This window comes from Rutidosis leptorrhynchoides, chromosome 2 (assembly GCF_046630445.1).
Source record: "Rutidosis leptorrhynchoides isolate AG116_Rl617_1_P2 chromosome 2, CSIRO_AGI_Rlap_v1, whole genome shotgun sequence".
Taxonomy (NCBI): domain Eukaryota; kingdom Viridiplantae; phylum Streptophyta; class Magnoliopsida; order Asterales; family Asteraceae; genus Rutidosis; species Rutidosis leptorrhynchoides.
Window position 1 is genome coordinate 454,474,925 of NC_092334.1, and position 59,559 is coordinate 454,534,483.

A 59,559-nucleotide genomic window follows, 5' to 3' on the forward strand; every position below is an offset into this window, starting at 1 on the left:
ATAACTCACCAACATTTTTGTTGACGTTTAAAGCATGTTTATTCTCAGGTGAATACTAAGAGCTTCCGCTGTTGCATACTAAAATAAGGACAAGATTTGGAGTCCATGTTTGTATGATATTGTGTAAAAACTGCATTCAAGAAACATATGTCGATGTAATATATTTCTATTGTAAACCATTATGTAATGGTCGCGTGTAAACAGTATATTTTAGATTATCATTATTTGATAATCTACGTAATGCTTTTGAAACCTTTATTGATAAAATAAAGGTTATAAAAATGAATGCAGTCTTTGAAAAACGTCTCATATAGAGGTCAAAACCTCGCAACGAAATCAATTAATATGGAACGTTTATAATCAATATGAACGGGACATTTCAGAAGGGGGGAGGGGGGAGGGGAGTGCTGGTTATGAAAACAAAACTTTTTCTCAATTAAGTTAATTTAATCAGTTAAGCATATACTTAACAAACAATTAAATCAGGGTCATATATAATTTTCAACGTTATTCTTTTATTGAAATAATCTAAAAGAATCACAGTTATCCTTTGGCGGAATAGATAACCGGTTGATACATATTACACCTAGATAACTTTCGAACGAGTGAAGCTTATACAACGTCTCGACTCTATCAATTTAATACCCACACCACTAATTTATACAATTGTGGTTTCAACTATTTATAGGAGCCCTGATAACCGCGTAATTGATCTATTGTTCACTGGTACGAAGGATGTTTGTACTTAGCCGATAACTGTGGCAGGAAGCATGTGACTCCCATTTCCTCTTTCGATAGCTAACTACAGGAACACCCCTTTGGGCTTTCGAATTGATTAAACAAATAGAATGTTGGGTTCCCTAGGCGTTGACAAAACATTAACCATGAACTGCACATGGGTTAAACTTCTGCATTTCATTGTTGTTTTGTAAGATCACTTGTCAGCCGCCGACGCGTGTCCTTCACTGTTCAACTTCGTCTTCGATTTCAATATGCTTGTAATGGAAAATGATTTGTCTAAGTGTTGTGTGCTGCTCCAGCCTGTGCTGGTTCTTCAGTTACTGGTCCTTCACTTGATCCTCTTACTGGTTCTGCATACATCTTATGTTGGTCTTGAAGTAACCTTGAATCTTGAATTATTTTGTGATGATAGTGAAGGCAACACATAAAACTACTTAAACACATCATACAATGTTGTTATACTTAAAATAAACTTATGCTGGTCTACACATTAAAACTAGTGTTTACAATCATGTTTTGCCATAATTAAATCATTAACTCTGTAGGGGACTCAACACAATGGTGTACTATTAAATTATCAAGAATTTGATGATTTATTAATATTTACAACTTAATTGTGACGATTACGGCTCTCGTTATTAAGAGGAAGAACATAACGTTATCAGTAAATAATTATAACGTCGGCTATCAAGTTGTTATATGGATGAAAAACGATTTAGGTGATTGGATCTTAATCTATAATGACATTAACACATAAATATAAAATTAATTATATTAAAATTTTGAATTCGATTTTCGGATTAACCGAATTAAAAATTTTCAAAATCGATTACGAATTCGGTTTCGGTTCGTGTCGATCAGGAAACTATTTTTTAAATTGGGTTTGATTTTTTTTTTGTTTAGTTTCAGTTTGGTTTTCGAATTAATCGGTTTCAAACCGAATTTTGAACACCCGTATTAAGATCTGTATACTTCCGAAAGTGTTTGTTTCCTGTTATGTAGTGCACCACAAAACAGTTTAGTATCATGCAGAAATATAAAAAAAAATTCGTTTTCTGAAAATAAGTCTGAGGTTCGTTTCACAACCTTATTAAACTAGTAAGACAAATCCAATATACAATATATTTAACAATAGAAATCACAAGGTAATGTCTTCATTGATCAATTTTATTGTAAAAAAGCATTGTTGATGGGGACTTAGGAGAGTATAAAAACATCTCGTTACAAGCAAACACAAATATACGAAAGTACACACACATGACCATAAATCCACCCTTCCCCAGTTGTAGTCTTATAGATGCTCTAATAAGGTATGTACAGATGGAAGATAGATCTATAATTTCTCTATATTCAATTGACCCAATCTTATTACATGAGGATACGCCCCAAGATTAAGGAATGGCTAGACGTGACGATTCCGAACCAGTGGCGAAAATACATGTGTGTGTGTGTGTGGGGGGGGGGGGGGGGGGGGGGGGGGGGGGGCCTCAGTGGATTATTTTTTTCAGTTTTAAAATTTTGGGTTTTTCGACTTTGCTCCCGGTGGATTTTTTTTTTGCCCCAAAACCAACATATTTTGCCCCAAAACCAACATATTTTGTCCCAAAACCTTCAACTTTTGCTCAAAAACCTTTAACTTTTGCCCAAAACCCTTCATAATTTGCCCCAAAACCTCAATTTTTTTCGCCAAAACCTCCATATTTTGTCCAAAAAAAATTGCTACGGTTTTAATTTTATTTTGCCCCCGGTAAAAAAATCCTAGTTCCGCCACTGTTCCGAACTATTTACTAATGTACGAATATTAGGTTTAATTCGAAAGCTCTAATTTAAACAAGAATACGTCATACGAGTTAAGAGTCACATAAAGTGTCTATTTAATGAATTCAGCCTCATGCATAGTTAAAGTGAAAATTACAAATTAGTGTTGTAATTAGTATGTGTTGTTATTGAAATTATGCATCATCAACAATATATAAAGACCAAAAAAAGAAATGGACAAAATAGAGATAATGGGTCGAACAAACCTGACCCGTTTCACCCATTACCCAACTTGTCACCTCTAGGCAATGGCTAAATGGTGTCGAATGTGACAAACTGGTCAATTATGAGTAAAGTGCCTTTCCAAACAAGGAAAAGTACATACAACTTTGTATATGTGAGACTCATTTTCTATTTTCCGCTTATGATCTTTCAATGCTTTTGGAGGTAGAGGATAAAGTCCAACTTAAATCTTATTTGAGGGTGTCTGTGTGTGTAAACTAAGTCAACTGATGTAACACAAACAATCTAATCCCTTGAACATGCTTAAGAGTTATTTCACCACATAAATAGGGTCAAATATGAATACACTTGTGCAAACTTTATACGGAGTATTAATTAATTATTAATTAATTAATTATATTATGGAATTCCTAGGAGACAGGTACAATATGGTTTGACTTTGAATTAAATGAGTACTTTATGATTAATACAAAATTTAATTTATTTATTTATTTATGCATCTACCAAATAAATATCATACCTTTCATCATTGAGATCTCTATATATATCTGCTTAAACTCCAAACCATTAACCCAATCTTATCATCTGATCATCAGTAAATCGCAGTCAAACAGTCAACGTTTCAAACGCGAACAAATTATCATCAATGGCGATCCCTTCACGTTTCTTGATTGTTTTTCTTATGCTCTCCTGCTTTGTTGCAACTAGCTATAGTGTGACCTTTTCTTCCCTTAATCATACTCTCATAGTTGGCGCTTCACCTAAACCAGGCCAAGGTTTGACCATAACTTTGACTTTATTTTAACGAAAACAATACTGCATAAGGTTATTATTTATTAAACAAGTGTTAATTATCTTTAAATCATATTTTTCAGTTCTTAAGGGAGGGGAAGATAAGATCACAGTGACATGGTCATTTAACCAGACGTTCCCAGCTGGAACCGACTCCGACTACAAGACCGTAAAAGTCAAACTTTGCTATGCACCCATTAGTCAAAAGGACCGAAAATGGAGGAAAACAAATGACCTTTTGAAAAAAGACAAGACTTGTTTACAAAAGATTGTTGCTAAGCCATACGTAGCGTCAAACAACTCGTTTACATGGACTGTAGAAAAAGACGTACCGACTGGAACGTATTTCGTGAGGGCCTACGCGTTCAATGCTCAGGATGTACAAGTAGCCTATGGTCAAACCACAGATGCTAAGAAAACTACCAACTTGTTTGAGATCCAAGCGATCACGGGTCGTAGCACGTCGCTTGATATTGCGTCGGTATGTTTTTCGGCTTTTTCGGTAGTTGCGTTGGCGGGATTTTTCTACATGGAGAAGAGTAAGGCAAAATCATCCATACAAAAATGAGATTTATCAATATTCAAAGACAAAAAAAGGAAGAATTATAATTTGGTTTTTATTATGTGGTGTGCAGATAAATACTGTAAGAGATTGTTGTTATAGAACTGAGTTAACTTTGTTTTTTTCTTCTCCTTATTCATTGTTTTGGATCCAACTGTCAGGTAACATAAATCTGTCTTACATTTCTTAAGTTAAACTATTTGAATAATCTTCAGCTAAGTGTATATTATTAGATAGAAAATGGATATGAATCGAGATTTCATGTAATATCCTATAAAACTAAAACTCGTGACTGATATTTAATCACTCACTACTTACAAATTATTATAAAAGTTCGTAAACTATATAATTGGTACCAAATTGATTGTGTATCATGCTAGAAATAAATACATTAAGATTAACAAGTAGAGGTCAATTTCATTGTACTAAAATTGAAACTAAATTATTAGTACTATCCATAGTAAATGGGGAAGAGGAACCCATCGGTTGGATTAAATTTATTTAGCCAATATTTATTGAAAGGGATAGGATAAGTCATACCTCAAATTATATAACTAACATGCATCATTCCTTTTACCATCTGTTGGCTAAAACAACGAGATGAAGTAATCACCAACTTGATAGTTTTTTTCTCTCTCTATCATAATTTTAAGAGGAAGGGAATAGAGACATTCAAAGAAGAACACAAAATATTTGCGGGTCTAGTTTTGGTTCTAACACGAACACGCTTTAAAGCTAACTACTAATCAACATCTTTGTTATTGATGTATAATTTGTTTAAAGTTACTAGTTTTAGATAGACTACATATCACATGGATTATTATGGATATGAGATGTTAAGATTTTGGGTACAAATGGGTATCTTTTATAAATATTGATCTTAAGCAAATTGTAGTCATATGTTTAGTAATGGAGTATTTAAAACCCTTATGTAACTAGTATATACAAAAAAAAAAAAAAAAAAAAAAAAAAAAAAAAAAAAAATTACAATGTGTTTAAGTTACAGCGTACATTTTTTGGTACTGACTATGCTAAATATTAATGGGGGTACTTACAAAGTTATATGTAATGAATATGAATATTGGGATTTAGCCATGCAAATGATGGTGGTTTGATCAAATGAATTAAACAAGTAGCATGTGTTAATCGAATGGCTAAAAGAAATGGGCATGTGGCCACTATCAGTGTTAATCCACTTATGTAGTAAATTACTAAACGATAAATAGAAATTAAATATAAATATGAAATGATAATACATAATTAGGTGGATATATTTTAGACACTTTGAAATATGGAAGTCATAGATAGAAATCTTAATATGATAGCATAACTTAGAATTCATGAAACAGTTTAGATATAAATAAGCACATAAAAATCATATGGTAACACTACCTAAATAAAGGATATTACATACTCCCTACTTGAATGTATTTTGTGCTTATACGTGCGTGTTCATTAGATTCGGCTCGGTGATCGCATCCTTTCGGTGGTTTATTGATGTCCTTGGAGTTTCAACATTCAACAACATAAGGTACGGATATTCTAGGTGGTTTTAGGATCGCTTCGGTAAATCTTCCTCTCAAAACTTTGTTTCGAATTATGTAAATATTATGGTATGACATGCTTGTTCAAAATGTGTGTTTATTAGTCTTTGAAATATATTATAGTTTCCTCATGTATGATGTACTAACGATTTTGGATGTTTGTTGTTTGAGGAATCATAATACTTTTGGTATTTGAAAATTGTGTCAAAACCGTGTCTTAAAACCTCAACCAAAACAGTCCATAATTCAGCCCAAAAGTCAGCTCAGAAACTGTCGCGAAAAGCCCTGAAAGTGTCGCTAAATAGCCTGAAAGTGTCACGAAACACTCTGAAACTGTCGCGAAAGTGCTGTCTTGAAACTGTCACGAATTCAGCTCCATAAACAGCCCCGGACAGCCCGAAAACAGCCCCGAAAAGGTTGGAAACGTCCCGGTAAAGAACGTGTGTGTGTGTGTGACGAGTGGTACGGTGATTCGTATAGAGTGTCCTTCATTTCACGTGGCTTTACATGTCCCGTTTAGTCCCGTTTAAGTTGTTAATATGTAAAGGGCTAAAGTATTATGTAACATGATTCGTGACAAAAGTTAGACCGAATGGTTGGGTTGACACGTGATTTTAAAATAATACGGCATACAATGTTTTATACATTTTAAGTGTTTGGTCAAGCGTAAAATATTTAAGTCAACTCGTTATTTCTTTTTAAAACATATTTTAAAGTCCATTAGTCACTTTAAAAGTATTTGAACATTTATAATTAATAAGTCGGTTAAAACGGTTTCTTAAAATATGTCTAAGAGTAACCTATCCATGAAGGTCCAGTGGGCGCATTATAGTGACACCGATAATGTGGCATCGACCGTAGTGATGTATTTGTTTATATCTACGACGTCTCCTTTTGATTATCCGGTAGTTGGTACGAGCTCATTATTATTATATTTTGATAGGAGGCGTATGGATCGATCCTAGGATTTTGTTTTGACGGTGTACGTTCATCGTAGTGTCATACGAAACGTCACAGATATGGATGATTAGTGGAGTAGCTACCCTATGATTTCATTTTGATACTTTGTTACTATTTGTTTGACTCTTAGTGCATTATTTTATGAAATTTGCATCATGATATACGTTATTGTGGATCTATACATATTCACACTTTGTTTTGCAACTAAGTTATTTTTAAAATAAGTTCGTTTTGAAATTAATTTTGCATGTCATACTATACTCCGTTCTTTGTTATATCCGTTCACTGGGCTTTGGATCAGTCGTATTCTTTGTTTTCCTTCTTATACGACAGGTAATCAAGGGGGCGTTGGGAACGAGGGAAGAGTGTAGAGTGAAGTGAACTTAGCACCATGCCTTAGAGATTTCCTTCAAGATTTAGTAGCTTATTTTTGGTTTAATAGTACTTTTGAATAAGGTTGTCAACTTTGGTTTTGACTATGGTTAGAATTCGAATAAGAATAACGCTCATTTATCTATTAAGTTACCTTTATTTATAAGTTTTGGATTAGGGTCTTTACAGATGGTATCAGAGCTTAGGCTCTTTCTTGTAGAAACTTAAGTCCAAAGTTATGGCCTGTGAGATTTGAGTAGACTTTTGGGTTAGGATTTTCCTTCCGCTTCAACATTCTTGTTCCACTTTGAATATTCTTTTGTTATTCTTCATACTAATTGTAACCGCTATGTCCTCGTCTCGTTTAATAGATGGCACTGAAAAAAAAGGAAATGTCTAAGGAAGAAGTAGAAAACAAGATTAACCAAACTATCACGAATTTGTTACCCAACATTGTAGCTCAAGCTATTGACATGATGCGTAAGCAAGGTGGTGAGACTTTTAACCATGAAGAAGAGGATGAATATAAGGAGGATAAAACTGTAACGGGAGATGTTATTCATGTTTGGCTAGGACGGTTTCAAAAACAGCATCCTTTGTCATTCAGCACTGCTAGTACTCATGTTGAAGCTGATAATTGGATCACTCACATTGAGAAGATATACCGAGTGCTTGGTTGTGAAGAGAGGTTTTGGGTGCCATTGGCTGTTTATAAACTAGAGGGGGATGCTCAGCGTTGGTGGATTGCTTTGAGAAAAGCGAAAGGGTGTATCGATTTTGAGGATTCATTAGATTGGGTTGATTTCAAGGAGTTGTTTTCCGTCAGTACTTTTCTGAGGCGGAGAAAGAGGCTGTGATTCGAGAGTATGCGAATATTAAGCAAGAGAGTGATGAGTCTATTAATGATTTCACTAAGAGGTTTTTGAGGCTTGTGGATTTGATTGGGGCTGCTGCTGGGTCTGCTGAGGACCAAGCCCGTAAGTACAATTGGGCTGTTCATGGGCATTGCCGCTCTAAAATGATTAATCTGAAATGTTTTGATGTCGCCGAGGCATTCGATTATGCTCGAAATTTGGAGATGGAGCTAGCCGAGTATTTGGCTACTAAAAATGATGATGGTAAGAACAAGAGGGTTAAGATTGCACAACCACTACGATCTGTGCCTGCACTGACTACTAAACAGGGTCAACAATCTGGGAACCAAGGGTACCGTAGTAATAATTGAAATAATAGAGGAAATCAGCAAAGGATTGACAACGGGCCAAATAATAATAACCATGGTCAATTACAAGTGTACCGTCCCCAAGGGCAGCAAAGGGGTAACGTAAGCATGAGATAATGTTTATAGACTAATCGTTAACACATCAACATGAAGTTTAGTAAACAGAGTGGCGTACCTTGGTATAAAGGTGTACACTGTACAGTTATGTGTTATTTGCTTCAATTATAATATTGTCACAAAGGCACACGATAGATAGTTGAAAAAACCTAATGACCTGATATTAACTACAAAACAAGTGTACATAGTTTAATATGTTTAAAAATAGATCATAAATTAAAATATTTACCTGTCACACCAGATAGCATCACAGATCAGCACCCGGGAATTATGCTGTTGTTCCCTTCTAAGATCTTGAAGCATCCACTAATTAAAAGCATTATTCTGTTCGTTAATTCTTTGTATAATCAGCTGACGAGTGTATGGCAAGGAAAAATCATTTATTTAAAGGCAGACTAGTCGGCCAGAACGAAACTTATTGATAGTGATCGGTTATATCAAAACAAAACAAGACGAAAAACCTTTAGATGAAACTCCAAGCTAAAGCCAACGAAAAGAGGTCGGGAAGAGAGGACCCATATAAATTTTAAAAACTTGAGATGAACAAACTCAAACCCAAAAGCCATAAGATGACAATTCATAAATTTTTAACCCTATGCCAAAACATCTACAGCAAAAATTACCAAAATATCTGATCACTTGTCGGTATGGGTGTAAGTGAGCCGAGTTACTAGAGCTGGACTCGTTAAGTGCTCAATTCGAGCCTAGATTAAACGAGCAAGAATTTGAGCTTGAACATGTGATGACTCGGGAATTTCCGACCAAATTTAAACTTAATCTTTATATGAATTCGACACGATAAGCAAAGTCTGTAATGTTGAGTCTCGAAAATGTTTGAACTGTTTCATATATTCAATTAACCTTCGACTGTTCTCGACGATTCACGAACAACTACTTGTAAATAGATACGTATATATATTAATTCGAAATATAATTTGAAATATTATATTATTTAGTTATTAGAATTCATTTTGTAAAATAAAATAATATAAGATATAATAAAATTTATTATTAAAATAAATCTACATATAAATATAAAAGTTTATTGAATACATTTATTAATTAAACACTCGGTTGACATTTCGTTAGTGTTCATATAAACCTAATACGAATTTATGAAGATTTAAAATAAAAGGTAGTCCGTAAATGTTGATGGCTAGCATATCACACGTTTATTATTATCATTACATTATTTATTATTATATATATTTCTATTTCAAATGGATTAGATACATAAATTAATGTCTTTTTCTGTATCCTGTCAACTTCACTACTCAATTAACTAACCCACTTGTGAAATAAGAACACATCCGTGATATTGAATGGAGATTAAAGATTTCTATATTTACTTTACGATCATTTCATTTTCATCCATAATTCAATTATTAATGTAATTACACTGCTTGTGTCTAATTCATAATCATAATCTTTCTATATATATACTTGATAAATATGCATGGGAACCACCGTCCTCAAATTTAACCACACCCAATGTTCCACTCCAATTATATAATACGTATACAGAAAGATCCCACTTGAAATTGATGACTAACAAGTTCTGTCTAATTCAAGGATCTTCCACAATCCACAATCTCTTCTTTTATTATATATATACATACATAGTAATAGCATAAATATAAAAAGCTCAATCATCACATTGCTTTCTGTTTAAAGTCCTAACCACTTCCTTTTTTTTTTCTTCTTTGATAAGTTAAAACACGTCCATTTATATGCTTACATTGACAAAACAAGATACATGCATATTATAATTATCAAGAATTACAACTAGTGCCTATCTATTGTTCTTATTCGATCACCAATCCAAACACAATCTCACTTTCTTCAAATAATGATACATATTAAATTATTATTCCACTTTCTGTTAGCAATCTTTATCTATCACTATCTACTCTATCTTTCTAGCTAATTACTATATCTATACATTTACATATATACGGGATTGATAGAGGAGACACTCCACTTACTTCTGTGGCACACACAAAAACAACACACCCACTTCTGTATCTTCTTCGATGTCGTCCTCTTTTGATCGACTAACCACACCTCCATAACCATCACCTCGATCCCTTTTACTTCTGGTTTAGACCCATAACAGACTCAAAACATCACCACGACAAAACACTGCTATAACATCATGCAAGAACCTTCTGCTAGCTGCTATCGTTTATTAATTTCTGTTCGAAACCATTACTACAAGGAGTCAAACAACCAGCCTGAACAGCTGCTGCATTCCTGTATATGACTGTCCAAAACAATCAAAACAAACAACTTTATGTAGCTATGACTACAGCTGACTTCTACTTCTGTTTTCAATCATCACTTAACGGCTAAGACACCCAACCATTGATCATCATATATACCTGCTGCTGCTATTCTTTTCTGTTCCTGTTTCGAATCAATCTCCAAGCACCACCACAGCCTCATCTGTTTCTGTTTCTATTCTGTTACAGCAAACAAAGGAATGATGATAATACAGATTCGATGAATAAGGTGAAGAATAAAGCTCATGATAATATATTGATATTGATATAATTATGATTAAGAAAACAAATACATTATCTATTCTATTATGCCATAGCAATCTCCAAAAATCGTTAACCCTAATCAAACAACAACCTTTTTAATCAAGATTTGATCCTGTTTCTGGCTTTTGCTTATTCTACCTGCACTACTTACCCAACAAACTCTTTACGGTTGCTCTTCGAATGACTTAATTGTTGCTACAACCCTTAAACCCACAGTCACAACCATTAGAACCACCTCTGCAAAAACCATCTTCACTATAACCAAAATACCAACACACATTATTAAAATTGTTAGATTTTTATTCTATTCGATAAAACATTCCAAACCTGAAATCCATGATCCATGACTACTGATGCATGTACCTACGATATTTCGATTAGAGCCAAAACAATTCCAGATATGTCGAACAATTTCATTATTCTTTTGATTACCATCAAGAACCCAAATCGAAACCCACCAAGACCAAAAATTATTAGTATTTATAATTGATACATTAAAAAGTACAGAGCAAATATACAGATGGATAATGAAATTAGGAGAATAACAATAAACCAATTACCTACTTGAATCAATTGATGAACCGAATTTATGATAAGATCGATTAAGGGTGATTGCAAATCGATGAAGATCTGAACGGTGATGAGAATGAATCGATGATTTACAAAACAGTTATGACTTCTTCTGGATCGATCTGTTGAAGAATCGAAGGTTCTGCATCTTGCTTTTGAGAACCTCGATCTGATTTGGAGCAGATATCACAAAACGCGAATAAATATTGTTAGGTATAATTATAAAAATAATTATTATTATTAATCATTTATATATTTTTTTTACTCGTATATTTTTAAAACCAAAAGGGGAAACGAATTTAGTCTGGTATGACTATTGGGCTGCCCTCATCAAATTGGACTACAAATAAGCCCAACATGTTAATGTTAAATGATATGATTAATTGGGCTAAAATTATGACTAGTTACTAATATTATTATTATTATTATTATTATTATTATTATTATTATTATTATTATTATTATTATTATTATCATTATTATTATTATCATTATTATTTTTATTACTATTATCATAAGTATTAATATTATTATTAATATTATTATCATTATAGATATTACTTGGAGTCATTCATGGCATATTTCAAAAGACGTTGCATTCGAGTCGTCGAGTTCATCAAGATTATTATTAAGACAATTATAGTTGGATATATTATGAAATGGTACACATGTCTGTCAACTTTAGATGTAATGAAAGATTGTCTTTTCAAAACGAATGCAATGTTTGTAAAATATATCATATAGAGGTCAAGTACCTCGCGATGTAATCAACTGTTGTGAATCGTTTATAATCGATATGGACTTCGTGTAACAACCCAACCCGTTAACCAACCAATAACGCGAAATAAATTTTTTTATTGCTGGAACAGCATATGGCAAGGCGCGCCATATAGCCGCGTGGCGCGCCAAACTGGCCTGTCCAAAAAGTCATGAAATGCGAAAATGTTTGACCACTTCCCGACGTATTTAGACAAAACGCTTTTCACAACCTATTCATATATGAAAAACTAACACGTTCCATTCATAAAATAAGTTTTACGAGGCCGGGCCCACATCGGCCGTTTTACGACTTTCATACGAAAATACAAGTTTTCAATCACATGATTTGTAACACCAAATAAAGCCGAGCATGGCAATTGGGGATACGCTACCCAATCCTAATCAATCCAAAAGCAAGCCTTCTAAAGAAACTACTCGAGCCACTAGTTCCCGCGCTTACCCGAGCCACCGCATCCATGCAATCTATAAAAATGTCAACAACAAGAGGGTAAGCTAACGCTTAGTGAGTGATAATATACTACATACATATATATGCATAAAATGGATACGCCGCATAAATAATCAAATACCGCATACCGGAGCATCCAAACATAAAGGCAAGCTAGTCTAAGCATACCGTAATCATTAAGCAAAGAGCTAATACCATCAACAATAAAGTAAGTTCACCAACGACGATGTGAACAACGCCAATAAGCTACACCCTAAGGTTTAGCTACACCACAACAATACATTAATATATATATATATATATATATATATATATATATATATATATATATATATATATATATATATATATATATATATATATATATATATATACACACAACAATATGACAAACATCGATGTTCACAACATCCATTAGTATTCAAGATCTCAAGGCTAGCACCGCGAATGATATCGTCAACATCGAACTTAAACCCCATCCGCCCCATTTAATGTGGTATCGTCAACATCGAACTTAAAACCCACATATGAGGTATCGTCAACATCGAACTTTAATCCCTCATCAAATCACTACAATAGTGGTATGGCATCGTCAACATCGAACTTTAACTCCATACATATGAGGTATCGTCAACACCGAACTTTAAACCCCCATCCAACAAACATAGTAATATGGCATCGTCAACATTGAACTTTAAATGCATACATATGAGGTATCGTCAACACCGAACTTTAAGCCCTCATCAACATCACAAATATACTCTAGGGTATGGTATCGTCAACATCGAACTTCAACCCATACCCTACAAATAAATAACTCATATACATACGTATATAATTATTCCACTCACAAGCCCATGTGATAATGTACACACGAAGTGTGCACCTCGCCAAAGGTGGTCAACCAAAACGCACAACCGTGCCAATTGGACATGTACACAAGTCCAATAATTCCACCTATATGTGAAGTGAGCTCTATAACCGAGAACCACTTCACCCGACCCGCACCCATCCTACACATACATATGCATATAGGATATTAACACTCACCTTGAAGTCTTGATGGATGCCACCGAATAATCCGCAATCGCCGATGGAATGTACCTATTCCATTTATCATATAACAAGTAACATAATTATGGTGGATATACAAATCAACCCAAATTGACTACTAGTGCAATTTCGACCCAAATGCACTTCCAAGCACAAAATCGCGCCCAAACTAACCAATAATCACTTACACAAGTGAGAATGGTCCTAATATGCCAATCAAACCCAAACATAGGTGTTAAACACCTATCTTGCCCAAAATGACACTTAAACCCTAATTTGACCCATAAGAAGTCAATATCAAGCCATTAGCAAGTTTTGACACCAAAACATATTTAACTCGGTTCTATGCTTCAACTTAATCCATTTTAAGTTTATAAACCTTATTAAATCGGCAATTGAGTCATAATCATCAACAAACCCTAATTTTGACTCTAGATAAAATTAGTCAACCATAAGAACCCTAATGGTTTCCAAAACACCAATAATCACTAACACTAGTGATTATACACCATTTACAAGTCTTAAACATGGTTAAATCATTAACCAACCCAAAACCCGCCAAATATCAAAATAGCAAGTTTCCATAAACCCTCTTCATTAACCAAATGGGTTTTACAACTAACAATCTCAAACCCTAACTTGAATATCAAATCTAACAAATGAAATTCGGAGTTAGAACTTACCAATACTACCAAAACATAGCTAGGAGCGAGATGAACAACTTTAAAACCCGAGCTTTGGCGAGAACTCAACTCCTTCTTCTCCAAATCAAGCTCTCTCACTCTAGAACTCTTCCTCTCTCTCTAGATGTGGATGAGAGTGTTTGTGTGGGTGAGAAATAAGCTCCAATGGAGTTCTAGATCAGTCTTGATGACCCCAAACCGACCCTAATTGAAAAGACCAAAGTACCCCTCATTTAAACCTTTTAAAAAGGCTGAAAATTGCATCAGCAGCAATCGGCGCGCCGCTCCAACCTACATGTCAGTTTTTAGAAACTTGTTTTGGCCATAACTTTTTGACCGTAGCTCCGTTTTCGATGAATCAAATATCGTTAGAAACGTAATAAGATTTCCTTTCCAATGGTAAGGCTTTGAAACATCAACACAAACTTTATTTGGGGTTGAAAAGATACGTACCCCCTTGTCACCTCAGACACGTCCAGTTTCCCTCGACGTTCGATCAAGCAACACGTACATGCGTCGTACACTTTATACACGCATCGTACACCATAAATACATTATGTACAATAAATATTTGGGTCTTACACTTCATCCGGATGGATTAGGACGGGTCTTCACAGTTGGTATCAGAGCGGAGGTCTTAGTGAACCAGGTCTTGCATTGGTATGTCTAACTGATAGTTGTTAGGATGCCTTAATGAGTCTGGACTTTGACCGTGTCTGCATGTCAAAAGTTTTGCTTACCATTTTTGTCGGAAATTATCTGCTTATCATCCTTAGGAAATTACCTGCTTATCATTCCTAGTCTAGACACATCTTACTGCAATGATTGCATGAATAGTGTATAGACAAAAATTCGTATCTTAGCGTATCTGCTAATTCATATCTTAGGATATCTGTTACTGTAGACTTTGCCTGACAGCTTCCGTATATTCCTCCATAACTTATGGGATTTTAGTATTATATATGCATATGTAAATTATGTATTGCAGGGTACTAATCTACATCCTATAATCTATTTCTTATCGAAAGTCCTTCATCTGATTGTATGAGATGAATCCCTCAACCAGTTCAAATTCCTCGGATTCCGACAGCTATTTTGATATGGAGTTTCACCTAAGCTCCGAAAGCAGTGTCACCAAAATGAATCAACCAATCATCCATCCCCAATTCATCTGATGAGTTCGTAGTCGACTTAATCAGTGGAGACGCGAAGAAGGGGATCCTTTTCACCAACCGATTTCACCTCTTGACAATGAACTTGAAGCGTTTACCGGCGAACCTGTTCAAGACACCATTTTCTCTCTCATTTCCAGAGTATCTCGTCACGATCATATACTATCTCAAATTCTAAACCTTATTCATCCGTTCGTTCCGACCGACAATCATTCCGGAATAATAGAAGAAGTCAACGAACTTCGCGCTCAAGTAATCAATTTAGAAAACATGGTGCAAAACTTACCAGCTTCAGCAACATCACCGGCACCAATAGTACCATCAACAACCCAAGTCTCCACATCACATGTCTCAACATCTCATTCTGTACTTCGAGTATAATCATCGTTCTACATGACGTTCTACATCATTTATCTTCGTTCGACATGGCGATTATGTAATCTCTAATGTTTTAGAGATTATATATATTCCTGTTCTAACGGTAAATCAAATGAGATTAATATCATATTAACTCATTAAATCCATAATTACATCTGAAGAAAATATATATGCAAGTATATTTTCATAAAGATTGTAATTAAAAATTCTTTTGTACAAACTGTTAATGGTGAAAATATTTTAACGGGTAGGTAATACCCAAATAATATTTAGATTTCACATTAATAAATTACACTGTACATTCTATGAATCAGATTTAATAGTCATTTACTATCCTACTTACATCCACCGATATACAAATCCGTTCACCACGAAATAACCATTTTCATTCAATTTCATATTTGGATTTTTGATCTATCAGAATCCAACAAGTAGCATAATGAAGAAAACATTGTACAAGATAAAATTTATTAGAAACAAACAAATTAACTATGAGAAATTTTGTTAAGAATCCACGCTAACGAAATCCTAGCTAACTGTTCCTAGCTAACTGTTGATTCCGTATTACATTTTAATTATCGCAATTTATTTATCGCAATTTAATTATCGCAATTTTAATTCTCGCAATTTTATTTATCGTCAATTAATTTCTGTTATTTACTTTACGCACTTTATTTATCGTCATTTAATTTCTGTTATTTATTTTACGCACTTTAAATATCGGGACACGTATACAAGGTTTTGACATATCATATCGATGCATCTATATATATTATTTGGAATCACCATAGACACTCTATATGCAGTAATGATCGAGTTCTCTATACAGGGTTGAGGTTGATTCTACAATAATATATATACTTTGAGTTGTGATCGAGTCTGAGACATGTACACGGGTCACGATACATATTAACTCGAATATTATATATATAATTATATATGAATTATTGAATTGCTAACTGTGGACTACCAACATTGGACAATTAAAATAAATTAAAATATTGATTATAACATATGAAACTAAACAATTCTTCAAGTTTTCCACTTGATTCATCTTAAACTTCATTTGAATCTTGACAATTCCAATCTGCGTTCAAACCTTTCATGATTCTTGAAAAAAACACCTCAATCGAGAGGATGAACCAACCACACTTCATCTACGGGAGAAAAGATTGATGCATATAATTGTACACCTGAAAACACTCGGAAACTGAGTAAACGTTTAATGCGTAGCTGTGCTAATTTCTTTAGTGTTACTATTACCCAAAATAACTTTGCAATCCCTTTTCAAATTAGACAATTTTGTCACAGCTTCAGCAAGTCGACTTCGACTTTTCATTCGAAGTAGCCTTACTATAATCCTGATATATACGATTACCCTTTTGATACCGGAGAATTCTTTTATATTCCACCATATTACCAGCAGACGTACCAGCAACCTCGTTGCTTTTTGGCTTAAATCTCTCTGACAAATCATTATATTTATTCATTGAAACCCTATCATATAATCATCCGCATCTTGTAACGAGAACTGCCATACCAATTACATGGAATCAGCAATCAGTACTTTGAAAACTCACAGCATATCTACATCAACAGTTATATGTAAGACATTTATCTTTTAGAATTATGATCCCTCATTCTGAAATTCTGAAAAGCACTCAGTCACAAATCAATACTCTGAATGTTGAAAAAGCTGAATGAAGCAGCAGAAACCATAGACAACCGTAAACGACCTTAATCATCGAAAGTTTGATGATAAAGAATAGTATGTTGGAAATGCTCAGAAAATTTGGAACTGAAAAACGGATTGAGCTAACCACGAAGGAGACCAAGGACAAATACAAGGACTATACCACATATTCAAAGAATCCAGGTAATTCTGGATCCGATGAAAACTTCAACGAATATCTTGCTCCGTACTCATGTTAAAATCTTGCGGAAAATCTTTCTTCATCAACCATAGAACTTAGAAATTCCAAAATATCATCATAAATATCTTCGATATTTCTGAAGATATTTTCATAAATATTCTCGTCCGAAATTATTTATCTCTTCGTGCTATCTATATTACATCATAAAGGAAACTACTTTAATTTCTAAATTTCTTTAAAATTCAAATTTAAAATATGAATGTTATTGAAGTAATGTTGGGAACTGATGCATGAGTTAGTATAATATAATTGCACTTGATCAACGTGATTATATTACAGTAAGTCATGCTGAGTTTCTAAATGGAACATGATGATTCACAGATTATAACGTCATCATGTATCATGTTACATAACTCTTTCATTCTGATTAACTTATGAACATATCAAGGAACTATATTCTTGATAGTTCTATTCTCAGTGATTCAAGTAATTTGACAAATCAAATTGTACGACTACGTTCTTTCTTGTTTAGAACATTATGTTCATTCAAAGCTTCATACTTACGAATTCTGGACCGTTACTCGCTTTACTAGAGGCCGAGAGGATAATAAAAAGGCAAAGAGATCCAAAATATAAGAGAAAATATAAGGCCCAATAACAACACGGAGATTACAAACCGTGGATATTAATACGAATAGCAATATAAAGACACGGTATAATTAAGAATAGTATCATCCCAAGGTAATAGTAGAAGTAAACAGATTCTTCTGGAGGAAGATTGAAAAGAAGGATGACAGAAATGATAATTAGGAAAATATCAAGGATTAGAACTGAATTAAGCATTTTCACAATCTTTTGAATGTATGAACTAAGAAATAAAGTATAGGAATTGTGAGAATAATGGAACGGAAGAGTTTGATTTATAATGGAAGTATCAGACAGAGTAATCGAGGTAGATCACGGTATTTAATTATAGAGATCTTAATTTCTTTACTCACCGAAGAATCAAATCTTTTCGATTTCGAAAATTTTCTATAAATCCCTTGAATTCCGAAATTCAACCCTGTTTACATCAAAAGCTTAAGAAAATCTTATTTTCTTCAATTCACTCATTTGCGATAGCTTCATTCGTATTCTTAGAATAATCGAATTATTTTATCATTATTATTCAATGATGATAAACCTCTAATTATCAACTCATATTGGTCATGAAAACATTTTTATTTTTAGCCATGACCACCTCACTCAAATTTCGGGACGAAATTTCTTTAACGGGTAGGTACTGTGATGACCCGGGAATTTCTGACCAAATTTAAACTTAATCTTTATATGAATTCGACACGATAAGCAAAGTCTGTAATGTTGAGTCTCGAAAATGTTTGAACTGTTTCATATATTCAATTAACCTTCGACTGTTCTCGACGATTCACGAACAACTACTTGTAAATAGATACGTATATATATTAATTCGAAATATAATTTGAAATATTATATTATTTAGTTATTAGAATTCATTTTGTAAAATAAAATAATATAAGATATAATAAAATTTATTATTAAAATAAATCTACATATAAATATAAAAGTTTATTGAATACATTTATTAATTAAACACTCGGTTGACATTTCGTTAGTGTTCATATAAACCTAATACGAATTTATGAAGATTTAAAATAAAAGGTAGTCCGTAAATGTTGATGGCTAGCATATCACACGTTTATTATTATCATTACATTATTTATTATTATATATATTTCTATTTCAAATGGATTAGATACATAAATTAATGTCTTTTTCTGTATCCTGTCAACTTCACTACTCAATTAACTAACCCACTTGTGAAATAAGAACACATCCGTGATATTGAATGGAGATTAAAGATTTCTATATTTACTTTACGATCATTTCATTTTCATCCATAATTCAATTATTAATGTAATTACACTGCTTGTGTCTAATTCATAATCATAATCTTTCTATATATATACTTGATAAATATGCATGGGAACCACCGTCCTCAAATTTAACCACACCCAATGTTCCACTCCAATTATATAATACGTATACAGAAAGACCCCACTTGAAATTGATGACTAACAAGTTCTGTCTAATTCAAGGATCTCCCACAATCCACAATCTCTTCTTTTATTATATATATACATACATAGTAATAGCATAAATATAAAAAGCTCAATCATCACATTGCTTTCTGTTTAAAGTCCTAACCACTTCCTTCTTTTTTTTTTCTTCAATAAGTTAAAACACGTCCATTTATATGCTTACATTGACAAAACAAGATACATGCATATTATAATTATCAAGAATTACAACTAGTGCCTATCTATTGTTCTTATTCGATCACCAATCCAAACACAATCTCACTTTCTTCAAATAATGATACATATTAAATTATTATTCCACTTTCTGTTAGCAATCTTTATCTATCACTATCTACTCTATCGTTCTAGCTAATTACTATATCTATACATTTACATATATACGGGATTGATAGAGGAGACACTCCACTTACTTCTGTGGCACACACAAAAACAACACACCCACTTCTGTATCTTCTTCGATGTCGTCCTCTTTTGATCGACTAACCACACCTCCATAACCATCACCTCGATCCCTTTTACTTCTGGTTTAGACCCATAACAGACTCAAAACATCACCACGACAAAACACTGCTATAACATCATGCAAGAACCTTCTGCTAGCTGCTATCGTTTATTAATTTCTGTTCGAAACCATTACTACAAGGAGTCAAACAAGCAGCTTGAACAGCTGCTGCATTCCTGTATATGACTGTCCAAAACAATCAAAACAAACAACTTTATGTAGCTATGACTACAGTTGACTTCTACTTCTGTTTTCAATCATCACTTCACGGCTAAGACACCCAACCATTGATCATCATATATACCTGCTGCTGCTATTCTTTTCTGTTCCTGTTTCGAATCAATCTCCAAGCACCACCACAGCCTCATCTGTTTCTGTTTCTATTCTGTTACAGCAAACAAAGGAATGATGATAATACAGATTCGATGAATAAGGTGAACAATAAAGCTCATGATAATATATTGATATTGATATAATTATGATTATGATTATGAAAACAAATACATTATCTATTCTATTATGCCATAGCAATCTCCAAAAATCGTTAACCCTAATCAAACAACAACGTTTTTAATCAAGATTTGATCCTGTTTCTGGCTTTTGCTTATTCTACCTGCACTACTTACCCAACAAACTCTTTACGGTTGCTCTTCGAATGGCTTAATTGTTGCTACAACCCTTAAACCCACAGTCACAACCATTAGAACCACCTCTGCAAAAACCATCTTCACTATAACCAAAATACCAACACACATTATTAAAATTGTTAGATTTTTATTCTATTCGATAAAACATTCCAAACCTGAAATCCATGATCCATGACTACTGATGCCTGTACCTACGATATTTCGATTAGAGCCAAAACAATTCCAGATATGTCGAACAATTTCATTATTCTTTTGATTACCATCAAGAACCCAAATCGAAACCCACCAAGACCAAAAATTATTAGTATTTATGATTGATACATTAAAAAGTACAGAGCAAATATACAGATGGATAATGAAATTAGGAGAATAACAATAAACCAATTACCTACTTGAATCAATTGATGAACCGAATTTATGATAAGATCGATTAAGGGTGATTGCAAACCGATGAAGATCTGAACGGTGATGAGAATGAATCGATGATTTACAAAACAGTTATGACTTCTTCTGGATCGATTTGTTGAAGAATCGAAGGTTCTGCATCTTGCTTTTGAGAACCTCGATCTGATTTGGAGCAGATATCACAAAACGCGAATAAATATTGTTAGGTATAATTATAAAAATAATTATTATTATTAATCATTTATATTTTTTTTTACTCGTATATTTTTAAAACCAAAAGGGGAAACGAATTTAGTCTGGTATGACTATTGGGCTGCCCTCATCAAATTGGACTACAAATAAGCCCAACATGTTAATGTTAAATGATATGATTAATTGGGCTAAAATTATGACTAGTTACTAATATTTATATTATTATTATTATTATTATTATTATTATTATTATTATTATTATTATTATTATTATTATTATTATTATTATTATTATCATTATTATTATTATCATTATTATTTTTATTACTATTATCATAAGTATTAATATTATTAATAGTAATATTATTATCATTATAGTTTGTAATATAAATATTAGTATTATTCTTATTAGTAAAATCATTAGTTTTATAGTTCTTATTATTAGTATTATTAGTATTAACATTACTTTTATTAGTATTTTTAACTTTTTATTATTATTATTATTATCATTACTATTATGTCATTAATATTATCATTATTTTCATTACTACAAATTATTTTAGTATTATAATAACCATTATTTTATAGACAAAAGATATTTATATAGAAATATATATTTATTATATATATCATAAGTATATCTAAATTACTATTTTAATATAAAAATAACATATATATATATATATATATATATATATATATATATATATATATATATATATAACATTGGAAATAATAAATACATTAATATTTTCAAATAAGTAATATATTAAATAATTAATAGATATAACCTAGTATGAATGCCATTATATGTTTATCATATATTTTAATATATATATATATATATATATATATATATATATATATATATATATATATATATATATATATATATATATATATATATATATATATATATATATATATATATATATATACAACTGATATAGGTTCGTGAATCCGAGGCCAACCCTACATTGTTCAGTTGTTCAATATAGTCATATGTATTTTTACTACAAAATACATTAGGTGAGTTTCATTTGCTCCCTTTTTAAATGCTTTTGCAATATATATTTTTGGGACTGAGAATACATGCGCTGCTTTTATAAATGCTTTACAAAATAGACACAAGTGATCGAAACTACATTCTATGGCTGGATTATTAAACCGAATATGCCCCTTTTTAGTCTGGTAATCTAAGAATTAGGGAACAGACACCCTAATTGACGCGAATCCTAAAGATAGATCTATCGGGCCCAACAAGCCCCATCCAAAGTACCGGATGCTTTAGTACTTCGAAATTTATATCATGTCCGAAGGAGGATCCCGGAATGATGGGGATATTCTTATATGCATATTGTGAATGTCGGTTACCAGGTGTTCAATCCATATGAATGATATTTTTGTCTCTATGCATGGGACGTATGATTATGAGAAATGGAAGTATGAAATCTTGTGGTCTATTAAAATTATGAAATGATTATTTATGTTAAACTAATGAACTCACCAACCTTTTGGTTGACACTTGAAAGCATGTTTATTCTCAGGTATGAAAGAAATCTTCCGCTGTGCATTTGCTCATATTATAGATATTACTTGGAGTCATTCATGGCATATTTCAAAAGACGTTGCATTCGAGTCGTCGAGTTCATCAAGATTATTATTAAGACAATTATAGTTGGATATATTATGAAATGGTACACATGTCTGTCAACTTTAGATGTAATGAAAGATTGTCTTTTCAAAACGAATGCATTGTTTGTAAAATGTATCATATAGAGGTCAAGTACCTCGCGATGTAATCAACTGTTGTGAATCGTTTATAATCGATATGGACTTCGTCCTGATGGATTAGGACTGGTCTTCACAGAACATATTTGGATGATCGTTTAGTAAATGAGCTCGAGCTCAAGCTTATTATATCTAGTTCGAACAAGCTCGCGAGCCTGAACGAGCCTTCTGTTTTATTCATTATTATTTTTAGACTCGAAATGAGCCAAGCTCAAGCTCTTTGAATTTAAAACGACCCGATCTCGTGCTCAGTCGAGCTCGACTGAACTCCTTTACACCACTACTTGTCGGGTACCTGCATACTGTTCCCTAGACAACCGTATGGTAGTATGATATATCCCATGAAACTTCTACTTTGGAAAAAGTAACTTACGCTAACAAATTAACTTTTGGTTTGTAGTTAAACATTCTCCTATATTTATTTTGTCATAACAGTAATATTTAGAAATTGCTGAGCCTTTCAACCTGAGAAACAAGATAACTTCCATTCACATTAAGCTACATGTTTCCCGCCAAAAAAAATGGAAGACTATTCCCTAATAATTGTTAAACAATGTAAACCCGTAGGTTTCAGATCAAACCCGCTCTGATACCATGTTGAAGGATGTAATCCCGTAGGCTATTATGTTATTAATACTGATATGAATATATAGAGTACATGCAAACCATAGAAACCCTAAACCAACAAACGGGTCGGGCTATACTAAACAGGCCTAACATAATCTATATTCTAACAATAATTAATCAACAAATTGTCATTACTAAATGACAACATTCTGGTCGCACATCAAGACAGCATACAATACAGGCTCCTTGATAAATCTCTCGTTTGCATGCCTATAATTTAGAGAGAGACTTTGAATTCTCCAATTCTGGACGTGGTGTAACCCTGGGCATAGTGAGGTAAATTGCTTAAATATTTTAGACGGTAAATTTTTTTTATGCACACATTACACATATTTCCAAACACACCACAATATCATGTCAATTTCAGTTTAGTTTTCAATGATATCTCTAGCTAAAATTTCTTGTAGGAACATATTCTTAATCATTATAATAATCAGTGATCTAAATTCAGAAGTAAAATACTCCGTATATGAATAAAAAATAACCGCGATAATATTTTCTAATGTGGGAGCTCGAGATAAGCATGAGGTAGTGTAAATATACTAATCTTTTTTATCTACATCAAAAAGTCAAACGTTGGATCAACAAACTCACAGAAGTTGAATAATATAGAGTGATGTGCCATTTTCGGAGGTGTAAGTCAATGATTTACTTAAATTAACTATATAAAAAAACAGGCATGCTGAATGTCATTAAAGTACATGCTGCGAGGCTAGACAGTTGACGTATCTACTAATGGACAAATGAAGCAGCGTATATATCTATATGCTTACGCTTAAGTATTAAACCCATTAAAAACATAAGAAAATGCATATAATAAAAGAGCAGTTGTTTCACATTAGAATTAACTTAAGGATCTTTACCCAATTTTCAAATGAGTGAATAAGATAGTACTGCAAACTATGAACATACGATAATTAAGTACTCAACATTTAGTAACACTGTCGCAGGGTGTCTTGATTCAGTAGGTATTTTAAAAAAGGGGTTGAAGAAACTAGCTTTTAAACAGTTATTGAAAAGGAAATAACAAGAAAAATATAATACCTCAGCCTTAGGAATTATGCAGCGTAACAACCGAAGTAACCTGATCCTTTGAACATATCTAAGGGTTAATACACCTGTTACAGAGAAAACAAGCTATTATATATTAATATAACTTAACTGTCATATTTATAAGAAAGAAAATAATATAATATAATGCAAGTTGTTTGTGATTCAATTAATTATTCATTAAACAAGATTGTTTAGGATAATAAAAGAATTAGTTATCTCTCGCCTAGTTGATATATATCGATACCTTGATTCATGGGCATCTATATATACGCATATATATCTTCTATATAGCTATTCAAGACCCATCTTCTTATTATCTGATCCCCGAACCAACATACGCAAATTGCCTTCACTTTAAATGGCATTCGATTTTGGTTTCTTATTTGTTTCTCTTCTGCTATCTTGCTTTGTTGCAACTAGCTATGGTGTGACCTTCTCTTCCCTTAATCATACTCTCATAGTTACTGCTTCACCAAAAACAGGCCAAGGTTTGACCAAAATTTCTACTTTGACTTTACATAATCCAATACTACATAGATCATAAAATCATATTGTATTGCTGTTAATGCATTAAGTACTAAAATTTATTCTTGATTTTCAGTTCTGAAAGCAGGGGAAGATAATATCACAGTAACTTGGTCATTCAACCAGACCTTCCCAGTTGGAACAGACTCGACTTACAAGACCGTAAAAGTCAAACTTTGCTACGCGCCCATTAGTCAAAAGGACCGAAAATGGAGGAAAACAAATGACCTTTTGAAAAAAGACAAGACTTGTTTACAAAAGATTGTTGCAAAACCATACACGGCGTCAAACAACTCGTTCACATGGACTGTAGCGAAAGACGTACCGACCGGAACGTATTTCGTGAGGGCCTACACGTTCAACGCTCAGGACGTAGAAGTAGCCTATGGTCAGACCACAGATGCTAAGAAAACTACCGACTTGTTTGATGTCCAAGCGATCACAGGTCGTAGCACGTCGCTTGATATTGCATCGGTCTGTTTTTCGGCTTTTTCTGTAGTTGCGTTGGCTGGATTCTTCTACATGGAGAAAAGTAAGGCAAAGTCATCTGTAAAAAAATGAGTTCATCAATAAAGTGGGAAATTATACTCTACTACTCGACGCATATCAAGATATGTAAAAACTAATAATAGTTTGATTATAAAACAGAAATTTACTGTACTATATAAGTCAGCAAAGATCACCTAGCATTATGAAGGGTGAATCATTAAATTAAAGTTATCTGTAATACAGTTTCAAGATTTTTGTTTGTTTAGAATTATGAGAAGACGTACTCTTTGTTCATATCTGATAAATTTATGTTTTAACTGTGAAAGTAAGGCTTTGTTCCCTAGTTTAAAATGGAAGGAAGGGAAATGAAAAGGAAGGGAATGAAATGAGAGGAAGAGTATCCTTCCATTTTGGAAGGAATTATAGGAAGGAAAATTACACTAGTTTTCACCTCCATTTCCCTTCCCTTCCCTCCCCAACAAAACTCTGGAACACCATTTGATTTTATTTTCCTTCCCCTTCATTTCATTTCCTTTCAATTAACAACTTGGGAACAAAGCCTAAAGATACAGGAAAAGTTTTATATCTACATACTGCGTACAACGTTTTATTACGTATGTCAAACATGTAATTAAGGTAAAACTTAATCTTAACCATGCTTAGAAGTGGATTCAGGCAACATTGCAAGTTACTATATGTGATGTGCACATTGACTGTGGTATGGCTATAATTGATGGTATAGAGATCAATTCCCTTTCCTTCTGCAATTGCAAGCAGGGGCGGACCAAAGAAGGGGCAGGGTGGGGCGCCCGCCCCCAGTGGATTTTCAATTTTTAGTGCAAATTTTTTCGGTTTTTCGATTTTGCCCCCGGTGGGATTTTTTTTTCTTCCCCAAACTCTTCATATTTTGCCCCAAAACCTTCGTATTTTGCCTAAAAAAACCTCCAAATTTTGCTCAAAAAACTCTAGATTTTGTCCCAAAGGCACCATATTTTCCCACAAAAAAAAAAAAAAAAATTCGCCCCTGGTAAAAAAAATTCTGGTCCGCCACTGATTTGCAAGCAATTATAAAAAATTATGATCATAAAAGAGATTTATGTTTCTTCGTTTACATGAGATAGCATATCCAAATGCATGTCTAATATGATTTGGGGGTTGATAAAAAAGGTTATGATAATAGAATGTAGTAATTAGCCACATAACTTGGGACTATTATATAGACAAAACAAACATAGCAGCAACCCTAGTTTACAAAGCGAGAGTAAAACGTGCTTTGATAGAACGCAAAAAAAATAATTTGAACACAATGAAAACAGGTTAATAAGATTAGTACATGATTGAATAGAGTAATTAATCTGAAACTGCACGAATGACTGACGCAGGTGAGGAAAACATACGATCAAATTTGAGGTCCCAAAAGGAGTGGAACGAGGGGTGTGAGGATCGGCGCATTGTGGCCGAGATGTTGCTATACTGAATGACTGATGTTAAACTTACGGACTTTGTTGGTAGAGATGGCTTCACCAAGCCGACTGAGGTGCACACGAACTTTCAGCAATCGGAGAGGCTGGAGTCTTTTTCTTTCAAGGTTTTGGATAACTCAAGCGTGCCAACTTCCAAGGTTCCAAAAAAATTTCAAATCGGTCGGGACTTCTAAAGGATTATTCGTGAATTAGTCGGGATTAATCGGATGTTGATCAACGTTTTCTTTTACAAATTTTACAGATTTTCAGGCTGTATTTTACAATTTCCGGCCATTTTTTACAGAATTTCAGGCAGTTTTCTACAGTTTACCGCGATTTTTACCTTTTCCGGCCGATTACCGATAAATTTGAAGGATTAATCGGAGACTTCAAAAGAAAGGAGTAATCGGCAATTAATCGGGGATTAATCACGTGTTTTGGAACGCTTCCAACTTCCGAGGTATATATTCTCAAAAATCACTTTTGATAAATTCACCATCATTTCATACTATCTTTTCAATAATACATTCAAATAAATTTTGACAAAAAAATTTGTGCAATACATCATTAAGGGTAATTTAGGTATTTAAAGTAGATTCATATATCATCACACTTTATGTTATGAAAGAAATGAAAGGAAGTGAACATGTAATTTTCTTTCAAAGCTTCCTCCAAATTACATCTTCCTTCCATCCTATTAATTTCATTTCCTTTTCTTCTCAAACAAACTTGGGAACAATACCTTATTGTTGGGTGGATTACAAGAAGAGAAAAAAGGTTGATGTGCTTGGAGGGACTGCCTCATCTCCGAACTTTAAGGGGTGATAAACATGGAGCTCAGGTGCTAGGATCGAGTAACGACAAGGATTGTAAGTGTTGTGTCGCGATTCAATTGGAACGGATGCAGTTGGGACATTGGTCAAGTAAATATTGACTTGAGTGCAATCGAGTTGACCGTCATTAACACTCTGGTCCGGCCAGCGTATATAATGCTATATGAAATGTGGGTTTCGAAAAGGGTGGTAACGATGGTATTGGTCATTTTTTCCAACTTGAGGACCCATAAACAAGCTTTGAATTGCGTCCCCATAGTTCAAGTCGTCAACATTATCTTTAAGCTTATAAGCCGCAATTGCTTATTTCCTCCTCTTCTTCTCCTTCTTCAATCTATCCAATCTAATTGCAAACGTCATGTTGTCTTCATTGTTGTTCGAAACGTCAATAGAAGCACCCACGATGACTGGGTCCATTACAGGCCCGTTACCCGACCCGTCGTGGATATCAGAAATAACAACAGTAGACTGGCCTAACACAGGCCCATGCCCATCTTTGTTAACAGGAACAGCAGCAGTAGTATCTTTGTTAACGAAAACAGTAGCAGCAGACACAACCGTGAGGCTACTTACAGTCACATGTATTATTGAGCTATCGCAACGAACTTCAGAATCCGGTAATGAACCATTAATACCCCCGCCCTTTGACCCATGGCTTTTAGGCCCTGCTGATCCATCGAGATCAAAACTAACATTCGGATCAATACATTTTGGGAGCAATTGATTGAAACTAGTAAAATTCACTGAACCAAATCTTAAATCCGCATGGCTTTCGATCACTCCAGGCGTGCTGACCGAATCAACACCATGGGGAAAAACCGATGAATAACCACAAACTGTGGCAGGCCCATTAGATATCACTCCAGGCATGTTGAAATAAATTGTTGATTACTAGATTGCATTGAATTAAGTATATCAAATGTTGACCCACAACGCTCTGTTTTTTATTGATTAAGGGCAATCAAAGAGGTAGAAGTTATATGGTAACCACCCATTAATAACTGCTCTTTAGATGATGGATTAACAGAGCAGTTACATAGCACTCCACATGTCACCCACGTTTATATCCACTACCTTTGACCTGATCTCCCCTTAATGAGAGATATACGAATCAAACGCTCGGCCGTGTTAGAAAACCCGACTAGGTGAGCCCAAACAAGACTAGATAACCCTAAGTTATCAACCCACTTCCAATAAACGAAAATATAGTGAAAAGATTATAAAGCTAGCAAGAATGATAAAAACACTGGAATTTAACGTGGTTATATGCAATCGTTTATGATTGCTTTAGTCTACGGCTAACCAAAGAGTGTTCTATATTTATTAATTTCGTGGTGGTGAGTTTACAATGAGGATTATTTATAGGAGAAACAAGAAACATAAGCATGCTTCAAGTAATCATCAGCTATCCATCTTGATCCTCTTTACACCCTTGTATTAGCATGATCACAGCTCTAAAACAAGGTGTAAAGTAGCCCACATGCACCTAAAGTGACAACTTAGACAACCAAATACGGATTTCATGTGCAAAAGTTGATCAACATGCTGACAGCTCACTTCCATCTACCAGATGCGCCGCATCTCACCATTGATGCGCCGCATCAGGTGAGTGCGCTCAGCTCACACTTAATTGTGCGCTCAGCTCACTATCTCAAACTTGAACAGAACGTTCCCAAACTTCACCCTGATATGCCACTAACGGACGGTTTTGTTTTGTGCGGTGTCGTTAGGTCGCACGATGTCCGATTCGGTAGCACACAGCACCTTCGTTTATTTATATTTTGCGGGGCCTAAATTTACTTTTACTTTCTAAGGTGTAGAAGGTGTAAGTTAACCTAGTGTCGAATTTTATGCTGATTAACGAATTGAAGATCAAGTGGATAATTGTCTTTTAGTTAAATTACCTGGATAAAAGATAGTAGTTGATTTTAGCTGAAGGTCCTAAATGCAGAAAAGTAAATAAATTTGAGGGATATCCGGAGTATGCAGATCAGGGAAATGTTGACCAAGACATCAGTATTGGGTTAGGGAAATGTAATTATGCTTATGTTAAGACTATGCTTGGATTGACGTAGATCTGGTTGGATGAGCCAATTACACAGACCTACTTATCTATGAACTCTCGGAGTTCTCTTTGAGCAGTGAGAAGTATGTCACTTGGTCGTATAACTGAAATGTAACAATACCTCGGAGGTTATCCTCAGTAAAGTACTAGGTTTATCAGTGAGTTAAGCTCTAATCCTAACCCTCGTTATCAGTTTAGGTAACTGAATAACAACATGCCGTGTTGATTGAACACTGGTCACAAACGGAAGGAATCCGTCGGTTTAAGTTGGAAAAACCTTAAATGAAAACTAACAACCATTTCATCATACTAATGAGATCTCAACAAATCAAACATTATACAACATTACAGTTAATATACTGATAGTAAAGCAGATAGAAACCTAATGAGTACCTAAACGGTTGATATGACTAAGACCTAAGGCAACAATCAGACAAGAACATGCAATAGGCTTGGGTCATACAGTAAAGGCACTAACTAGATCTTAACAGCTCCTAAGAGGTCTCTTTGGAATAGTCAATAGGCATACTAGGTCATTCATGTCTCAATTCCTAGGTTCCGTGTCCTAAAAGTGCATTAGATGCCTCTCGGGAACTCCGGCCATACCGAGTTCATAGAATCTTCAGATACAGTATAACCAGGGGTCTTAATCCTATGAAGTAGCTAATTTCATACAGGTGGAATGGATGGAGAAGACCCTTTAAATAGACCAGAATTTTGCCCAAATACGCCTGGCAGGCCGTATGGCAGACCGTATGGTGGCCCGTATTTGGCAGGCCGTTTCTTGGGGGCGTTTGATGGGCCGTGTGGCAGGCCGTACTCCATACTGGCAGCCCGTATGGCAGCCCGTATGGCAGCCCGTATGGCAGGCCGTATGTGGTGCTGGTCAACCTTGATTCACTGGATCGTAACTTGATTTCTTGTCTTTCACCGTTTTCGCTCTAGAATCTTCGTTTTAGCTCCGTTTTACTTTATTCTTTTTGCATTGCCTTTGTAATTACTTAATCTACAAAACCAACCGAAAAGGCGATAATTTTGCCGACAAAGTTTTAATCTTTATTGTTTTAGGGCTTAATTCAGGGGGTAAAAATGTGACTTTTTGCCCGATATCAAATACCCCACACTTAGCTTTGCTTGTCCTCAAGCAAGAAAGCGAGAATATAAGGATCTTTCTAATAGATTCTTCCTTACCCCACCCGTAGATCTTTTTATTATGCCTTCATCAAAAGTCGGCACATCTTTCGAAAGTATTAGAAAAAGTTTCGAGCTTCGATGATTTTGATCGCTAGATTTCAATTGCGTCCATAGTGAAAAAGGCGTACTTTCCAACTCTCGGATGTAGAGTATACATGATCAGGCTCCTCACAGACGGATCACTCATATCACTCAAGTGTTTAGGGTGTCCTATTCTAATTGTATTGTCGCTCAGAAGCTAGTCGTGTAACAGTTCTCATCATAGGCTTGGTAAAGCATCGATATCTCCACCGGTTAAGTAAGGACGGTGCTGATCTTCTTCCTAAGCATTCTTTCAAGAGGAAGACGGGTTATAGGGTTTGGTTGGAAATTTATGGATTTCGGTGAAAGGTATCCAGATCTTTTGATTTTTTAGAGAATTGATAGACTTTGATTCTTCAGAGTATCCATTTTGGATAGATAATGGCTGAGAATTCCGTAAAGGTTTTCTTCGGAAGAGGCAGATTTTGCTAAGACTTTGTCTAGAATTTTTTTTTTTTCAGCATTCTTCTTCAGGGCATCTCCTCGGGTTTCTTTTTGCCTTATTAGAGACTTTGCTCTTTCAAAAAAAAAAAATTTTATCGGCATACCCTTTCTTCATAACTTTTGTCTTTCGTTCCTGGTGCCCAGAGAGGAAGTGATAATCCACTGAAAATAGGTCTTTGACCTATCAATAACAATCAGGGGTTCGGAATCTTTCAACTAGTGCTTTTGAAGCGAATTTGATCGATCTATCTCTTCATTGATCTCTGGATCTTTGGATGAATGGAAAGGGGAATGAATGTGAATGGTGTATTTTGGGAGTGAATTTGGGTTGAATATTTCTGATTCATCAACTCTTCTTTTTTTTTTCTTTTTTTTTTTTGTGAGTTGGTTGGTTTAAATTGCGTGGAGTGGAAACGAAAACAGAAACGGATGGCTTTTTGTCTTCTCTATTCAGAATGATTTCGGAAGGAGTATCGCACCTGCACCACGTATGGCGCTCACTAACCATTGGTCTTGAAACGTATGTCTGAACCAAGTTCTAACTTGAACCGTACACTGGCACGCTCATCAATTGAAATAACAAAGTACTGCAGATTTGATGGGTCATACAGATACTTTGGGTCCAATATTCCTCACTTTTTAGAGTAGGGGTCGTGCTTGATCATGCGTAGCCTTTTACATATTTTCTTAAAAGAAATCTTTTGACATAAAACATAAGTTTCAGCTTAATCGTTCCGTTCTAATAAATGTTACGAAAACCGATTTCTAGCAATTTTATTAGATCTTTTGGGCGAAAACAAAGTAAGAATTTTTCAAAATTACCCAATAACCATTGCTCAATTACTTTTGGACAAAGAATTTTTCAAAACTTTGCGATTTATGGTTACTTGACTATTAAAACTTCCGACCTTTAAAAACCTTACCCATTACCCCACACTTAAAAGAACATTGTCTCTAATGTTCTCTAGAAAGAATATTTTAATACTTTAAAAATTAAGGACATTGACTTCTAAAATTCTAAGTTAGTTGCGGGGGTTACCCCACACTTAGAGATTTTAGTGCGTTATAATTGAAATAGGTTTGAGGAAGGATTACTTCCCTATAGTCGTGTTACTTTCCTAGTGCTGGGCCTTCCTATGGTCAATCTCCTACGTACCAGTCTCTTTTAATAATATTTCTGCATGAAGGACAAAAAGAGAAAGGCAGCATTTCCACTATATATAACTTTTTAGTATAATGCTTTAAAAAAAAACTAAAAGATAAAATAAAGATAAAGTAGTCTATGGGATACTATCCTGGTCAATGATGTGTTGGCGTTGCGAAATATCTGCAGATCTCATCATCCTCATCCTTTAGGCTCGGCAAGTACTTGAGAGGTTGCCCTATATCCAACTCAGGGCCTAGTAGTGAATCTAGACATAAATCTGACGGCATCTCCAGGTGGGATAAGTCTGGGAAAGGCTCCTCGTCAGGTATGCTCCTAGTGATCTCAAATGCCTGGGCCATTGGTGGCTCCACTGAAATAGGAATAGTGACTAGATGACAACCCTCTGGTAACTCAGTGACTGGAACTGGCTCGGTGACTGAGGCAGGCGGCGTGATGGGAACAGGAGTAGCATGTACAGGCATGGCAGCCGAGTGAACTGAGTGAACTGAGGCCTGTGTGGAATGCCTGGGCGTAGCTCGTCGTGTCGGCTGAACATGGCGTGCTAGCCTAAATGAAGATGGGCCCAGAGTACTGCGTGGCATCCCTTCGCGCTGGAGGTATGCTCTCAGAGCCTTGTAAAGTCTCTGCTGATCTCTGAGTAGTGCCCATGCGACATCAGGGTCATTTAACGTAGCTCCGTAATGTATCACTATCTTTGGCTCATGCGTATCTGGCAACTGTGTGTGCTCAGCAGGTCTCCTAGCTAAATGTCTAGATCGTCGAACGGGAGGAGCTGGTGGTGCTGTGCCGATATCCTCCTCAACATTCTCTAATATCAAACGCCTTGGGCTTAGTTGCCCTGTTGATGGCCTGTTCTGATCAGCACTGCTTCCGGATGAGTAAACTACAGGAGTCCTCCTCCTGCGAACGGGAATGTAAACTGAAGCTCCTGAGCTTGGCATTTCTCCTAAACACATTCAACAAACTTTATAAGTACTAAGCGCAAGTATGGCGCTTAGTTATTAGTACACAGAGGTAATATCTTAAGACTGAAAATAATAAGTAATAAAAAGGATAAGCAAGGGGTGCCTCCCAAGAGTGCTTTGTTTATCAAGTCGTTACAGCTCGACTTTTCCTTGTCAGATCTTCAGAATGGATCAAAGGAGAAAAGGTGCTCCTCCTTATCGTGGTATTCTAGATAGGCTTTCAACCAGTGGCCATTAACTTTGAAATTACAGTAGGTCCTTCCAATTCCACGGCTCTGTGAGGAAAAGCGTGTACAACTTTGTATGGGACACTCCATCTTGATCTAAATTTTACCGCGAACTTCTTGAACCGAGAATTGAAGAGAAGAACTTTATCTCCAGGGACGAACTTTGTAGGGATCAATTTTGCATCATGCGTAAGCTTTGTTCGTTCCTTGTAGATGTATGACGTTTCATATGCTTGGTCTCTCAATTCGGCAAGTTCGTTCATTTGCATTTTTCTATGTCTTTCGGTAACTGAGGGATCGAGGTTGCAGGTCTTCAGTGCCCAGAGTGCTTTGTATTCAAGTTCCAGCGGAAGGTGACAAGCTTTTCCATAGATCATGCGGTAGGGTGTAGTTCCTAGAGGATTCTTGTAGGCAGTCTGAAATGCCCACAGAGCATCATCTAACTTCTCGGCCCATTTATTTCCATGATGGCCGACAGTTCATTCTAAGATTCTTTTGAGTGCTCTGTTCGTGACCTCTGCTTGTACGTTGGTCTGCGGATGATAGGCAGTGGACATCTTGTGGGTAACTCCGTATTGTTGCATCACCTTCATAAACTGAGTATTACAGAAGTGTGTGCCTCTATCACTTATTATCGCACGAGGAGCTCCAAATCTGCAGAAGAGTCTCTTCAGGAAATTGGTGACGACTTTGGCATCATTAGTCAGAAATGCTTGGGCTTCGACCTCATCTGGAGACGTAATCTACTGCTACGAGGACATATTCTTTCCCGTTAGACTTTGGGAATGGGCCCATGAAGTCTAATCCCCATATATCGAAGATCTCGCAAGCTTGGATATTAGTCCGAGGCATCTCATTCTTCATAGAGATATTGCCTTGCCTTTGGCATGCATCGCAACGCTTTACAAGCTCTTGCGCATCTCGGAATATAGACGGCCAGTAGAATCCTGACTCGTAGACTTTTCTTGCGATTAAGTTTGCTCCATGATGACCTCCAGTTTGCCCATGGTGACATTGGTGAAGAATCCCTGCTACTTGCTTTTTATCTAAGCACCTCCTGATCATTTGATCAGGGCAAATTCTAAACAGGTAAGGATCTTCCCAGTAGTAGTACTTGGCATCCCTGAAGAACTTCCTTCTTCGGGAGGTACTCATCCCTTTTTGTACTACTCCGGCAACTAGGTAGTTGGCCATGTCGGCATACCAAGGAGTGTCAGTAAATTGTGATCCTATGTGAGTTTGTCCTAAACTCATAAGCTGTTCTTCCAAAAATTTATCTCTGATATCTTGTTCAGCAAGTTTTTCCATCGTTGGATTCTCCAAACGACTAAGATGATCTGCTGCGATGTTCTCTGCTCCTTTCTTATCTTTAATTTCAATGTCGAATTCCTGAAGGAGTAAGATCCATCGTAGGAGTCTTGGCTTCGCGTCTTGCTTTGTGAATAGATATTTAAGGGCTGAATGATCTGTATAGACTGTAGTCTTGGACATGATGAGATAGGAACGAAATTTGTCGAAGGCGAATACTACGACTAGCAGCTCCTTTTCCGTGGTAGTGTAATTCTCTTGAGCTCCGGTTAAGGTTTTGCTTGCGTAATAGATTGGATGAAAGTGTTTATCTACTCGCTGTCCAAGCACTGATCTAACTGCGAAATCACTCGCATCACACATGATCTCAAAAGGTAGACTCCAATCAGGAGCTATCATGATGGGTGCATGTGTTAGCTGCTCTTTCAGATAGTTGAATGCTTTTCGACATTCTTCATTGAAGACAAATGGAACTTCCTTTCCTAAGAGATGAGTGAGAGGTCGTGTGACCTTTGAAAAGTCCTTAATGAATCGTCAGTAGAAACCAGCGTGTCTTAGAAAACTCCTTACCGCTCTTACTGTGGTAGGTTCCGGAAGTTTAGTAATGGTCTCAATCTTAGCCTTATCAACTTCTATTCCTGCTTTAGAGATCTTATGTCCTAAAACTATCCCTTCTTTTACCATGAAGTGACATTTTTCCCAATTTAGAACTAAATTTGACTCTTCACACCGGGTGAGCATCTTGTCAAGGTTTGAAAGGCACGAATCAAAGGTACTACCAAAGACTGAGAAGTCATCCATGAAGACTTCCATACAACGTTCAATCATGTCGTGGAATATTGCTACCATGCATCGCTGAAATGTAGCCGGTGCATTGCATAACCCAAAGGGCATGCGTCGATAGGCAAATGTTCCATAAGGACAGGTGAAGGTTGTTTTCTCTTGGTCTTTTGGATCGAGTGGAATTTGAAAGTAGCCGGAAAAACCGTCAAGGAAATAGTAGAATTCATTTCCTGATAGACGTTCCAATATTTGATCGATAAAAGGTAATGGAAAATGATCTTTCCGGGTTGCATCGTTTAGTTTACGATAGTCTATGCAAACCCTCCAACCGGTGACTTCCCGAGTTGGAATAAGCTCATTATTCTCATTTTGAATTACGGTCGTCCCTCCCCTTTTTGGGTACCACTTGAACAGGACTGACCCATGGTGAATCAGAGATGGGATAGATCAGATCGGCGTCCAGAAGTTTGATTACTTCTTTCTTGACGACTTCTTGAATCATAGGGTTGACCCTTCTTTGCCTCTGAACTGATGGTTTGAAATCATCTTCCATGAAGATCTTATGGGTGCAATAGTTGGGGTTGATCCCTTTAATGTCGGAGATCTTCCAAGCAATTGCCTTCTTATGTGATTTCAAAACTTAAATCAATTTTGCCTTCTCTTGTGGTGTGAGGTCTTTCGATATGATCACAGGGAGTTGCGATTCTCCTTCTAAGAATGCATACTCCAGATTGTCATGTAACTTCTTCAATTCCAATTCTGGAGGCTCCTCGAAAGATGGCTTCATTCTAGCTATCTCCTTTCGGTCTAATGAGTCGTACTTCTCCTGGAATTCTGATTCTTCAGTAGCGGTCACTGATGCTATCTGTTCTTCATTTCTGGAAATTGTCCTTCTTAATGCTTCCTCTTCAGAAACGTCTTCTTTAGTTTCGAAGGTAGGTTCGGGAAACTCCTCACAGTCTTCCCTTGACTGGGGTTCCTGATATACCGAAATGAAATCTGTTTCTTCATTCGGTCTTCTCCTTAATAGAGGTAGAGGAATGCCTTGTCCTAGTGGTGTTATTTGAATAGTGTTTCCAAGAAAGTTACTTTCAGAGAGGGGAGATATGTGTTGACTAAGGTCTATGGCGGAATGTTTGTCGAGATTTTCTTCAGGAGGTGTAAAGAACAGATCCTTAGAAATTTGATCTTGACTACATATAGTCATAGTCTCTTCCAGGTATTTGTTGACGAATTCTTGAAAAGAATAAGAGAGATTCACATCTTCTTCCTTAGAATGGTTCATGAGGCGATCAACATTGAATGTGATTTCTTCTCCTCCAACCCTTAACTTCGGAGATTTCTCGTGAACGTCAATTACGGCCTTAGCAGTATTTAGGAATGGTCTGCCAAGAATGAGTAGGACCTTCGTGTCTTCCTCAATATCCATAATGACAAAATCAACGGGAAACGCGAACTTATCCACTCTAACTAGGACATCTTCAGCGATTCCCCAAGGAATCTTAACTGATCTGTCTGCGAGTTGGATAGTCATTCTGGTTGGCCTTAAGTCATTTAATCCTAGCTTTTTGAATAATGAATAGGGCATTAGGTTTACACTGGCTCCTAAGTCTGCTAACGCATTGCTAATTTGGACATCTTGCAGGTAGCAAGGTACCGTAAATCTTCCTGTATCTCCTAACTTAGGGGGAATTCCATGCTGTAATACTAACGAGCATTCTTCACTTAAGGGCAAGCTAATTATCTCTCTTAATCTCTCTTTGTTTGAAAGCAGTTCTTTGAAAAATTTGGCGCAGTTTGGCATTTCTACTAAAGCATCTACTAGACGTACATTCAAATGCAGATTCTTAATAATATCCCAATACTTAGCAAATTGTGCTTCTTGTTTTTCCTTCCTAAGCCTACCTGGGAAAGGTATGCGGGCGCGCGGAATAATTTTCGGAGCCTTAGGAGAGATAGGTTCCGGTAGATTAACGACTGGGTCAATTGGCACAGGTTCCTTATCGGAAAAATCTTGTATGGGTATATTAATAGTTGTTTCTTTCCCTCCTCTAGTAATTACTAAGGCATCAAACTCACTACACTCTATATCAATTTTAGTGGTTAATCGTTTAAGCGTAAGCTGAAAATTAGTGATTAATTCTTCAAAAATCTTTATTAAAGTGTCGAACTTGTTCTGGCATTCTATGACTTGAAGGTTTATCATATATTGCTTTTTCATAAATTCAACTAAAATTTCCTTAGAGTGGAGAGTAGGTTTGTGCAATGGGAATATTATATTATGATCCGAGCTATTTTGTTGTTTGTGTGCCCATCTAGGGTAAGGATACCTTAGATTGGTTCTAGTAGCATCGGAGTTTTTAGGAATTTGTAAACTTTGAAGAGTGAGGGTGAGATCTTGTAACCTGGTTTCCAACATTTTTACCGTATGAGCGAAGACGTCATCCTTCTCAGTAGCTTCATTGTTCCAATCTTCCTGCTGTGAAGCTATTGCATCCAAGAAATTCCATGCTTCGTCTGCTGTTCGGGACATGAAATTGCCTTGCGAGGCCATGTCTAAGAGAGACTTATCACCCTTGTTCAAACCATTGTAAAGCGTACAGATTATATCTGCCCGACTTAACGAATGATTCGGACATCTTTTAAGCATCATCTTTACTCTATTCCATGCTAGACACAATGACTCATTTTCTTTTTGAGAAAATTTTGTGATGTCATTTCTTAAACAGGTTTGCAGGGAGGGTGGATAAAATTTGTTTAGAAATTTAGTGGCTAAATCCTCCCATGTACGGATTGAATTCGGGTTAAGTGCGTCAAACCATGCTGAAGTGTGTGCAGAAAGTGAATATTAAAAAAGATGAAGTTTTAAAATATTTTTCTCGTTTGATTCCTTCTTAAAAGAGTCAACCAGACTGATAAATTTATTTATATGAAAGTTAGGATTTTCAGTCGGTAATCCATGAAATTTACACATCATACTGACTAGTTTAATCATGTGTGAACTGATTTCAGGAGTTTCTTCGGTTCCTAAGGTGATTGGTCCTCCTCTTTCCTCTAAGCATGACTTATGCATAGAACAGAACGTTCAGCTCAGGTGAGTGCGCCCCGCGCCGCATCAGGTGAGTGCGCTCAGCTGACACTTAATTGTGCGCTCAGCTCACTATCTCAAACTTGAACAGAACGTTCCCAGACTTCACCCTGATATGCCACTAACGGACGGTTTTGTTTTGTGCGGTGTCGTTAAGTCGCACGATGTCCGATTCGGTAGCACACAGCGCCTTCGTTTATTTATATTTTGCGGGGCCTAAATTTACTTTTACTTTCTAAGGTGTAGAAGGTGTAAGTTAACCTAGTGTCGAATTTTATGCTGATTAACGAATTGAAGATCAAGTGGATAATTGTCTTTTAGTTAAATTACCTGGATAAAAGATAGTAGTTGATTTTAGCTAAAGGTCCTAAATGCAGAAAAGTAAATAAATTGGAGGGATATCCGAAGTATGCAGATCGGGGAAATGTTGACCAAGACATCAGTATTGGGTTAGGGAAAGGTAATTATGCTTATGTTAAGACTATGCTTGGATTGACGTAGATCTGGTTGGATGAGCCAATTACACAGACCTACTTATCTCTGAACTCTCGGAGTTCTCTTTGAGCAGTGAGAAGTATGTCACTTGGTCGTATAACTGAAATGTAACAATACCTTGGAGGTTATCCTCAGTAAAGTACTAGGTTTATTAGTGAGTTAAGCTCTAATCCTAACCATCGTTATCAGTTTAGGTAACTGAATATGAAAGGACCCGTTCATATACATTATAAACGATTCACAATAGTTGATTACATCGCGAGGTATTTTGACCTCTATATGATACATTTTACAAACATTGCATTCGTTTTTAAAAGACAAACTTTCTTTAAAACGAAAGTTGACGGAATGCACACCATTTCATAATACATCCAACTATAATTGACATAATAATAATCTTGATGAACTCAATGACTCGAATGCAACGTCTTTCAAAATATGCCATGAATGACTCCAAGTAATATCCTTAAAATGAGCTAATGCACAGCGGAAGATTTCTTTAATACCTGAGAATAAACATGCTTTAAAGTGTCAACCAAAAGGTTGGTGAGTTCATAGGTTTATCATAACAATCATTTCAATATATTAATAGACCACAAGATTTCTGTTTATAAATATATGTACACTCGTAAGTGTATAAAAGTATTCTATAAATTGTAGGCACCCGGTAACAAGCCTTAACGTTCATGTTTTACCCTCCGAAGTACACCAGATCAGGTGTGTTTAAAATAACCTCGAAGTACTAAAGCATCCCATAGTCAGGATGGGGTTTGTCAGGCCCAATAGATCTATCTTTAGGATTCGCGCCTACTGTACATAGACAAGTAGTTTAATGTTACCAAGCTAAGGGTATATTTCTGGTTTAAACCCACATAGAATTAGTTTTAGTACTTGTGCCTATTTCGTAAAACATTTATAAAACAGCGCATGTATTCTCAGCCCAGAAATATATATAAAAAGGGAGCAAATGAAACTCACCATACTGTATTTCGTAGTAAAAATACATATAACGTCATTTAACAAGTGCAAGGTTGGTCTCGGATTCACGAACCTATATTAATTATATATATTTATATGTTGGTCAATATTTGTCTAACAATTTTTGGTCAAGTCATAGTGTACCACAATCCTAATGCTCGAGACTAATATGCAAAAGTCAACAAAAGTCAACTTGACCCAAAATGACTTCTAAAATTTATACGTGTTTATTATATAACTTAACTATAGTCGTTTTATATATTTAAATATATTTATTAGATTTTATAATAATAAAAGTCATTTATTAATAAAAATTTATATTAACGTTTATATATGATAAAATATACTTTTAAATATCTTAAGTAGTAAACTTTATAAAGTTCACTTAATATCGTAAAACTATAGTGGTATGTATTATTAATGTAATTATATTACGCGTGGTGAAAAATATCTTTGTATCCCCTATTTATTTGATAAAATAATATTGATCATAATAATAATAAGTAAAAGTTGTATTATTTTGTAATAATAATTATTATTATTCTATAAAAAAATAACAATATTTATATTTACGAAAAATGTTATTATGATAAAATGATAATACTAACATAATAGTAATAATGATATTTTATAATAACAATGATATTTCTATTAAAATAATAACGACGATAGTAATAATAATCATTTTAACAATAATACTAAAATTCAGTTGACTATAACTTCAAATTCGTTCATCGAAACCATTCGATATCTAAATGAAAAGTTCTTAATTTTTCGCTAGCTTTCCAATGACATGCATATCATATACCCTATCTCAGTAGCATATGTATCTAATTCAGGATTCAACAAACCTATCTAAGGACAATATCGAATGTACAAGCATGCATAATCCTATATACTTGAGCACTAGTCAGGGATACACTATTGATATATAAAAGTTAAGTTATGAGTGCTCACGTATCAATATTGAGATTCAATATTGCAGGAAAGTACGTAGACGCAACGGAGATGATAAACACTAGATTGACCTCACGAGCATACCCATGAACCATACCCATCACCTCCATAGCTATAACCCATAATTTCCTTAGCTTCGACTCATTCAAAAAAACTATTTTGAAATCAGTCGGACATCACTCCGTCGTAATATTTTTTGTATACTAATAATATCTTGAAATAATACAGAGCAAATATATATATATATATGTAAATCGATTGAGAGAGTTTAGAGAAATATATTTTCAAGTTTCTATGAAATAATGAAACCTATTGAATTCTATTTATAATAGATTTTTGAATTATTAAAGTGAATTATTAAAGTATGAATTATTAAAGTGAATTATTAAAGTATGAATTATTAAAGTGAATTATTAAAGTATGAATTATTAAAGTGAATTATTAAAGTATGAATTATTAAAGTATGAATTATTAAAGTGAATTATTAAAGTTAAAGTAAAGTAAAAGTAAAGTAAAGGTAAAGTTAAAGTATAGTAAAAGTATAAAAACTATGTATGTATAATACGCGTATAAATATATATAATATTAATTTAAATCGTTATATATATTTAATGAAATAAAATATAAATATCGTTATATTTATTATACTGGTTAAGTAATGAGTTGTCAAAAGTGATTCTAGATATTTATAAAAGTTATATACGTTTTAATAATAAAGTTCTTTTTAAACTGAAAACGTTTTTGTACGTTTGAAAATAGATTAATAGAATATTATGGAAACCAATTCTCCACTAGCTTTTGTCTAACTTTCGTAAATGACACTTTTTATTTTTATTTATAAATAGCTTTACAAATTATTCCGAATATCGTTAAGAGGAATAGATTTTCTCAAATTATAGTGGACCTCTCAACAGAGACTTGTAATCATAATTCAATGTTTCTGATAATTCAATCATTTAATATATATTTTTTTAATTTCGTCGATAATCATATTGAAACAAATACGTTCATATAAAGCATTATACGTTTAAATACTTTGTTGACATTTTCAATTTATAACATATACACATATACATACATATTCATATATGTTCATTTAATGGTTCGTGAATCATTGGAATTTGGTCGAGGTTTAAATGAATGTATAAACATAATTTAAAATCCTTGAGATTTAACTTAACAAACATTGCTTATCGTGTCAGAATAATATAAAGATAAAGTTTAAATTTAGTCGGAAATTTCCGGGTCGTCACAGTACCTACCCGTTAAAGAAATTTCGTCCCCAAAATTTGATAGAGGTCGTTATGGCTAACAATGAGAATGTTATTATGACGATTATGAAGTTTTATCATGTCTAAGAAGTATGGATAAAATAATTCGATTACTCAAAGCGTATGAGGGAAGTTATCATAAATGAAGGAAATAAGATTATAGTGATTCGTCATATCTTTTGACGTCATCACAATTGATCTCCGAATTTAAAGAAAATCTTTGTAATCTATGTTGGATTTGATGCTTCGGTGATTAAGGAGATTATGATTCTCTTCGAATTAATACGATAATCCATCTTGATTTCTCCGTCGGGTATTTCACTATAAATCCACCTCCTTCGTTTCCTTACAACTCACACCTTCTATTCTTTCTCCCTCAACTCATATTTTAAAGTATTTGTCAATATGCTTCATCCAGTACTGATTCTCGATATACTCCTCACTTTCATATCTGTCGTTCTTCTTTTTCATCTGTCTCCGGAAGAATCTATTTACTTCTACTATACTCTCGGTTTTATAGTGTTTTTAGTTCTTCCGTGTCTTTATATTGCTATATGCATCGATATATATGGTTTATAATTTTTGGGTGGTTGTTGGGTTTTATATCTTCCCTTATATTTCAAAGCCCCTGCTTTTGTCTTCTATAATTATTGACATCCACAGTTAATGATCCCTTCTATTTGCTGCGATTTATACTCCAATTTCTATTTTGGAGTTTTTTTTCCTTTCGTTTCTTCTTCTTGCGATTAAGCAACGTTTGTAATGGTCCAGTATTCGCAGATATGAATTTCAGAATGAACATAGTTACTGTTCTAAGAAGGAATTGGTAATGGCACGATCTTGATTTGTTAATTTACCAGAATACCCTGAAAAGACCGAATCATCAAGAAAATATATTCTTGATATTTTTAGAGATTAAATAGAATACAAGAGTCGTGTAATATGAAACATGATGACAGGCATGGTCTGTGAATCGTCATGTCCCATTAGAAACTCAGCATGACTTACTGTAATATATAATCACGTTGATCAAGTGTCATTATATTATACTAACTCATGCTTCAGTTCCCAACATTACTTCAAAACATTCATAATTTAAACTCGAAAGTTTATAGAATATAGAAACTAATAGTTTCTTATATGATGTAACACTGATAGCGCAAAGAGATAAATGACTTCAGATAAGATTAGTTGTGAAAATATCTTCAGAAATATCGCGGATATTTATAATGAAAGATATGATAATATCTTAGAATTTCTAATATTGATGGATGATGATGAAGATTTGTCTGTAAAGGTTTAGAATAAAGAGTAAGGTATTCGTTAATGACTTTAGCAGGCACTGAATCATTTGGATTCTTTGAAGGCAGATTTAGTCTTTGTGATTTGTCCACAGCCTCCTTCATAGTCTGTTCAATCCGTTTTCCAGTTCCAAACCTTCTCTTTTTCTCAGCTTTACCACCTTACTATTCTTTGTCATCAAACTTTTTACTGTTAAGATCTTTTACAGTTTTTGATGCTTCGTCAGCATTTCAAGAACTAGTTTGCAGTTCAAAATATTTTTCAGAACTTCACATTCAAAGTATGTAAGTCCAGGAGATAGACGTTTTACGTACACATATAACTGTTGGCGTAGACATGCTGCGAGATTTCAAAATACTGGTTACTGTTTTTCGATGATTCGTATGACAATTCTCGTTACAAGATGTGAATGAGTAAATGATGTGATTTCAATAAATATAATGATTTTTCGAAAAGTCAAAGATAATTGAAGTTGTTGGTAAGTTTATTGCTAAGGTGGCGAGATATGAAAGGTTCCCCGGTAATATTGATGAAGAGGTAATCATTATAATAAGGCTTATTCGATTGAACAATTGAAGTTGGTTTGCTGGAGCTGTGACAAAACCGTCTATTTTTAGAAGGGATTGAAAAGTTATTTTAGCTAGTAAATGCCAAAAGGTCTGACATGGATACATGTTAAATTATGACTTTGGTTTCAAGAGTTTTTCAGGTACGTAACTGTGGATAACATGTGGTTGGATCATCATCTCGATTGTTCATTATTTGAAGTGTCTTCAGGTATTTCGAAGGGCTTGAACACAGATTATAATCGTTAATATACATACGATGTTCTAACACAGTTTTGAAGTTAAAGTATAGCTTTGAAAGATGTAAAAATCTAAGAGTGATGATACCGGTTATAACTTGAATTGAATTCGGCGATTTCAAAATCAGAATATGTAATTAGATTTTTGAATGAGTATGGTTGTTTTGATTTCTATAAAAGAATGTATATTGTTGTGAAAGTAGGGAGTATAATGGATGATTTGCTGAATCAGATTCGAAGAATGTAACATATTAATTGTGAATTTATATATCTCTCGGGTATTACCTACCCGTTTAAAAAAATTGTCACAATTAATATTTTGTACAAAAGAATTTTATTACAGTCTTTATGGAAATATATGTGTATATTTCTTCAGATATAATATTGATTTAATGAGTTAATATTAAATTAAACTCACTTAATTTATGGTTAAGGCTAGGATAGATAATTTCTAAACTTTAGAAATTACATAATCGTCATAGAATATTTTTCCAATGAAGTTATGAATCAATACTTCATCGTTGTGGTATTCCTTAGTATCTACAGGGCGTATGACGTCGATGCTCATGGGACAGATTGTGAAGTTGAGGTTTGCTTTGTGGTTGTTGTTGGTGGTGGTAATGGTACTGTTGATGTTGTTGATGGTGGTACTGGTTATGTTGTTGGTGCTGCTGCTGGTGTTTGTAACCTTTGCACCATATTCTCCAAAGCCACTACCCGAGCGCGAAGCTCATTGACTTCTTCTATTACACCGGGGTGATTGTCGGTTCGGACGAGCGGATAAATAAGATCTAGAATTTGGTGTAGTATATAATCATGACGAGATACTCTGGAAATGAGAGAGAAAATGGTGTTTCGAATAGGTTCGCCGGTAAGTGCTTCAGGTTCTTCGCCAAGAGGGCAATGTGGTGGATGGAAGGGATCACCTTCTTCTTGTCTCCAATGATTAAGGAGGCTACGAACCCATCCCCAATTCATCTAAAATAGATGATGACTAATTGGTTGATCCATTCCGGTCACACTGCTTTCGAAACTTGAGTGGGATTCCATTTCGGAATCCGAGGGACTTGAACTAATGACGAATTCCATTTCGTATGATTGAATAAAGAATTTTTCGATATGAAATGATTTTTCGGCTATCGGGTGGTATTCTAATTATATAGAGCAAAAGGTTTCGTAGATTACGGAGGAATTTACGGAATATGTCAGGCAAAGTTTACAGTAACAGATATGCTAAGATATGAATTAGCAGATACGCTAAGATATGAATTTTGTCTATACACTATTCATGCAATCAATGCAATAGGATGTGTCTAGACTAAGAATGATAAGCAGATAATTTCCGATAAAAATGATGAGCAAAACTTTTAACATGCAGACACGGTCGAAGTCCAGACTCACTAATGCATCCTAACGACTATCAGTTAGATACACTAATGCAGACCTGGTACACTAAGACCACCGCTCTGATACCAACTGAAAGTTGGGGACGCATCCCACTCAGTGCCTTCCCAGCTAACCGCCTGGTGACCACTGAGCGTACCTCAGACACTGATTTTACGGCCCGCCTCTCGGCAACGTACAGCCAAACCTAATAGGGACCGCGAGGAGTAAGAGCCAATGCTTCGTCACAGGTAACACTGTGAGAACCCCCTCTACGATTAACCCGCTAATAAACGGCATTAAACCAGCTCTGATACCAACTGAAAGGACCCGTTCATATACATTATAAACGATTCACAATAGTTGATTACATCGCGAGGTATTTTGACCTCTATATGATACATTTTACAAACATTGCATTCGTTTTTAAAAGATAAACTTTCTTTAAAACGAAAGTTGACGGAATGCACACCATTTCATAATACATCCAACTATAATTGACATAATAATAATCTTGATGAACTCAATGACTCGAATGCAACGTCTTTCAAAATATGCCATGAATGACTCCAAGTAATATCCTTAAAATGAGCTAATGCACAGCGGAAGATTTCTTTAATACCTGAGAATAAACATGCTTTAAAGTGTCAACCAAAAGGTTGGTGAGTTCATAGGTTTATCATAACAATCATTTCAATATATTAATAGACCACAAGATTTCTGTTTATAAATATATGTACACTCGTAAGTGTATAAAAGTATTCTATAAATTGTAGGCACCCGGTAACAAGCCTTAACGTTCATGTTTTACCCTCCGAAGTACACCAGATCAGGTGTGTTTAAAATAACCTCGAAGTACTAAAGCATCCCATAGTCAGGATGGGGTTTGTCAGGCCCAATAGATCTATCTTTAGGATTCGCGCCTACCGTACATAGACAAGTAGTTTAATGTTACCAAGCTAAGGGTATATTTCTGGTTTAAACCCACATAGAATTAGTTTTAGTACTTGTGCCTATTTCGTAAAACATTTATAAAACAGCGCATGTATTCTCAGCCCAGAAATATATATAAAAAGGGAGCAAATGAAACTCACCATACTGTATTTCGTAGTAAAAATACATATAACGTCATTTAACAAGTGCAAGGTTGGTCTCGGATTCACGAACCTATATTAATTATATATATTTATATGTTGGTCAATATTTGTCTAACAATTTTTGGTCAAGTCATAGTGTACCACAATCCTAATGCTCGAGACTAATATGCAAAAGTCAACAAAAGTCAACTTGACCCAAAATGACTTCTAAAATTTATACGTGTTTATTATATAACTTAACTATAGTCGTTTTATATATTTAAATATATTTATTAGATTTTATAATAATAAAAGTCATTTATTAATAAAAATTTATATTAACGTTTATATATGATAAAATATACTTTTATATATCTTAAGTAGTAAAATTTATAAAGTTCACTTAATATCGTAAAACTATAGTGGTATGTATTATTAATGTAATTATATTACGCGTGGTGAAAAATATCTTTGTATCCCCTATTTATTTGATAAAATAATATTGATCATAATAATAATAAGTAAAAGTTGTATTATTTTGTAATAATAATTATTATTATTCTATAAAAAAAAAATAATATTTATATTTACTAAAAATGTTATTATGATAAAATGATAATACTAACATAATAGTAATAATGATATTTTATAATAACAATGATATTTCTATTAAAATAATAACGACGATAGTAATAATAATCATTTTAACAATAATACTAAAATTCAGTTGACTATAACTTCAAATTCGTTCATCGAAACCATTCGATATCTAAATGAAAAGTTCTTAATTTTTCGCTAGCTTTCCAATGACATGCATATCATATAACATATCTCATGAGCATATATATCTAATTCAGGATTCAACAAACCTATCTAAGGACAATATCGAATGTACAAGCATGCATAATCCTATATACTCGAGCACTAGTCAGGGATACACTATTGATATATAAAAGTTAAGTTATGAGTGCTCACGTATCAATATTGAGATTCAATATTGCAGGAAAGTACGTAGACGCAACGGAGATGATAAACACTAGATTGACCTCACGAGCATACCCATGAACCATACCCATCACCTCCATAGCTATAACCCATAATTTCCTAGCTTCGACTCATTCAAAAAAACTATTTTGAAATCACTCGGACATCACTCCGTCGTAATATTTTATGTATACTAATAATATCTTGAAATAATACAGAGCAAATATATATATATATATATATATATATATATATATATATATATATATATATATATATATATATATATATATATATATATATATATATATATATATATATATATATAAATCGATTGAGAGAGTTTAGAGAAATATATTTTCAAGTTTCTATGAAATAATGAAACCTATTGTATTCTATTTATAATAGATTTTTGAATTATTAAAGTGAATTATTAAAGTATGAATTATTAAAGTGAATTATTAAAGTATGAATTATTAAAGTATGAATTATTAAAGTGAATTATTAAAGTATGAATTATTAAAGTGAATTATTAAAGTATGAATTATTAAAGTGAATTATTAAAGTATGAATTATTAAAGTGAATTATTAAAGTATGAATTATTAAAGTGAATTATTAAAGTTAAAGTAAAGTAAAAGTAAAGTAAAGGTAAAGTTAAAGTATAGTAAAAGTATAAAAACTATGTATGTATAATACGCGTATAAATATATATAATATTAATTTAAATCGTTATACATATTTAATGAAATAAAATATAAATATCGTTATATTTATTATACTGGTTAAGTAATGAGTTGTCAAAAGTGATTCTAGATATTTATAAAAGTTATATACATTTTAATAATAAAGTTCTTTTTAAACTGAAAACGTTTTTGTACGTTTGAAAATAGATTAATAGAATATTATGGAAACCAATTCTCCACTAGCTTTTGTCTAACTTTCGTAAATGACACTTTTTATTTTTATTTATAAATAGCTTTACAAATTATTCCGAATATCGTTAAGAGAAATAGATTTTCTCAAATTATAGTGGACCTCTCAACAGAGACTTGTAATCATAATTCAATGTTTCTGATAATTCAGTCATTTAATATATTTTTTTTTTAATTTAGTCGATAATCATATTGAAACAAATACGTTCATATAAAGCATTATACGTTTAAATACTTTGTTGACATTTTCAATTTATAACATATACACATATACATACATATTCATATATGTTCATTTAATGGTTCGTGAATCATTGGAATTTGGTCGAGGTTTAAATGAATGTATAAACATAGTTTAAAATCCTTGAGATTTAACTTAACAAACATTGCTTATCGTGTCAGAATAATATAAAGATAAAGTTTAAATTTAGTCGGAAATTTCCGGGTCGTCACAGTACCTACCCGTTAAAGAAATTTTGTCCCCGAAATTTGATAGAGGTCGTTATGGCTAACAATGAGAATGTTATTATGACGATTATGAAGTTTTATCATGTCTAAGAAGTATGGATAAAATAATTCGATTACTCAAAGCGTATGAGGGAAGTTATCATAAATGAAGGAAATAAGATTATAGTGATTCGTCATATCTTTTAACGCCATCACAATTGATCTCCGAATTTAAAGAAAATCTTTGTAATCTATGTTGGATTTGATGCTTCAGTGATTAAGGAGATTATGATTCTCTTCGAATTAATACGATAATCCATCTTGATTTCTCCGTCGGGTATTTCACTATAAATCCACCTCCTTCATTTCCTTACAACTCACACCTTCTATTCTTTCTCCCTCAACTCATATTTTAAAGTATTTGTCAATATGCTTCATCCAGTACTGATTCTCGATATACTCCTCACTTTCATATCTGTCGTTCTTCTTTTTCATCTGTCTCCGGAAGAATCTATTTACTTCTACTATACTCTCGGTTTTATAGTGTTTTTAGTTCTTCCGTGTCTTTATATTGCTATATGCATCGATATATAAGGTTTATAATTTTTGGGTGGTTGTTGGGTTTTATATCTTCCCTTATATTTCAAAGCCCCTGCTTTTGTCTTCTATAATTATTTCTACACTTCCCCTTGGAGCCAGGGGCACTGCCCCTTGGACCCCTCCAGGGGTTGCCACCCCTTGGACCCCGCTTATCGCGGGCGCTGCCCCCGAACCCCCGTCATAATCAAGATAAGTTCAAACAAGTGTGCACTCCACATAATCGTAAGTATATATGTCAAAGAACGTTACATATAGTTATCGTTTTGAAAACTTAAGTTAGTGGTCTCAAAGTATACTTATAACTCATTGTTGTTAGTTCACAATGAAATATTAAACCATCCTTAAATCATGTTAAATATGTATAGATATGTACATATACATAATCGTATAATTATCGTGTGTTATATAGTTCGTGATATCATCGGTCAAATTGGACGGTCAAACGTTGTGTGAAACTCTTTTCAAAAACGTAAGTCTCAACAGTTTGGATTGCTTATCATGTTGGTAAGGTTTATTTTATGTAAATATTAATCTCATAAGTATAAAACGATCGGAAAAATCCAGGTCGTTACAGTACCTACCCGTTAAATAAATTTCATCCCGAAATTTTAAAGTTGTACCTATTTTGCGTTGTCGGGAAACAAATGTGGGTACTTTTGTTTCATCTGATCCTCTCATTCCCAAGTAAACTCGGGACCTCTTTGAGCATTCCAACGAACCTTAACGATTGGTATGTTGCTCTGCTTGAGCCGTTTAACTTCACGGTCCATGATTTCGACTGGTTCTTCTATGAATTGTAGTTTCTCATCGACTTGGATTTCTTCAAGAGGAATGGTGAGATCTTCCTTTGCAAGACATTTCTTGAGGTTTGAGATGTGAAATGAATTATGTACTCCGGCGAGTTGTTGTGGTAACTCGAGTCGATAAGCTACCGGTTCGATGCGTTTGATGATCTTGAACGGGCCTACATACCTTGGGTTCAGTTTACCCCTTTTTCCAAAACGTAATACACCTTTCCAAGGTGACACCTTTAGCATAACCATGTCACCGATCTGAAACTCTAATGGTTTCCTTCGGACATCCGCGTAGCTCTTTTGGCGACTACGGGCTGTTTTCAATCTCTCCTTGATTTGCACTATCTTCTCAGTAGTTTCATGGATGATCTCGGGACCAGTTAATTGTCGATCTCCTACTTCATTCCAACAGATAGGGGATCTACACTTCCTTCCATACAGTGCTTCGAATGGTGCAGCTTTAATGCTCGCATGATAACTATTATTATACGAGAATTCTGCTAATGGTAGATATTTATCCCATCCATTTTCAAAATCGATCACACATGCCCTGAGCATGTCTTCAAGAGTCTGAATTGTTCTTTCACTCTGCCCGTCAGTTTGCGGATGGTATGCGGTGCTCATATCCAAACGGGTTCCCAGGGCCTCCTGTAGTGATTGCCAAAACTTTGATGTAAATCTACTTTCACGATCGGATATAATGGAAATAGGTATTCCATGCATTGAAACAATTTCCTTTATGTATAATCGTAATAGTTTCTCCATTCTATCCGTTTCCTTTATAGGCAAGAAATGTGCAGATTTGGTGAGACGGTCAACTATTACCCAAATGGTGTCATAACCCAGGCAGTCTTAGGTAACTTTGTGATGAAATCCATGGTAATACCATCCCATTTCCATTCTGGGATTTCTGGTTGTTGAAGTAACCCTGACGGCTTCTGGTGTTCTGCTTTGACTTTGGAACAAGTTAAACATTCCCCAACATATGTTGCAACATCTGTCTTTAAATTAGGCCACCAATAATGCGTCTTAAGATCTTGATACATCTTTCCAACTCCAGGATGTATCGAGTATCTTGTCTTATGTGCCTCATTCAATATCAACTTCCTTAATCCACCCAACTTCGGTACCCAAATACGGTTTGCAAAATATCGAATTCCGTCTTCCCGCATAACGAGTTGCTTCTCATACTTCTTCATTATTTCATTTCCTATGTTTTCTTTAGTAAGAGCTTCTCGTTGAGCCTCTTTGATTTGTGAGTTGAGATTCATACGAATTTTTATGTTCATTGCTTGTACTCGAATTGGTTCCCGTTCCTTTCTGCTTAGAGCATCGGCCACTACATTCGCTTTCCCGGGATGATAGCGAATCTCACAATCATAGTCGTTTATCAGCTCGACCCACCTACGTTGCCTCATGTTCAGCTGTTTCTGATCAAAAATATGTTGAAGGCTTTTATGATCAGTAAACACGGTGCATTTAACCCCATATAAATAGTGTCTCCATATCTTCAATGCAAACACTACTGCTCCCAATTCTAAATCATGCGTCGTATAATTCCGCTCGTGAATCTTCAATTGTCGGGATGCGTATGCTATAACTTTCTTCCGTTGCATAAGGACGCAACCAAAATCTTGTCGCGAAGCGTCACAATATATCTTGAAATCATCGTTCCCTTCAGGTAATGATAAAATAGGTGCTATAGTCAACTTCTTCTTCAGTAATTGAAATGCACTCTCTTGCTCAGAAGTCCATTCGTACTTCTTCCCTTTTTGCGTTAACGCTGTTAATGGTTTAGCTATTCGGGAAAAATCTTGAATAAACCTTCTATAATAACCAGCTAAACCCAAAAATTGGCGTATCTGCGTTGGTGTCTTAGGAGTCTCCCATTTTTCAATGGCCTCAATTTTAGCTGGATCAACCTGAATTCCTTTGCTACTAACAACGTGGCCAAGAAATTGCACTTCTTTCAACCAAAATGCACACTTAGAAAATTTGGCGTATAACTGTTCTTTTCTTAACAATTCTAATACCAACCTTAAATGCTGCTCATGCTCTTGCTCACTCTTGGAATAGATAAGAATATCGTCAATGAAAACGATAACAAACTTATCTAAATACGGACTACAAACTCGATTCATGAGGTCCATGAATACAGCTGGCGCATTAGTCAACCCAAACGGCATGACCAAAAATTCATAATGACCGTAGCGTGTCCGAAATGCAGTTTTCGGAATATCTTCTTCTTTGACACGTAATTGATGATAGCCCGATCTTAAGTCGATTTTTGAGTACACACATGATCCTTGCAATTGATCAAATAAGTCATCAATTCTCGGTAGTGGATACCGAATCTTGATAGTTAACTTATTTAATTCACGATAATCTATACACATTCGGAAAGATCCATCTTTCTTCTTGACGAATAAAATCGGAGCTCCCCACGGTGAAGTGCTCGGTCGAATGAAACCACGGTCCAGTAATTCTTGTAACTGGCTTTGTAACTCTTTCATCTCAGATGGTGCAAGTCTATATGGAGCACGAGCCACTGGTGCAGCTCCTGGTACTAGATCTATTTGAAATTCTACAGATCTAAATGGAGGTAATCCCGGCAACTCTTTCGGAAATACTTCAGGAAAATCTCTTGCCACAGGCACGTCATTGATGCTCTTCACTTTTTCCTTCGTTTCGACTTTATTAACATGTGCTAGGATAGCATAGCACCTTTTCTTCAAGCACTTTTGAGCTTTCAAACAACTAATGAGTTTTAGCTTTGAGTTACCCTTCTCTCCATAAATCATTAATGGTGTTCTATCCTTACGAGGAATGCGAATTGCCTTCTTGGCGCACACAACTTCAGCTCCTATTTTGGACATCCAGTCCATGCCGACTATTACATCAAAACTTCCTAATTCTACGGGTATCAAATCAATCTTAAATGTTTCTCCGGCTAAATTTATTTTACAATCACGGCAAATTTTATCGGCTTTAATTAGTTTACCATTAGCTAACTCAATCATGTACTTAGCATCTAGAGGTAATAATGAATAATTCAATTTAGCGTGAAAGTCTCTACACACGTAACTTCTATCGGCACCAGTATCAAATATAATAGATGCGGATAAGTTATTAATGGTAAACGTACCCGTAACAAGCTCCGGGTCTTCATACGCCTCTCTAGCATTAATAACAAATGCTCTTCCACGTGCAGATCCGTTATTCTTCTCTGGATTTGGGCACTGACTCTTATAATGACCCTATTTCCCACACCCATAACAAGTAACAGTGGCCAAGGCAGTTCTATTTGCATTGGTGGCAGGAGTCTTGGTACCGTTTGTATTTGTAGCGGGAACCCTACAATCTTCAGCAAGATGACCTTTTTGATTACAATTGTTGCACACCACATTACAATAACCAGAGTGATGTTTGTGGCATCTGTTACATAAAGGATTTCGTCCCTTGTAACCTGAGTTCGAACCGCTACCCGCACCTTGCGTGGTTTCTTGTTTCTTGTTGGATTGTTGATGATTACCTTCCCACTTTTTTTTGTTTCCCAATGTCTTGACATCGGTGTTCTTATCCAGAATAATCTGGTCCATCAACTCATTCGCCATGGTGATAGCTTCATGAATAGTCTTGGGTTTGGATGTTGTAACATTTGCCTTGACCTTTTTAGGCAACCCGTCTTTGTACAGTTCAATCTTCCGTTCTTCGGTTGGTGCTAATTCGGGACATAGCAAAGCTAATTCCATGAATCGCTGATTGTAGTTGGTGAGTTCAGTACCAACAACTTTCAGGCTTCGTAATTCAGCTTCCAACTTCCTAACCTCGTTCCTTGGACAATATTCGTTGATTAGCATTGTTTTAAATTCTTCCCAAGGAGTATCATAAGCTACATCTCCTCCTACGGCCTTCACATAGTTTTTCCACCACGTGAGTGCACTATCTTGTAGGGTGCACGATGCATACTTGGTCATGTCCTTCTCAATACAACCACTGATTTTAAACACAGACTCAATCTTTTCAATCCACCGGGTTAAACCAACCGGTCCTTCTGTTCCACTGAATGATGAGGGCTTGCAACCTTGAAAAGTTTTGTAAGTGCACCCCACACGAGGATTTGGGTTAACTGCAGCACCTCTTGTAGCCTCGACCCATAACATTCTGTCGTTCACTCGCTGATTGATGAGTTCCTGGATTTCTTGTTCCGTCATTCGGTTCAATCGCGCCATAATCTTCAACAAGAATGAAAAAAAATAATTATTCACATGGAATATTATAGATGTAGTATGTATTTACAGTACATCGTAGCTTATTAATAATATGAACCAGTTATTATTATAAAAGCCTTTTCTTCTTATTAGCGTTTTATAATTATATCTAGGGTAGTACCTACCCGTTAAAGTTCATACTTAATAGCTTAGTACGAAAATCAATTACTACCACCCAAATAATACTTAACCATGGAAAATTATTGCATTTCACACTTCACTATTTTACATATGCTTATCTTACATCAAACATTAAGCAAACCACACTAGTAATATTATACAAAACATTATATGATCCCATGGTTTAAAACAACAGCGCATCATTTAACCCAAAGAGTTTGTGTTCAAAGAAATCGCTTAAAGGTTATCCTGGTTGTCTCCCTGCGTTTTGGCTGAGGAACCGAAGAACTGGATGTTGGGATAGAACTAATAGGAATAGCGGGAATAGGTGTGGAAGTATCTGGTGGAGTTGGTGCGACAACATTCTCTCTAGACTCGGGATTTGGATTTTCCATTTCAGTAGCCTTTCGTTTTTTTCCTCGTTCGAACTTGTCTTTCGTAATTTCCTGTATTTCTTCCTCCTCAGGATCACTTTCTGGTTCCTCTTCAATTGATTCATCCGGAACTTGTGAGTCTTCCCCAAAAGTGTCGTTTTCATCATCGGATAGGTTAATGACTGGAACACCATCTGAAGATTCTGGTTCGGAGTCGCTGAATGTGATAATAAGTTCTAAGCCAGACATCTATCACATAACAACTAGCACGTTAATACCACATAATATTTACATATTAATTTTTAACCAACAAGGATAAGCAATAGTTTTCGAAATCAAACACGGTCAAAGTCCAGACTCACTAATGCATCCTAACAAACTCGATAAGACACACTAATGCAAATTTTCTGGTTCTCTAAGACCAACGCTCTGATACCACATGTCATAACCCGACCTTAACCATAAGGACGAATACAACAACATATGATTTCATCGCGAGTTATTGACCTCTATATGCGACATTTTTCAAAAACTGCATTCGTTTTTACAATACAAACCATAGCTTTTATTACAAATACAAGGTTTAAACAACTTAATAATGATTATCGTTTAGCGATAATCTTAGAATTACAAACTTTACATGTGATAATAACAATACGACCTCCAACATATTTTACATTACAAATCCTCCGATATGCAGTTTTATTTTTGACACAAATACGCATACTCAAGATCTTGCTTAAATTCAACATGTTGCAGCGGAAGCTTTTAGTTATCACCTGAGAATAAACATGCTTAAAACGTCAACATAAAGTTGGTGAGATATAGGTTTAATGCCGGCAGCGTTATAAATATAGACCACAAGATTTCATATATAAACGTTTTAATAAAAATATTCTAAGTTGTTGAGCACTTGATAACCATACTTAACATTTAATCAACGTCGCATATTCCCTTTATTATGAAATCTTACTACACCGTACCAAGTGTAGTCACCGAAACGAAGTACTGTGCAACCGTTGAATACTGGTCGTCCAGTCCGGTTGGGGTTGTCAGGCCCGATAGATCTATCAACAGGATTCGCGTTTACAATACCTCATGTAAATAATAGTTACCAAGTTACAGGGAAGTATGCCAGTGGTACAACTCAACGTAGAATATATATTTTTAATCACTTGTGTCCATAACGTAAATCATAAAATGCATGTATTCTCATCCCGAAATATTTAGAGTTTAAAAGTGGGACTATATACTCACTTTTGCCTTGAAGGTATTTATCACGACTTGGTCTCCGATTGATATCACAAACCTAACCATATATATAATATATCAACATATTTTCTTTTCAAGTAATCGTTATATATATATATATATATATATATATATATATATATATATATATATATATATATATATATATATATATATATATATATATATATATATATATATATACTTTTAATACTTTTAATATTTTCTTAGTCCGTAGTTAGCAGTCCGATGTTAGTGGTCCACAATTAGTTGCTTAAATAAAATAAATAAAGACCCCATCGTATTCGTATTGATCAGAATTAATCTTGACCCATGGTACCATGTTGTCAAATGACGTGTTGCGTACATAAAGTACCGTGTTGTCAAATGACGTGTTGCGTACAATCATGAGGTCTTATGATTAATCTTCTCGTGTTGTTTACGGGTGGTCCTGAAATATATAAAATCAAATCATAAGTAAATATATATTAAATATTATGTTAATTAGCCAACATATGATTAATCTGATTTTGTCATAATATGATATATTACAGGTCTTGAAGTGTTTTTAAAAATCAAATTAGAAGGATCTATTTAGTTTGCGAACAAGTTTGAAATCACTCAAACTATGTTCTTGTTGTTAAAATTTTACAACACAAAATAAGATAGCTATATAAATATGAATCGAATAAGGTTATGAATAAGGTTACTACCTCAAGTTACTTGGACAAAGCTACTGGAAAAGGTAAGAAAAATCTTAGAATCAAAAGAGTGGTGGAGTGGGATTGAAAGATTGGAAGTAATCTCCTTGAAATCGGATGACTATATTGATACGTTCTTGAGTAGGTAAATGAAGAGAGATTAGGGAGTGAATTAACTTGAAAGAAAATTGGAAATGAAATTGTATGTGTGTGTGTGTGCAAAATAGCATGATTATGGGATGGATATATAGGAGATTTAGTTTGTTTTCTTGCACAAAAGTCACACATGAGGTTAAATGGCTGGTTCTCACATGTAACGTCATGTCTAGTGGCTGATCATTGAAGTTTATTTTTGGTATATACCAATAGTAAATACGTATAGAAGCTGGGTATGATACAGTTACATATACCCTAGATATACTTGTAGAAATTTTGAGGAATCGGAACGAGAATTCAAATATGGACGGGTTTATAACTGTAAAAGAGGCTCAAAACTGGGCTTTTATTTTTGGGTCAAACCGGGCCAAAATAAAATTTTAAGACATTTTTAATAAAGCAATGTTAGCCCAAAAAAAAATTTCCAAGCTGACCTGGCAGCTCGACCTCAGCCAGGGGCTCTGCTCCCTGGACCCCGCCAGGGGTTACTACCCCTTGGACCCCGGTTAAAATTTCATACGCTGAATATATTTACAACATGCCGTGTTGATTGAACACTGATCACAAACGGAAGGAATCCGTCAGTTTAAGTTGGCAAAACCTTAAATGAAAACTAACAACCATTTCATCATACTAATGAGATCTCAACAAATCAAACATTATATAGCATTACAGTTAATATACTGATAGTAAAGCAGATAGAAACCTAATGAGTACCTAAACAGTTGATATGACTAAGACCTAAGGCAACAATCAGACAAGAACATGCAATAGGCTTGGATCATACAGTAAAGGCACTAACTAGATCTTAACAGCTCCTAAGAGGTCTCTTTGGAACAGTCAATAGGCATACTAGGTCATTCATGTCTCAATTCC

General features: G+C 34.7%; 2 protein-coding genes and 1 long non-coding RNA gene across 4 annotated transcripts; 2 read left to right on the top strand and 1 right to left on the bottom strand.

Moving 5' to 3' along the window:
- The first annotated feature begins 3,257 nt into the window (after nt 1–3,257).
- LOC139892506 (high-affinity nitrate transporter 3.1-like) lies at nt 3,258–4,257 on the top strand. The gene is made up of 2 exons (XM_071875613.1): nt 3,258–3,518; nt 3,618–4,257. Exons 1-2 carry the CDS (start codon nt 3,389–3,391, stop codon nt 4,100–4,102), a joined length of 615 nt encoding a protein of 204 aa, XP_071731714.1. The 5' UTR covers nt 3,258–3,388; the 3' UTR covers nt 4,103–4,257.
- A 20,283-nt stretch (nt 4,258–24,540) lies between these two features.
- Nucleotides 24,541–27,713, bottom strand: LOC139892508 (uncharacterized). Of its 2 annotated transcripts, none has more exons than XR_011774104.1 (3): nt 27,564–27,713; nt 25,397–26,224; nt 24,541–25,217 (listed from the first exon to the last, which is right to left on the bottom strand). It is a non-coding gene; the product is annotated as an uncharacterized lncRNA (long non-coding RNA). The 2 variants fall into 2 exon arrangements; XR_011774103.1 differs by having other exon boundaries at nt 27,500–27,713.
- LOC139892507 (high-affinity nitrate transporter 3.1-like) lies at nt 25,414–26,283 on the top strand. Its single transcript, XM_071875614.1, has 2 exons — nt 25,414–25,640; nt 25,754–26,283. Exons 1-2 carry the CDS (start codon nt 25,511–25,513, stop codon nt 26,236–26,238), a joined length of 615 nt encoding a protein of 204 aa, XP_071731715.1. The 5' UTR covers nt 25,414–25,510; the 3' UTR covers nt 26,239–26,283.
- Nucleotides 27,714–59,559: the final 31,846 nt, after the last annotated feature.

Excerpts from the sequence above, each read along its gene's own strand:
- LOC139892506 (XM_071875613.1), top strand. The coding sequence starts at position 3,389 with ATGGCGATCCCTTCACGTTTCTTGATTGTTTTTCTTATGCTCTCCTGC. Across the intron at positions 3,519-3,617 it reads TTCACCTAAACCAGGCCAAG|TTCTTAAGGGAGGGGAAGAT; the intron begins GTTTGACCATAA and ends CATATTTTTCAG.
- LOC139892507 (XM_071875614.1), top strand. The coding sequence starts at position 25,511 with ATGGCATTCGATTTTGGTTTCTTATTTGTTTCTCTTCTGCTATCTTGC. Across the intron at positions 25,641-25,753 it reads TTCACCAAAAACAGGCCAAG|TTCTGAAAGCAGGGGAAGAT; the intron begins GTTTGACCAAAA and ends CTTGATTTTCAG.